The 72,089-nt window shown below is 38.8% G+C and overlaps 2 protein-coding genes, 2 long non-coding RNA genes and 1 pseudogene across 4 annotated transcripts in view; all 5 read right to left on the bottom strand.

Annotated features, from left to right (window-relative positions):
• The window catches only part of LOC134626991 (protein SSUH2 homolog), a 16,043-nt gene extending 1,444 nt beyond the window's left edge, over positions 1 to 14,599 (bottom strand). The window contains exons 1-12 of the mRNA XM_063472896.1: positions 14,463 to 14,599; positions 9,760 to 9,840; positions 9,609 to 9,684; positions 9,396 to 9,525; positions 8,656 to 8,716; positions 7,693 to 7,814; positions 6,646 to 6,708; positions 6,475 to 6,554; positions 4,170 to 4,262; positions 3,893 to 3,998; positions 3,200 to 3,307; positions 1 to 1,184 (exon numbers count right to left, since the gene is read on the bottom strand). The exon at positions 1 to 1,184 is cut by the window's left edge and continues 1,444 nt beyond it. Of these exons, the coding sequence (XP_063328966.1) occupies positions 1,044 to 1,184; positions 3,200 to 3,307; positions 3,893 to 3,998; positions 4,170 to 4,262; positions 6,475 to 6,554; positions 6,646 to 6,708; positions 7,693 to 7,814; positions 8,656 to 8,716; positions 9,396 to 9,525; positions 9,609 to 9,684; positions 9,760 to 9,840; positions 14,463 to 14,475 (1,074 nt within the window). The 5' untranslated portion in view covers positions 14,476 to 14,599 and the 3' untranslated portion in view covers positions 1 to 1,043. The remainder of the gene's footprint in view (positions 1,185 to 3,199; positions 3,308 to 3,892; positions 3,999 to 4,169; positions 4,263 to 6,474; positions 6,555 to 6,645; positions 6,709 to 7,692; positions 7,815 to 8,655; positions 8,717 to 9,395; positions 9,526 to 9,608; positions 9,685 to 9,759; positions 9,841 to 14,462) is intronic.
• A 4,939-nt stretch (positions 14,600 to 19,538) lies between these two features.
• On the bottom strand, positions 19,539 to 34,174 carry LOC134627715 (protein SSUH2 homolog; annotated as a pseudogene).
• Positions 34,175 to 43,240: 9,066 nt separating this feature from the next.
• LOC134626990 (uncharacterized) lies at positions 43,241 to 47,322 on the bottom strand. The gene is made up of 4 exons (XR_010093861.2): positions 46,921 to 47,322; positions 45,025 to 45,135; positions 44,144 to 44,422; positions 43,241 to 43,626 (listed from the first exon to the last, which is right to left on the bottom strand). It is a non-coding gene; the product is annotated as an uncharacterized LOC134626990 (long non-coding RNA).
• Positions 47,323 to 50,104: 2,782 nt separating this feature from the next.
• LOC134628181 (uncharacterized) lies at positions 50,105 to 51,307 on the bottom strand. The gene is made up of 3 exons (XR_010093954.1): positions 51,227 to 51,307; positions 50,852 to 50,959; positions 50,105 to 50,160 (listed from the first exon to the last, which is right to left on the bottom strand). It is a non-coding gene; the product is annotated as an uncharacterized LOC134628181 (long non-coding RNA).
• Positions 51,308 to 58,878: 7,571 nt separating this feature from the next.
• Positions 58,879 to 68,372, bottom strand: LOC134626989 (protein SSUH2 homolog). The gene is made up of 12 exons (XM_063472895.1): positions 68,310 to 68,372; positions 65,950 to 66,030; positions 65,799 to 65,874; positions 65,586 to 65,715; positions 64,741 to 64,801; positions 64,171 to 64,292; positions 63,778 to 63,840; positions 63,614 to 63,690; positions 61,698 to 61,790; positions 60,149 to 60,254; positions 59,774 to 59,881; positions 58,879 to 59,082 (listed from the first exon to the last, which is right to left on the bottom strand). The coding sequence occupies exons 2-12, from the start codon at positions 66,026 to 66,028 to the stop codon at positions 58,942 to 58,944; spliced, it is 1,056 nt and encodes a 351-aa protein (XP_063328965.1). The 5' UTR covers positions 66,029 to 66,030; positions 68,310 to 68,372; the 3' UTR covers positions 58,879 to 58,941.
• Positions 68,373 to 72,089: the final 3,717 nt, after the last annotated feature.

Genomic DNA, 72,089 nt, shown 5'->3' with positions numbered 1-72,089 from the left:
TCTTATACATGTCTTTACATTTGGACTACATTTAGCAACTGGAAGAGTTTAAAAAGCTATTTAGCATGAGCTTTTATATACAGTCTATGGTTGCAATTACGTCAGCTAATGATGTGAGGGGTCTTACTGTGACTCCGTCAGATGTGTCAGATGTGCACCTGGAAAATAGTTATGGAGACATTCAATCATTTAATTAACTGATTACAGTTAATTATAAAACTGTAATGTTTGAAATCTTTTATATTTTACAATTTTCAAATGCTGATAAGGTGCACCTACAACCCCCCCAAAATTCACATCAGATATTTTTTATAGAAGGAAGGAGTGCATGGTGAACTCAGGGTTGCTGCCTTAAGTGGAGGAGTTCAAGTATCTCATTGTCTTTTTCACAGTAGATGAATAAGACACTGCGGCAGATTGATGAGGTGAGCGGAAAACAGAGTCGAGCTACTAACATGTCATTCTGTCACCAACTCGCTTCAGGCCATATGAACTGAGCCCTTTTCCTTCCTTCCTTCTCCCAGAATGCATTTAAATACAAGACAGACTGTCAGAAAAACGTGAATAAAAAAGCAAATATAGAAGCTTTTCATAGAGACTTAGAGCTAAGCACTAATTAACCTTTATATTGATCCTCGTTTCTTTTACAGATGTAGGATGTTTAGCAAATGCAACAGACACTGTATGATATGCTTCAATAAACATGAAAAAGAAAAGAATAAAAAAGTCCAGAGAGGGACATGGCATGCTAAAATACTGGCGACTGTAGACAAAGATTTTCAGAAAACGTGACCCCTGACCACTGAGATTCTAACTCATCTGTGATTTTGGCATATTTAAGACTATGCCAAAGCATCTGAAATGAATTTCAGTCTGGACTTTGACTAAGCTACTCCAAATCCTTAATTTAATTCACTCCCACCACTATATTTACTTTGGTATGATGTTCTTTATGTGGGATGCTGTTTTGGCTTTCATAAATCAAATGAAAACAATTATTTTAATAAACATTTAATGTGATGATGTTAAAAGAAGAGAATAGTCTACAGGATGACGCAGCAGCAGGTTGCTGGATAGTCATCAGCATTGACTTTGTGTTCGTTGCCGTACACATAGTAGGCGTGGGTGTTGTCTTTCCACTTGTAGTTCACCCTGGTGATGGGGATCAGCTCGACTGTCTGCCTCTGAAAGAGAGAGATAGAGGTGTGTGTCAGCTTGAGTAGGAAAGCATTAGCTTAGCTTAGCATAGACTAAAAGCTGGAGGAAAGGAAACACATCAGCATCATTCTGTCGTACATCTTGACCGTCTCTGATTCGCATAAACATTAAATAGTAGATCATTATTAAACATTAATAATGATTGCTGTGACTCATTTGTCACAAGCTGAAATTTGTGGCAATGTTTGAACATGACTATCTCAAAGACTATTAAAGATAAAAGCCTAAACTTTTAAAATATGTTTTTAAAATATGTTCAAATATGTAAAAATAAATATCTAAATATTTAAAATATGAAAAAAGTGCATTCACAACAATGCTAAAATAAAACAGAATCCTTTTTAACATTAAATGATTATGATTTTCTTCATTTTTGTGATTATTTCCATTTAACTTTCATGTTTAATTGAGCAAATATCACAAGCTGTACCACAAAAATATCAGCAGATAGTAAAGATGGCACGATACCACTTTTTTATATCCGATACCGATATCATAAATTTGGATATCTGCCGATACCGATATGAATCCGATATAGTGTATTTTTAATCAATAAAACTGTTTTTTAAATATCTTGCTGCATTTTGTATAAGTTCATACTCAAGTTTAAAAAACAAACAAACTAAAGCTATTCTGTTATACCTGTATGCAAAAAATACACTGCACCCAAAATATTTCATAGTTCAGCAATACTGATCAATCTAATAAACTTAAACCTGCACCATCCTCCCTATTCTGGTATTTTAAAGAGTACTTAGTGGAAATATTAAATAACCTAACTAATAGGGTTGCCAATTCCCAGCAAAAAAAAATAGGGAACCACCCCCCAACCTCCGCCTCGTGATGCTTAATCGACGTAATTAACTTTAATTTAATGCACGTGTAAAAAAAACAAAAACAAGAAATCAATTATTTTTCTACAATAATTAGATAGATTCAACATCTTTCTTCAACAGAATTGCAGACTGCACAGATGGTACCTTTCCAAAGGAAAAAGTACTACAGCTTACTAGCTACATCCATCCCCTGATGTATTACTTGACATGGTTTTTTGAAATCGTTTTTCAAGATCAACTTTGACATTGGGTGCTAACAATAAATGTCAAGGCCAAATGTTTAGTCAACCAAGATACTTGTGTCCCCCCCAAAGTCTTTTATATTATTGTGAAGTTTGAAGATGATCCATAAAAACTTGGGTGGGTTATATATGTTTTTGCTGATTTACATATTTTATGTGACCCTTGACCTGATTTTCACCAAAATTAAATCAGCTCGAGCTGTCCTTGGCATCTACCATCACACAAAATTTGAAAATGATATCTTGAAAATTGTTAACACTACACTGCTAACAGACAAACAATTCCTTTGGGTAGGTGGATAACTAACCCGTTCAGAAATAGTGACTAGTTGTCTTTTGCAAGGTCAAGTTTTTTTTTTCATTAGTGTGTTCTCAAAAATGTATTCATTCATTTCAAGACTCCTTCAGTCACGACGCACCACAGGACACTACATGTGGCCATCAAACTGTATATCTCCTTATGACACGTGGACTATTTTCACAAAATCTCGCCGATACTGTACATAGTATTGTTTTAACTTTGGAATATTTCATTTTAATTAAACATTGCACTCTGAAGGTCTTTGAAAACATTACTTGTGTCATAAGAACCAACCCCTCTGAAACCCCACATTGTAAATTACACCACAAACTTTCCTGGAATTGTAAATGTATGTGTGTCATCACACTCATGACACTGTGGATTGGCCCATTTGGTGCTTTTGTTTTTTTCTCTACACATTTCTGGTTACTTCCAGAATTGTGTAGTTTGTGTTTTTTTGCAACTAAAAAAACATAAAGAGAGAAACATAAAGAGAGAAACTCCCCCACCAACAAGCATTTTGGTGGCAAAATTGCAGAGCAACACAGGCACACCAGAATAGACCTCCTTTTATTTTTCTCTTGAACTGTGTGTCGGCCTACCTGCTGCAGAATCCTGGAGGTTTGGCCATACTTAGTTTGATGTTCTTTGATCAGACGGTCAGAGGCCTGAGAGACTCCTGGGTTTGGAAACCCAAACAGCGGGTAAACCTGAGAGATAAAAGAGAGAAATTAACATCCAATATACACACAGCTAACCCCAGCAATGTCTTTTACTTCTTACATTTCTGTTTACCTAAACTACATCTGGCTGAAGTGAGCTCCTGCTGTGGCATTATGTTTTACTTATGAAGATTAGTTCATCTTTAAAATGCAAAATTTGGAATACAGCATTCTAAACTATTGTGTATATTTTGGTATGAAATTACTGAACTGAAAAGTGTGAAGCTACATTAGCTCTGTGTGTGTGTGTGTGTGTGTGTGGGGGGGGGGGGGGGGGGGGGGGTCTTCATGGGGACCAAAATTTGGCAGTTTACTATACTTGTGGGGAACAAAATCCCGGTCCCCACGAGTTTGAAGGCATTTTTGAGACTCAAAATGTGGTTTTAGTGTCAGGGTTACAATTAGGTTAGGTTTAGGGTAAGGGTCAGGGTTAGGCATTCATTTTTGATGGTTAGGGTTAGGGTAAGCGGCTAAGGAAAGCATTATGTCAATGAGATGTCCCCACAAGGATATAAATACACACACTTGAGTGTGTGTGTGTGTGTGTGTGTGTGTGCACGTGTGTGTGCATACCAAGTTCTGGCTGTTCTTGAACAGCTCCTTCCCATTCACTGAGCACAGCTTATCAGTCTTTAAACCAGAGTTATGCTCCACCACGTGGTCTTCCACATTGTTTTTCCTAAATACACACAATAACTATATTCATATACATACATATATATATATATATATATATATATATACACATATATATATGTATGGTATATGTACCAAATCACAACATCTTCAAGAAACCTAATAAAGCCACTGAATTATAGCAATACTGGAACAGCTCAGTACTTGTACTCACCACTCCACTTTGAGTTCGATGTAGGTCAGCAGTTGGCGTTTTCCTTTACAGGTTTGACACTCATTTTTCCCTCTGCCATTACAGTTACTACAACTAAACACAAACATAGACGTGACACATTAACCTTTTGTTTTTATTTTTGTGGTCACATCAATATCTTCTTTAGGCCCTAGCTGGTGGTTGTTCTAGGTGGTTGACCACATAACCAGTATGCTGCTTTGTTGTATTTGATCACCAACAGTTGGTTTTCGCTGGCAGCAATCTCAATGTTTTTGTTTCAGGTGTGATCACATTTGGAAATTCCATATTGCATTTCAACAAACAGGCCTATCAAGGTTTTATTTCAGCAAGGTCCAGGTTTTGGAGGCGGTCTTCATACTAATGTTAGGCTGCTTCTTCTTCGCTTGGCCCATTCTGCTGTGGATGTAATCTGTGATCTGATTTTTGAACTATCAAATCAATGCGTTTAAATTTAGAGTCCATATGGCCTGGCAATGCAGTAAATGTCACAGAGGATGTCAATCACCTCTGCATCGTCATTTGTATCGATAAGCTGTCATCAGCAAACATCAGTCTTGAATCATACATCCATGAACATACATCATCCAAATAATTCTTATTCCAAAACTCATTTCTTCAAGACTCAACTGTTCCTAAAGCCAAGCCTGAATCGAATAAGAGTTTTTAAATGTGAATTGAAATCAGCTTTGTAATAATCTAAAATCATCTTTGGGAGGTGCTTTTCTAGATTTACCTGGATTTACCTGGCAGGAAAGGTTTGGACCATTCTTGCTTCCTTAGATCAGATTTATTTATTTTTTTAATTCTAATATTTCTGTATTTCATTTATTATTTTGTGAGTATGTGTACGCTTATTCTGTTAATATTGCTGCTTATCTTCACATCCTCCAGAACATAATTTAACAGATTCCATCCTTCACGTCTTTTAAAATAAAATAAAAAGATTTTTTTTTTTTAAATCAAAATTTAGTTATTGTGGGATGCAGATAGAGGACACAGATGATTGTGGTGTGACCATCTCTGCTCATGTATTCATCAGGCAAGTCTGTAGTGCTAGATATCATTCTGTCCCTGAAGCAACAAACAGCAACAACAGTATGTTATTGGGCGATCGTGGCTCAAGAGTTGGGAGTTCGCCTTGTAATCGGAAGGTTGCTGGTTCGAGCCCCAGCTTGGACAGTCTCGGTCATTGTGTCCCTGGTGGTCAGAGAGCCCGGTGGCGCCAGTGTTCGGCAGCCTCGCCTCTGTCAGTGCGCCCCAGGGTGGCTGTGGCTACAATGTAGCTTGCCTTTACCAGTGAATGTGTGTGAGTGGGTGGATGACTGGATGTGTAAAGCGCTTTGGGGTCCTTAGGGACTAGTAAAGCGCTATACAAATACAGGCCATTTACCATTTCAGTCTTTAATGATCAAACCCCTTACACATATATATATAAAATATATATACACACACACACACACACAGATATAGTAGTGTGGGATGACAAAGATGTGAAAAGTCAGTTGTTGGTTCTTTTGATTTTATTGCTGGTTGCACTGCAGACAAGATGCATCTGCTCTGCACACAGGAGCACACTCTGGTTCAAGAATTGTTTTCGTGGTTGTGTGTGTGTGGGGGGGGACCAGTGCTAATGTCACGTCCACTTGTGCTTTCACAGCTTTGTTGTACTCAACAAACTTCTTGTTTCCACTTTTAGCAGGAACAGTTTTCTTGAATATTTTGAAAAGTGTGGTGCTTTGCTGTTGGTCTGCCCTCTTGTAGCTCCCTTTTTAGGTATGAAGTCATCATTTGAGGCTGACACACTACTGTCACTCTCAGACATTTTCTGGAATTATCTTGTTGTGGAGTACACTAGGCCACGTAGTATCATTGATTTTGATATTCTTGCTTTCTTAATCACGTATAAATTTATACACTTATTATTGCAGATAGGAAGATATGGCTCAACCTTAACAGAAACTCATCATCCCTGTGTTATCTATAGTCACAGTTATTTATATCACCTAAATTTTAAAAAGAGAAGAAAAAAGAATGGAAAGTCTGGTAATGATTGCACTTGAATGGCTAATGAATGAATGAATGGCTAACTAGATATATTATTAATGGTTTGCATGCATAAACAGAAAACCTGGCTGTTTTGGTCCCTTTTTAAAAAAAAAAAATCTCGAGTTTACTGCATTGGATTGATTTGCTCTAAAAACATGTACTCATATTCTGAAGTAATAATTGCCTTTTTATTTATGGTAATGTTGTATGCATAGTTTTGTTCTGAAAAAAGTAGTACCTTTCTTTGCCTGTGCCATTGCAGTGACTACAGGCTGCATCCAACTTCACTCCAGTGCCATTACACACCCAGCAAGATTTCTACAAAGACACAAATAAGCATTTTTTTTTTAACATTACCACCAGATTTTTCCTGTCAGCAATTATTATGCATTGTTGAGAGTTTTCTTACTTTTCCACTTCCATTGCACTCAGTGCATTGCTCTATACCTGTTGCATGGCAGGTGTTGCATTCCTAAAAACACACACACATACACACAAAAAAGTTAATAATAAGATTATTGTCACACTGACAGACACTTCTCCTTAGAACCTTCACACACATTCCATGTTAACAGTTTAACTTCTAATCAGAGATCAAGCTAAATCAAAACTGCAAATAAAGTTGTGGTAGGAGTTTGCATATGCTCAGAAAAAGTTTTTTATAGTCAAATGAGAAAAGAAAAAGAGCTATGTGGGCACAATGACAAGAAGTATGTTTGGATTAGTAAAGGTGAGGCATTCAAACCTAAATGTACCAGCTGTTAAAGATGGTGGAGGTAGCAAATTCTTCAAATTCATCTCAAAACAACAGCTACATGATTGAAATGCTGGGTGCTCCAGCAGGACAATGATCGACAAACATCGTTGTTCTGTTGATTTAGCCTTGGGGTTCTACACTGCCGAAAAAAAAGATTGTTTATTAATCCTCTCCTTTGACTCTGCATTTGGGTCATTTTCACATACAATCATGATACTGCTGAAATGTCTTGAAGAACTGCTGTATTGAGAACCCTTGAACACTATCGGTAACCCAAGAAACAACCTCCGGTCCTTTCAAGACCCTGTCAAACCCATGGAACATCTTCAGATTTGACAACTTTAATTCACAAAGGGCTGCTGACATCTTTTCAAGGTTCCCTGACAGCTTTACTGTGCCTATATATCCAACCATTACTTGAGCCAGCTCAATGCATTAAAAAAAAAAAAAAAAGCTCTAGAAAAATCCCATGGACAACTAGCAACCCAATGAAACCTTTGGAAGCATGATAATTCCTTAAGTTCATGTAAGGACCACTGAAATCTATTCCTTAGACCTTAAAAACGTTTTCAAAGCTACTGTGGTACTTAATACATGTGCAGTGATGGGGGGGGGATTCGATTTACATAATGAAAGTTGTGTCAGCCCTCTTAAAGCTAAAACCAGCACTTTGATAGATTGCTTCTGTTATTCAGTCACCTTGACAGAGGACGTGTATGGCACCCGGATCTTCACTTTATGGTCACTGAAGAGATTGGGGGGCGTGGCCTGGACCTCCCACGGTTGTGGAGCGGGCTGGGTGTAAAAGTCAGCAGGCTCACCTATTAATTATACAAGAGCTCACAGCAAGTGACAGTCAAAAAACAAACAAACTGATGTTTAGGTAAGTTACTCTATTGCGAGTAGGATTAGGCAACGATGACCAAAAGAGGAATTCGTTGTAATGAAAGCAGAAGCAAGTGTGTTTCTCCAGTGTTGAATTGACACTAGAAAGTGTCTATATAGGTCCACTCTTTTGAGTGTTAAACATTTTTGACAGTGTTATATTTTTAACAGTAACCTAGTCAGTTTTAAAGATTAACAATGACGTTGAGCAGTGCTGATTTCCTAACACTGGAATATTACTAGCATTTTGAGTTATTTTCCAGTGTTGGAAAATCAGCACTGCTCAGTGTTAGTCATTGCGAACCTTTAAAACTGACTAGGTTACTGTTAAAAATATCACACTGTCAAAAATGTTCATTTAACACTCAAAAGAGTGGACCTATATAGACACTTTCTAGTGTCAATTCAACACGGGAAATTTTGCAGTGGCATTTTTCCATGTAGTTTCTGTTATGGTCCTGGGTCTGTTAGAAAGTGACTTTGAGTTTTTTTAGTAAATCTTGGTATTGTTTTGAATTATATTCATGTATCTGTTCCCTGTAGTGGAATAGTTGTGGTATTTAGTTTCCTTCCCTTGTTCAGTTTTCTGTAATTAGTTTGTTTTTGTATCCTCCTCCCGTTTCCTCTTCCCTCATTATCTTGTGTATTTATTATTGAGTCGCCCCACTAGCTGTGATTTTCCCTATTTTTCCTTTTTAGTTCAGGGATTTTTTTTTACCTGTTTCTCGACTGCCTGTAAATTGTTCTGGATTGAATAAAATGAAAATGTGTTTTTACCTTCATATGGTTTCTGGGCCCACTCAGTTGACCTGGACTCAGTGAACGTCTCTAGACGGTACTAAGGAACAGAAAACTGACTTTACCAAGAGAAACTGGATGTGATGATAAGATTCCCCTGTCAACGTACAACGAACTTTGTGAGCCTTCAGTGTGTTTCTGGATCAGGATGAAGTTGTATTAATGCACATGTAAATTAAAAAAAAAACAAGAGGGAAACAAGTTAGGGTGAAAATATTTTGTAACAAAAAATATTATGAATGGTTGTCGTTAGCATAAAACTGTAGGTAGAAATAACTGATGTTAGCTTACTAGTAACAGCGTGGTGTGCATTACTGCATAACAAATCCTGCTGTAAGACTAATCTACAGTGTAGTTTTTGACCACTTGCAACAGCCCTGAAGATTTGTAATGAAATAAACTGTCAAACCCACAAAACTGCACAATTATTTGCTGCCATGGGTTGGCAAACTACTGCTTCAGTAGGTTTGGACACTTACTTAAAGCCCTCAGGTTTCTGAGAAAAAAAATCATTACACATGTTAATTTTTCAACAGTTCATTATCATTCAATTATGTCCTTTGGTCAAATATTTGGAAAAAACATTTAAACTGAATAAAACCGGTTCAAACCAGACCTCTTTAGTAGACTGATCAAGATAGTAAAGGCAGATATGGAGGTAACTCAGTCCTCAGCATCACTGATGCTCACAGCATTATAAAAAGGGAACATTTAATCACCCTAAATGTGTTGAATGGCTCCATGGAGGTGATTTCTCCCTCAGTGACCGGAGCGTCACTGTAGCAGCAATGAGATGACACAAATTCCTTGAATGCCTTACGAGCCTCATCCTCAGAAAGAGAGGGGATGCTACAAAACACATAAACTTTGTGTTAAACCAGAAAATTCTACTGGTTGGTGAGCAGCACAGAAAAACAGGTAATATGTCGTACCTCCATTCAGGATTTTCAGGGCCGGGTTGGGGTGGGGCTACCGGCTCCATGGGCATGGGAGGGGGCAGGAAACCTCCTGCATCAATGACAAATTTTCAAGTACCAGCAACAGCATTAATGTGAGGAATTATGTGAACCGGGCTTTTCTTACCTCCTCCTGGCACAGTGCCTTCATAGCCTGGGACATTGCCAAACATGTTGGCTTGGGGTGCCATGACAGGCGGATACATAGCTGGAACAAAAAACAAGAAACAAAAAATTCAAACCAATCTTCTGGGTGAAATTAAAACTAGTCATGTCTCCAGCTTTCCATGTTTACTTTTTGGTGCAAACCAAAGTTCTGACCAGGCAGCTTAGGAGGTCTGACATTTTGTCTTGTCAAGAAACTGATTCCACTCTCTAGTTGATGGCTGGTTAGCTTGGGATAAATACTGAAAGGGAAACAGCTATTCTAAATCTATTCAAAGTTAAAAATATATATATATTTCCGAGGAGCTTATTAATTAGCACATAATATCTTTGTGGTAGTGTGGTGTGGTTTCTTCTCAACAGCTAAAGAATGGTAAGACAGAATAGGTTTAGGGAGAGAAAGTTAACTGGTATAGATGTTGCGGCCTGGCTTATCAACCAGCACCTTTTTATCCAGTTAGGATAGGATGTTAGGACCTCGAAGTCTCATGAATACCTGATGAATGTAGTGGTGACTCATGAGGTAGAGCATGTCATAGACTAATCGGAAGGTTGGTGATTCGATCAGTGATTCGAGCTCCAGTGCTCATGCCAAATATCCTTGGGCTACTAAACCCAAGTTGCTGTCCGATGTATCCACTGGAGCATGAACATGTGTAAATGTTAGATAGAAAGCACCTCGGGGTGTGAATGGGTGAATGAGGAAAGTTTTACAAAGTGCTCTGGTAGAGTAGAAAAGCGCTAGGAACCAGTCTATTTACCATTTACCATGAATACAGTGCCCAGGGCACAACTGCACCCAAATGTGCTTTGCAATTTAGAGGCATGCAGAGCGTTTATTGGTCAGTTATACTGTATTTATGAGTACAGTGAAAATACACACTGCAGTACTGTACTGTACTCTACTGTGAGATCTCTCTGTCTCTCTGCTGGGAAGTGGAATCACTGTTATAACTGGGTTTCTTTAAGCTGTACAAAAATAGCATTTTAATGAAAATTTGAATTTCATTTCTAGGCTGGACTAGCTTATCTGAAAGACCTTATAGTACCATATCACCCCGTTACACCACTTGCGCTCAGACTTCAGGTTTACTTGTGGGTCCTAGAATATTTAAAAGTAGAATGACAGGCACAGACTTCAGCTTTCAGGCCCCTCTTCTGTGGAACCAGCGCCCAGTTTGCATTCCAGAGACAGACACTATCTCTACTTTTAAGATTAGGCTTAAAATGTTTCTTTTTGATAAAGCATATATTTAGGGCTGAATTGGGGGACCCTGAAACCTCCCTTAGTTATGCTGTAAAAGGTCGAGGCTGCTGGGGGATTCCCATGATACACTGAGTGTTTCTTCTTCTCTCACCATTTTTTCCCCCCACTCACTAGTTATAATTAGTCACTGGCTCTCTTCCATAGCATGTCTTTGTCCTGTCATCCCCCCCTCACCCCAATAGGTCACTGCAGATAGCTGCCCCTCCCTGAGCCTGGTTTTGCTGGGGGTTCCTTCCAGTTAAAAGGTTTTTCCTTTCCATTGTCACCAAAGCGCATGCTCATAGGAGGTGGTTTGATTGTTGTTATTGTTGTTGTTTTTTGTTTTCTCTGCATTATTGTAGGCTCTTTACCTTCCAATACAAAGCACCTCGAGCACCTTAACTGTTGTTGTGATTAGGTTCTGTATAAATAAAACTGAATTAAACTGAATAATATGTCACAACATTATCATCAACATCAGCCCTCTTTACCCCTATGAAGGAATATTAGGACCACATTAAGAAAAAAACATATTATTGATCATTTTTAGAATGAAGTCGAAAAGATTAAACTCGAAATACTATTTTGAGTAAAAAGTCAAAATGTGAAGATTACAGCAGCTGCTACAGCCTCTGCAAAATAACGTGTGTCGATGTGTTAGTGAAATTGTACTTTAGAATCAGTTTTAGTTACAAGGAAATTAGGTAGAGTAGAAAAGCACTATATATTTAATTCAATTTATTTATATAGCACTCTTCACAGGATAAAAAACACAAAGTGCTTCACAGTAATATAAAAACAGAAATACACTGAAAAAAAGGGAACCAGTCCGTTTACCATTTACCATGAGTACAGTATCCGGGACACAACTGCACCCAAATGTGCCGTGCAATTTAGAGGCATGCAGAGCATTTATTGGTCAGTTATATCTTTTGTATGAGTACAGTGAAAATACACGCTGCGGTACTGTACTGTGAAGTCTCCCTCTGTCTCTCTGCTGTACAAAAATTGCATTTGAATGAAAATTTGATTTTTATTTGGTGTGCTGTAACCACCTTTTTTTTTGGCTTGAAAAAAAAGGGGGAAAAGGGCAACTGAAACCCCACCACAGGTTCTCGTTTTTACACATGACCTTTCATGACAATTAAACTAATGACTTTAAACCAGCAAACCAGAGAACCACACAAGATTTTCCCTCCACTTCCATTTTGTTTACAATAAGCTACCACATTCTTAAATTCAAAATCACTGATCTTGAATAGTGGATTGTGTTTCCCAGTTTAGTTTTCTTGTGCTTATGTGGTTTTGAGTATTTTTTATCTCTAGTGATTCAGTAATTTAGGTTGCTTACTTTACTTCAGCGTTTTCCTCTCTATCTAGTCCTCAGTGTCCTGTCTCCATGTTTATGTATCTGTTTCTGTGTCTCTCTTTCTCTCGCTCTGCATCTTAGTCGTGTCTCTTTTTTTTGTCTCCCTTACTTCTTCTCTTTGTTTCATCCTTGTCTCCTCAGCCTGTCGTGTGTTCCTGGGTTTGCTTATCTCTATCCTAATGTCAAGCTTGCGTGATCATGCTACTTCCTGTTTTATTTAGTTAATCGTTGTTTCATGTGCACTGTGTCTAGCTTTGCATCCCGTTTTGTTCTAATTTGTTTCTGCTATGTAACTATGTGTTTCCACTTCCCTTATCACTCATCAGTGTATATATTATCTCTGGCTTCCTATGTCATTTGTCGGAGTGTCTGTTTTCCCACCCAGTGTCCCCTCCCTGAGCCCAGTGCATGCTCCTGGGAGGTCATCTGATTGTGGAGTTTTCTCTGTATTACTCTTGCAGCTGTTCCAGCATCTCAAAAAAGAATGAGTATGTTAACCTGACACCCGAGGAATTACAGAGGAAGGACTGGGCTCAGTAGATGAAGACAAAAAAATCAGACACAAAAAACTGAAACTAGTGAAACAACTTGATTAGCTGTCTCAGTATGTCTTACTGCATGAGGGTGTAAACATCCATATCCTTGCATCTGTCCATTACCAGCTATTCCATTTTGTACAGACCTGGTGAACTATTCTAGGTTTGTGCTGTTTTTCTTTCTGACCAGATGCAGTTTTGTGCACCATCTCTTCAATGCCCTTGTACTTGTTGCGAGTGTTTATGTGCTAAAACCGAAATATTTTCCTTGTTACCAAAACTGATTCTTAGAAACGATTTCAATAACTCACGCACACACAGTATTTTGCAGAGGGTATAGGAGCCGTTAGTTCGAAACAACTTTAATCTCTACATTTCAACCTTAATCTATTTTGACTTTGACTCAAAATATTATTTAGTATCATGTATTATTATTATTTACATCACTGTAACAGCACTCCCTTCCTTCTCCTGAGCTGATTACTTACTTTAAAATCAATTACTTATAATCTGACCTTTTTTTTTCTCTTTCAGTGTTCAGCAGTCCATATGTGTCCTCGCTTTGTTAAGTAAAGCTAGCCTTGGTCTAAAGTAGGAATGTCAAACTAATTTTACATCATGGGCCACATTCAGGCCATTTTAATCTTATGTGGGCTGGACCACTGGTCCTTCCAACAGTAAAAATAAGTTTAACTACACATTTAACTGAGATGCCTTAATCTTTTTTTTTGTTTGTTTTTGTTTTTGAAAAATGCTTGTAATTCTCACAGTATTTCTTAGTTTTTCTACTTGTAAAACAAACACCGATGACATTAACATAATTTAAAAAAAAAGGTACGGGGGACTCTTTGGGGTTGTAATTGTAAGAAATGTATAACATTGTAAAATGTAAAACAGAAAAAAATGTGGTTGCTTATTGGCCAAATTGCACTACGTACAAAACAGAAAGTTCATGTTAATTTGGATTTTTTTTTTTCCAACTTTACTTTCTTTCTGTCGCCACTACAAAGGCGAACATCTGCATGAAATTCTTCAGGAAACAAGGTTCAGATGGGTTAATGAGTTTCATCTGGGGTTTACTGTCCAAAAGAAAAAACAACTGAAGCTCCTTTAAAAAAACAAAACAAACAAGCAAACAAACAAAAAAAGAAATAGATCAAAGCAGCAAATGAATTGAGTTTAGTGAATGCTGAGGTTTAACATGATTCTGACTTAATCTTCTTGCACTGAATGTGTTTATAGAAGAAACAGCGTTTCAGTTCTGCCAAAGCCTTTTTCTTTCACAAAAGTACTTTTGTCTCCTGCACAACTGTAAGCAAATAGAGAAAAAATGCAAACGTTGGACTAAGAAATTTCAAAAGAGTCTAAGAATGCAGATTGCAATCAAAACACATTTACGAAGGTGGACAATCAGAAACGGAGCCCCGCGCTTGCGGCTTTAATGGCCCGGAGGCGTTTGGTGGTCGGTTTCGTGATAGTTTCTCAAGTCTGCCATCCTGTGTTTCAGTTCTTACCTGCGCTGTTCATTCTGCTGCAGATCAATCACGCTGATATCAGCTAATTTTTATTGATCCGTTATAATCTCTCTGACGCGCATTTCAGTTTTAGTAGTTATCCCCCGTTTCCCCTCCGTCGGGAGCGCGCAACGGGCACGGATAGCGGATCCAGTTGTAGAAAACATGGACGACGCCCAAAACATGAAGCCAAAACGTCTCTATCGCCCCCTGGTGTCTGGCTGCAGTATAGATCATAAACCCCGCCTCCTCCATGTTAGCGGATGGGACTGGGGTCAGATTAAAATAAATCAATTCTCCTCAGATAAATTTCTTCCAAAGATTCTTTCTTTTGTTATCAATAGTTCTCATCACGCGGATTTATGTCCAAGGGGTCTCCTTTCCTATAAGTTTGATTCTAATTTCTACCGCGGTGATGTTAAATTGGGGTGTAACGTCATCATAGCAGTTTTGACTAGCAGCTGCAGTCACGGAGAAACTTGCGTATCTCTGTTCGGGAATAGCAGATAGAGCGTAGGCTCTGAGAGGAGGGCCAGCGTTTACGTTACAAAACCACGACCGACTGTTTTAACCTGACAGCCTGAGGTGTTCTTCAGTAAACTGGACTACCCGACAGAAGAACCCGAGGCCCCGCTGCACTTTTTCGGTAAGTTAAATAAACGTGTTTGTAAGCTAATCCGTAACTACCGTCCTTAGCTAAGATGAGCACTCGGCTGTCGGGGAAACTTGTTTTGTAAAGATCGTTTAGCTAATTCGTGCAGGTGAATGAATTTACCCTGACTAAAGAAATCAAGAGAAACGCCCCAGGTTGCTCAGTCACTAATTACCGTTACTGTACTTTTATTACAAGTATTATACTGTGAATGCAACAGGCTGCACTCTGCTTCAGCTCCTGTGCAGAACTGATTAATAAATATCTTCAAACAGCAGCATGTTTTCAGTCTCTTGTCACATCTGTAAAGACAATAACACCAAAAAAAAAAAAAAAAAAAAAAAGCTTTTACTTCAGTAACTATGGATTAAACTGTAGAACTGAAAAAAATGTAACAGCTTCAGATCCTGGGTGTGTGAGGACAGAGAAGGATCAGCTTTATTTCAGATTTGAGAGATAAACTTTATATTTCAGTTTGTGATGATTCTGTTGTGATTACAGGACCTGCCCTCAGACTCAGACCTCAGCACCAACCAGTGTCAGCAGACAGATCATCCAACATGTTCACATGTTAACTGCAAAATTAACTGATGAAAACAGTACAAAGGTTAAAGTACCACATGTGCTGTCAGTGAAAGCTGCAGCTGTTTTGTTGATAAAGTTAAAGACAAAAAGTCAAAAGGATTAATCACCCCTGTAACTGTGTCACTATATATCAGCATTAACAGGACCTGTTTGGTGTTTCACAAAACTGCTGATCTCAGACCTACACAGCTTCCGTTTTAAACATTTCATGTACTCAGCTGCATGAAGAGCACGTTTGAGTTTCTCTGACACGATTAAATAAAACCTGATGAAGGTCAAAGTTCGTCACTTGTATGTCGAACTACAAACTTGTGATCTGGAATTCTTTCACAGTTTTTTGCAGATAGTGTGTTATTCACCATAAAGTAATTCAGAGTTATTCATACCAGAGTAACCAGAGAGGATCATATATTTTTAAATATGTAATGTTCTACAGGACTGAATATAATATCTTTATGTAAAAGTAGAGCTGGGCGATAGAACGATAACGATATGTATTGCGAAATAACTTTTTCTCGATAGAAAAATTTAACTATTGCGATAGGCCTCATCTCTCTTGTCCTCTAAAAAAAAGAAAAAAAAGAACAGCCAATCCAAATTAAGTAGCGCAGAGCCGAACCAATCACAGCCGCAGCGTCACGTCACATGACTTGTTACATACAGCACAAGTGCCAAGGCGCACATGTGTATTTGTTTTTGCAGCCGGGCTGCCCAGGTAATGGAGGAAATGAGTTTGCCGACTAGAGAAAAATCAACCGAGAGCGTGAGTGAAGGTTACCGAAGAAAAAACCGATGATGGTTCCAATGCCGGAGAGATTGTGGAACGGAAGGGCCATAGAAGTTCCGTAGTGTGAAGGTATTTCGGCTATTTCAAGTCTGACAAAAAACAGAGTAGCGCACTGTAAATTGTGCCGAAAGCAAGTCTGGAAATACAATAAACCGGTGCATGCTCAATCTCTGACTGAAAGCGCTAATTCGTCATTCGGCTTTTGTCAGACTAAAGTCACTGTTAAAACTGTTTGAAAAGCTAAGCTATACAACAAGGAGAGATTGAGAATTTCCTTTTAGTTCTCAGTTTATTTGATATTGACAAAAGTTAGTCAATTTTGTCTGTTCTTCTGTAAAACAAACTAAGATTTATTTTTAGAATTAATATTTTGTTTCTAAGTGGAATTGACAATTTAGTAGTCTGTTTTGTTTGTTCTATTTTGAAACTTAAACGCTTTAGCGGCTGCCTTTTGTGTAGTTTACAATATTTGCCTTTATTTATCTGAAACTGAAGTCTCATGTTCCTTAAGTACATCTACCCTGTTAAACTTATTATGGGAAATAAATATTTTAAAAAAAACAAGCTGCAGATTATTTCACATTTTACTTGTGAGCAACGGCACATTTAAATCTTACAAATATAGTTATTTGGCTTATATCGTGATATATATCGTTATCGCCTGAAATGAAAAAAACATATCGTGATATGAAAAAATCTTATATTGCCCAGCTCTATGTAAAAGCCCGGACCCTCTGGGGAGTATCTGAGTATTTATAACATTACACAAACCAAAGGTCTCCATCACAATGTTCATGAAATGCTGGGTGTATCAGTCTTCTGGGGTGGGCCTACAGTGGAGCTCTGAAGATTTCCCTGTGAGGGAGCTACTGGTGGAGATCATGAGTCCTGCTTGATCAACGCGATGAGCTTCAGTCTTCCTGGTGTTTCTTAAGTGAAGCCTCTCTCAGTGGTCAACAGAACATCTGGCACAGGACAGCTGTGATGAAAAAAAGGGAAAAAGTTTCTCCACACCTCTGGACCCAGGAAACCCAGCTTAGTCCTCATGGTCTCCCTCACTAGTTTCTCCCCAGGGTGAATGTAGCGGTTGATACAATATGGATTCTATAATTAGACTACACTACTGAAACCTTCTGCTGCTGTTTTTAAAGTTTCCATGTTACCTGACTGTAAACGGCTCTGAATATTTAAACCGTTTCAGATCCATTAAACTCACAGTCTTAAATGTTAAAATCAAAGGACATTAGAGTATTAGACTATTAGAGTAACAGGTGTGTAGCATCGCTAACTAGCTAGCAACAAGCGTCCAACACATTGCGTATGCTAGCGGCTAATCTAGCAAATGAATTAACAACATTGTGATTTTAGATGTTGTAGAACTATAAGGTGATAAGCTGTGTGAGAACCCAACAGCAAATAAACTGGAGCAGCCGGGCTACGTAAAAAGTGTAGGGGGGCGTGTTTGCGGTCACGTCCAGTGGGTGTGTGGGCGGGAGCGTGACACAGTCGCTCCACCTCAAGACACTACTGCACAGACTGACTCCAAAAATGCAAGATGGCAGCCTCCACAAGCGGCTTTGTTTTTGCACAATGGGAGGAGGTGCTGTCGCGTCGTCCATGTTTTCTACAGTCATTGGTCGGTACATTAGCATTCAGTTTACGGAGTTACAACAGAAAACGATACATTTAATGTTCTTACGTGGTGTCAGACGGGATTATTTCAACAAACTGAGGACGTGTTGCCTAATAAGAGGATAATCACGTCTGCTTGAACTCGATTCATATCATCTTTAATGTTCAGTATACCCAATTCGTCCATTATTTGGACTGGGCGGAAAAGGGGAGACAAATTAGGGCAGGGTCAGCCTGATATTCTGTCGGGGATAACTACCTTGGCACGACTTGGCAGGAATGCGGTGATAATGATACAGCTGGAGGTAAAAGTTACAAGAACTCAAAACCATCAAAATAAAACAGAAACTAACAAAACACACATACAGACATGCTGAAAACAGGAAGGGAGATATAGCTGAATGAGAAGACAAGGCACAACTAAATGGGAAAACCAGAATATCATTTGGAGAAAGCAGACACAGGGACATGACTAAGAAACAGAAAGGTATCACAAAGGAAGATAACTAGATATTACATAAACCAGGGGTGGGGAACTCCAGGCCTCAAGGGCTGATGTCCTGCAGGTTTTAGATATGACACTGGGTCATATCTAAGACATGTGGGGAAGAGGAATCTGTGGAGAATTTCCTGTCAACTATCAAAAATGATTTTATTTAGTAAAATTTTTTGTTGATTAAAATAACCTTGTTGAATTTGAGTAGAAATGTTCTCTGGACTCTTGCAGCATTTTGTGATGAAAGTTGGCACACATGTAGAAGGTAACCCAGAGAAGTATTCAACTGACAATTTCATGTCAACGATCAGAGATGATTTTTAATTAATTTTTTATGTAATGTTATATTCCATTGAGCATGTTGAATTTGACCAGAAATATCCTTCTCTAGATTTATGCAGTGGAATGAGATAAACAAATGCACACAAATGTAGCGCATGTGTTCAAAAAGAGGAATCCATTGAGAAAGTCATGTCAACTATCAAGCATGATTTTTAATGAATTTTCTAATATGACGCAGTTTTTAGGCACAGAAAAACGAGCGCTGTGTTAAATTGGCTGCGATGCACAAATGGCTCTACCGTGCCAAGAAAGATATGTGTGACGGCTCGGAAGTGAGAGGGTTAGGTTTTTGGCACCTTGAGTGTTCAGTTGTGAGAAGCCGAGATTAAAATTGGAGTAAAATATTGGGATCTCTCGTGTCATCCTTTGATACCTCCACAGTATAGTGTTTTTATTTTTTTTATTTTAAGACAATGCTGAACAGAATACTAGATACTGTTATTTTTTAACACAGGTATGGTTTGCTTTTCTTACCCTAATAAATGAAATCATCATTACATATGGAAAAAGTAAGACTGATGTTAAAAAAAAGAGAAGAATGAGTATATGTTTAATTGCTTTGAGCTGTGTGTATTTGTGAGTCTACAGGATGACGCAGCAGCAGGTCTCTGGGTAGTCGTCAGCACTGACTTTGCGCTCGTTGCCGTACACGTAGTAGACGTAGCTCTTGTCTTTCCACTTGTAGTTCACCTGAGTGATGGGGATCAGCTCGACCGTCTGCCTCTGAAAGAGAGAGAGATGGAGGGATTTATATTAAAGGAAAACCTTCAACAGTATCAGAGCGCGTCAGCTTAAGTCATAATACTTTAGCTTAGCATTGACTGAAAGCAGGAGTAAAGGAAATCTAGTAATGAACACTTTTCTTAGCCACATTTCAGATTTGTGTTAATCTTCAATTGACCAGCTTCAAACCTTTGTCCTTTTCTTTAACAAACCTCCCAAAAGATAATTCCCCTTTTTAGTGTTTATATAACAGCTAACTCTTCAACCACCATCAAATCATTCAAGATGGCTTTAGTTATGTTTATAGGACACCTCTCTCGAGCTTCTGTAGCAGTCGATTACTTTAATAATTAAACAGTCTATTGATTTTTCCATTGACTAACTGAGGAATCAGTTAAGTTAAATACTTTGCAGAGCAAAGTAATAAATTGCAGAGTAACACAGGCACACCAGCACAGGCTGGCCACTGGGGGAGACTACACTATAGCCTATAGACTCAAAACAGAAGTCTAAAGTAAACTTTGCACATTTTCCTTGCTGCTTCAACTAAAAACAATGGAATTTCAGCTTTAATCAATTATATTTCAACTAGAATTAACTGCTGAAGGAACAAGGATAGCAGTTTTCTTTCCTTCCACACTCTGGAGAAGATGGTTCCTAATTTTTCTCTTGAGCTGTGTGTCGGCCTACCTGCTGCAGAATCCTGGAGGTTTGGCCATAGTTAGTTTGATGTTCTTTGATCAGACGCTCAGAGGCCTGAGAGACTGCTGGGTTTGGAAACCCGAGCAGGGGGTAGACCTGAGAGAAGCAAGAGTTTAATTCACAATATTCACACAGCTAACCCCAGCAATGTGTTTTCCTTCTCCCCAACCTTTCCTTTACATTTATCTCAACTACACCTGTCTGAGGTGAGTTCCTGCAGTGGCTTTATGTTTAATTTATGAAGATTATTTCAACATTTTAACATTTCAAACATAGAATACAACATTCCAAACGACTGTGTGAAACTACTGAAATGAAAGAAACTGCGGAGTGGAGAGGTAAGTGACGGAAGTGACGGACAAGGTAAGCGACTCATGTTGTAACTGACGTCAGACGCCGGAGATTTTGGCGGAAAATTAAAGCGAATGGTAGTTTAGATTTGAATAAATTCCTTTAAGCTTCAGTATAACCAAATACACTTATCAATTGTCTTATAACTAACAACATTTGTCTAAATCATCTCCAACACCCTGGAGAACAACGGGGAGAGTTTAGAGTCTCTCCAAGATTACATTGATCAGTACTTCCAGGATCTTGTGATGAAGAAGGCTCAGAGTGCAGCTTCCCCGGCCAAACCTGACACGCCGTCGTCGAAAAGACTTCGCCCGGCAGATTCCCCCGGCACAACATCGCCAGCCGGCAAAGATATTGTCGACATACTGGAGTCAATCGACCAACGACTGTCCAGTTTCGATGCAAGGCTGTCCTTGGTGGAGATTCTTCACCGGGAATTTAAATCCTTGCGAGAGTCCCTGGAGTTCAGCCAGCAGCAGGTGGAAACGCTCGCTGCTGAAAATGCCACGCTAAGGGAGTCGGTGAAATGTCTCACAGACAATGTTACTCAGCTAAATAGAGAAAATAAAAAAATAAAAGAAACAGTTATTGATCTACAAGCCCGTAGCATGCGTGATAATCTGGTATTTTCTGGTATTCCAGAAGCCGCTGGAGAGGACGCGGAGACCACGGTAAAAAGCTTCATCAAAACCCACCTGAAGCTGCCGGAGGACACGGTGAAGAACATCGTCTTTGACAGGGTGCATCGCCTCGGCCCCATTCGGGCTGCGGCCGGGAGACCACGTCCTATCGTGGCCAAATTCGGCCACTACAAACAAAAGGAACATGTGAAAAGCCGCGGCAGGGAATTAAAAGGAACGGACTTCAGCGTGAACGACCAGTTCCCCAAAGAGATCCTGGAACGACGCAGGGTCCTCTTCCCAATCCGACGCAGCTTTATCCAGAAGGGCTCCCGCGCTGTCATCGCTGTGGACCGGCTGTACGTGGACGGACAGCTCCACCGCGACCCCGACATCACTCCGTGGCTGTATTAACTCCACACCAGATAAGAATCCGCTACACCCTTTCCCCACCCACTCACACTAACTTGCATTAACATCTGTTTAACTTACTAGTATCAAATCACATCTTAGGTGTGATTTCATAGCAGAATTAACACCATCACTCTCCGTCAATGGTTTGATCGGAATGTTTCCGGATTTTTTTTTTTCTTCTCGTTTTTTGTTCTCTTTTTTCCCCCTCTTGTTTTTATGCTGCTCACCCTTGTTCTTGGTTTCTTTCTTTCTTTTTTCTTTCTTTCACTGCTTCGATCACCTGCTTCCACACTCATCCACAAACAACATCCTTTATTTGGACACATACGCACAGCACGATCACGCACAGCCATGCGCTCAACGGCAGCACATTTACATCAGACAGCGCACACAGTCGTATAGGATACACACACTTAAACCAAGCGTACTCATATTAGTAAATATGCACACACATAGTCAGACTCAGGGAGCATCTCACCACACATTTTTTCTCTCCCCCTTTTATTTACGAACAAGTGATGTATTCTCTCCACCTGTCTAAGCGACACACACAGCGCACACCCCTAGTTATACACAGACATCTATGGGTGCACTAAGATTCGTTACATGGAATGTAAATGGAGCTGGCTCCAGAGAAAAGAGGTTAAAAATATTTAACCAACTCAAAAAACTACAGGCAGATGTTGTCCTTTTACAAGAGACCCACAGACCTCTTAGAGGTTCGAATGAACTTAAAACACCTGAGTTTCCTAATGTGTTCTCAGCTTGTTATAATTCTAGACAAAGGGGAGTAGCAATTTTAATACATAAAAAAATTAATTTCACAGTACTCGATACAGTTATAGATCCAGAGGGCAGATTCTTAATCATTAAACTATCTATACTTGATAAAAAGCTATGTATTGTAAGTGTATATGGTCCAAATGTTGATGATCCCTCATTCTTTCACGGTTTTTTCAGTGCACTCTCTGAACACTTAGATGGCACACTTGTTCTTGGAGGCGACCTCAACCTTGGACTAAATGAAGAAATGGATAGGCTCAATACAGCAGGAACTCAGCGTAATTGGCAGTCCATAAATATAATCAAACAGTATATGATTATATTTATGTCGCAAAGACCATATACTTTGGTCTTTGCGACGCATGGCGCTCCCTTCACCCCACCAGTAAGGAATATACTTTTTTCTCACATGTCCATCACTCCTACTCTCGTCTGGATTATTTTTTGGTCAGCAGCTCACTGCTGAGGGACATTTCAGACACTGAGATTCACCCTATAGCTGTCAGCGATCATGCTCCTGTATCTTTAACACTAATGCACAAGAATAATACTACGCCTAGTAAAAACTGGAGATTTAATACATCACTGCTTAAAGATGAAGACTTTATTAAATATTTTAAAAAAGAGTGGACTTCATATTTAGACTTTAATGACACTCCCGGAACATCAGCTTCTGTTCTATGGGAAGCAGGGAAAGCTGTGATGAGAGGTAAAATAATTTCTTTCTCATCACATAAAAAGAAAAAAGAAAACAAAAATATCCAGGAATTAGAAAAAACCATCAAATCACTAGAAGAAGCCTATGCGTCCGACCAAGATCAGGAAACATTGAACAAAATACGCAAAACAAAACTAGAATTAAATGAGATAATTGATAAAAAAACAAAATTCTTAGTACAAAGACTACGCTTACAAAATTATGAACATGGTAATAAATCCGGTCAATTTCTAGCAAACCAGCTAAAAATAAATAAAGAAAAAACAACTCTATGTGCTGTTCAAGACTCATCTGGGAATACAGTATATGACCCGAAACAAATAAACAACATCTTCAGGGATTTCTATAAAACGTTGTATTCACCACAAATAAACCCATCTAAAAAGGAAATTGATCAGTTTTTAGACAACATAACTCTCCCAAAATTATTAGACTCTCAAGCAATGGCATTGGATTCGCCACTGACACCAGGTGAACTCCAGGAAGCCCTGATAAGTATGCCCAATAATAAGGCTCCAGGTCCAGACGGCTTTCCTGCAGAATTCTACAAAGAATTCTGGACGATTTTAGCCCCAATTTTTTACAGAACGCTGTTGGAAATCAAAGAAAATGGCAGACTCCCATCAAATATGAATTCTGCAAACATTAATCTCCTGCTAAAACCAGGCAAAGACCCTGTATATCCCTCAAGCTATCGTCCAATATCCCTTATAAATGTAGACCTTAAAATAATCTGCAAAGCTCTCTTGAAGAGACTAGAGAAAATAACCCCCCTCTTAATTCATCCTGACCAAACTGGTTTCATAAAAGGTAGGCACTCATCAACAAATACACGTAGATTACTTAATTTGATAGACTACTCATACAGTAAAAACCTTGAAACTACAATATTTTCTTTAGATGCAGAAAAAGCGTTTGACAGAGTTAACTGGAAATTTCTATTTGCAACTTTACACAAATTTGGTTTTGGATCTTCTTTCATCAGCTGGTTAAAAATATTATATAATTCCCCAACAGCTTGTGTCAGAACAAATGACCAGACATCCTCCAGCTTCTGTCTCCTGAGGGGCACCAGGCAGGGATGCCCACTCTCCCCTTCACTGTTTGCAATTTTTATTGAACCACTAGCAGCAGCAATTAGACAGAATTCAGTAATTAAGGGCATAAAATGCAAGAACGTGGAACATAAAATCAGCCTTTATGCGGATGATGTGCTACTCTTTCTCCAAAATTCACAAACCAATATCTCTGGGGTGATTGAATTGATAAACTCTTTTGCAAGAATATCAGATTACTCAATTAACTGGTCAAAATCTACAGTCCTTCCGATTAATTGCTCCTTCCATAATTCCTCTTCTACTCCACTGCAATCGGGAAATATAAAATATTTAGGTATTAATGTTTCTCCCAAGCTTGCAGATCTAACTAAATTAAACTATATCCCACTTTTAAAGAAAGTAGAAGGCGATCTGGCTAGGTGGAAATGTCTACCCATATCACTCTTGGGAAGGGTCGCCACTATAAAAATGATGGTCTTACCAAAAATAAATTATTTATTCTCAATGATCCCAACTAAACCGCCACAAGATTGGTTCAGATCTCTAGATTCATATATGTCCAAATTCCTTTGGAAAAATAAGCCCCCACGTATAAGCTTAAAAACACTACAAAAGACCAAGGATAAAGGAGGATTAGAACTACCTAACTTTCAGCACTACTTCTTAGCCAACAGGCTCCAATTTATCTCAGGATGGCTAAAACATACCCTCTTAGATGAACCTTGGCTAGATGTAGAACAAGCACTTTGCAATAATCTAGAGATTTCAGATCTACCATTTATCAGCTCAAACATTCAACGACATGAATGCTTCAAAAGCGTCAACATTAGCTCCTCTCTGACAGCATGGTGGGAGTTTCTGAAGTTGACAGAGTCTTCATTAATCCCATGCAAACGTACACCTATCTGGAACAACCCTGACATATTACAAAACAATAATATGATAAACTTTTCAGATTGGAGTGGTAAAGGAATCAAATATTTAGAACATATACTAGAAGGAACAGAATTTATTTCATTTGACAGACTAGTTACACAATATGGGATCAACAAGAAAAGATTTTTAGAATATCAACAAATTAAATCCATAGTAAAAAAGAAATTTAAACCGGGTCAAGTTGAACTACAAACACCACCAAGTGTGGTTCAATTTCTTACTCTTAAAACCCCCAAATTACTATCCAAAATATACAGAATGCTTTCTAAAATAGATGAATCAATATCACTTCCTATTGCAAAATGGGAAGCGGATTTATCAGTTAACTTAGACCAAAACTTCTGGTCTCAGATTTGCTTAAAAACCTTTCATCTAATTAGAAATCCCAGTCTTCAATTAATTCAATACAAAATACTACATAGAGTGCACTATACAGGTCATCGGATGTTCAAGATGGGCTTTACGTCTACCAACAACTGCTCACACTGCCAAACCAATTCACCGGACAATTATATCCACGCTCTTTGGTTCTGTCCACCAGTTCAGAAGTTTTGGCATGAGATATGTGAAGACTTATCGAAGTGTCTGAAATGTAACATTCCAACTTCTCCTTTAGTGTGTTTGTTGGGCAGCTTAGATAATGTCACTTCAGAAAAGAATATAGCCCACATGGTTTTCACTGCCCTATGCATAGCCAAGAAAACAGTCCTCATGAACTGGAAAAATAAAAATAATCTTAATTCTAACCAGTATAGAAATTATCTATTAGATTACATTAGTCTTGATACAGCCTCTGCCACCACATCAGATCAATTGCTCTGGGCTCCTTTGATCAGCTCCATCACCTAGTGGGGGTGGGGGGTCATAGTTTGGTCCCGCCTTCACTGTTGTGATTGGTGTGGGGGTAGGGACAGGCTTAGGGCGTCGGGGGGTTCCCCAGGAGCATCTTCCTTGGGGGGCTCAACCCGGGGTAGCGGTCATGGCCAATTAAGGGCTCTGTTGGCTCTTAGGTGACGGTTTCCTCGTGGCTGCGTGCAGCGGGGCTAGGGGAGGGTCTGTGCTGACGGACGTGGGTTACTGACCTGGTAGCCTGGCTGCCCCTGGGTGGGTCCGGGACGGGCGTGAGGTTCTGGGGGCGCTCCGTCTCTGGGCTGGGGCCCTGGCCGGGCCTCGGGGGCTCGGGTCCTGGTTGGTGTGTTGCTGGGGTTGTGGGCGGGTGGGTATATGGGGGCCCAGTCCTGGCGCAGGGCGCCGCCAGTGCATCGAGCCACCTGGGGGACTCTTCAACTGGTGGGGGAGGTTGTCACATCTTGCAGGAGCTTTCCTCTCCTCAGGAATTCTCTCTGCAGGAGGGGGAGATATAGGAGAGGTGGAGGAAGATCTCAGCCTGGGCGTCTATTGTCTTGTGTAGTCTGGAAGATGAGTGGATGATGGGGTGGGTGCAGTTTTCTCTGTAGTGGGTTCGGGTGGGCTGTCCCGGGCTCTGTGGGGCCGGGCGGTGCTGCTGCACTGGGCCCTGGTCCGGATGGGCCTGGGCCCCCTTTCCCTGGCGGGTTGCAGAGCATGGGGGTGCCTACTGGGGTCAGCGGGGGAGCTGGCCCCAGGGAGGGGTCACTTGCCCCTCCCTTTCTTCCCTCCCCATCTCCAGCTGCCTCCCTCTTCCCGCTCCACCACAATCACCCACACATGCAGGGCCTTGGGGTAGGGGTGTGTCACCAGGGTGCAGAGGAGGCATCCCCCCCCCTCTGTCCCCTTCTGGCTGCCTCTGCCTCAATTTTATCTCACAACTTAGACAATCACATTACTCACACTCTCATAACACATACATATAGGATCTTGGGGGTGGGCTCACAACACGGACTCCAAATTACCATCAGGGTGTACACCTCACCCCTGGCGTCGTTGCCCACCTCTCAATTTTAAATACACGTAGACATTGAGGGCTATCAGGAGGGGCTATGCGCTTACCTGCTGCTCTCTGGCAGGTAGCTCCATGCCCTCCTGGGTTTTAATTGCACCTTAGAACACATATACATCAACACTACATATGAGCGGGTAGAGGGAGGTTTGGAGTCTTCTCACACCCCCGGTCTCTGCGGCCTGCTGGAGCGGGGGGGCTAGGAGGAGGAGTTGGCCGTCCGACTGGGGTCTGGTGTGTGGGGCCTCCCTGCTGCTGCGGAGTCGGGGCAGTCTGCTTCTCCCCACTGCAGGGAAAAGGGTAACACCACCTGGGTCTGGGTGCAGTTTCCCCCTCCAGGGGCAAGGGTACCTAGACCCGGTTCTTAGAGTACGCTTGGGGAGTGTGATTGTGTGTACAGCGTCTCTTTATGTCTGTCTCCACGTTGGTTGAGTGTGGAGTAATTGCCTATGAGAGCATGAGGGTGGGAATGGATGTTTGTATTTGAGTGTGCCTGTATGTCTGTGTCTATATGTCAGGTTGGGTATCAGACGCCACCTCTCTGGGGACATCTCAGGCCCTCCAAGGTTTGGAGGCCTATCTCCCCCCACCACTTCCCCTGCCGGTGGCAGACGCCCTCAGACATCGATGCGTTGGTGGTTCTTTGTGTCCGGGGGTGGGCGTCCGGGTACACACCGGCTCACTCCTTGGTGGCTGCTTATCCGGGCCTGGAACCTGGGGCTCGCTCGGGCCACTTCGGGGGTGGGGTGCCCTCGGCCTCTCGGCCTGGGGCTCGGTCACTCAGGCACAGCTGGCTGCCGGCGGAGCTCACGGGCACGTCACTGCAACCCCCCCTGGCTTCTGCTCCGCGGCTGCTGAGTGATCCCTCATCTGGGACTCTCCTCAGCTCTTTCTGGGACAGTGGCGCGGCTGCCCCTCTGTTGGTCTTCCTTGGTCTCTTGTGCTCTGGGGGCCTCTGGATGTCTGGAGTTTTGATCTCCTCCATACCTGCTTCATGCCCTGGAGGATGGGACTGTGGCCCCCCACACCCTCTAGCAGATCATTACATTAAGGAACCTTTTAAATACAAGCGCGCTCATGCTCACAGGTGTACACACAGGTGATCACACACACAAACTACACCCTTTTTGGCTCCTACCTCAAAGCACACTGTGCGCTGTCGATCTTACGTGCTGCACAATAATGTTTAATATTAAGTATGTAGTGTTATATTCCCATATATCATTGTGATGTTGTTTATTCTATTACTCTCGTTTTCTTCTGCTTGTTTTCTTTTTTCTTTCTCAACAGGTGATCCAGGTGATCGATATATGTATTTTTTGTCTGCTTATTTTGTTGGTTTTTGTTTTTTGCCCTTTATCCCCGTCCCTCTTCTCCGCTGTTTTTTTTTTTGTTTTGTTTTGTTTTTTCCCCCCTCTTTCTTTCTCCCTTTTCTTTTCCCCTGTCCCGTATCTAGCAAGTAAAAAAAAAAATAAATAAATAAAATAAAATAAACAATAAAAGGTAAATCAAATGGACCATTACGGCAAGGCTGGGATGGTCCATTTGGTAAAGTAAATCCGTTGGGCATCTTTCTTCGCCTGTAGACAATAATTCTGATGGCAAAAGAACCAAACGGGACAGGTTTAAAAAAAAAAAAAAAAAAAAAAAAAAAAGAAACTACTGAGATGTAATTTTTTTGTATGAAATTTTGGTATTAAGATTCAAAGTGAAGCTACAGTGTGTGTGTGTGTGTGTGTGTGTGTGTGTGTGTGTGTGTGTGTGTGTGTGTGTGTGTGTTTTTACCAGGTTCTGGCTGCTCTTGAACAGCTCCTTCCCTTTCACTGAGCGCACCTTATCACTCTTCAGACCACAACTCTGCTCCACCAGATGATCTTCCACATGGTTTTTCCTAAATACAAATATACAGATATGAACTATATTCATGCTGTATCCATGCATGCTGTATCTTTTCTTTAGACTATGATGACATGGATGACTAAGAACCTTCACAGTCTTATCTCTTCCGCTTGTTCTTATCAGGGTTGCATCGGGGCTGGAGCCTATTCAAGCTACCATAGGTGAAGAGGCGGGGTACACCTTGGACAGACTGCTAGTCTGTCACAGGGTTAACACAGAGAGACAACCGTTCACACCTAAATGCAATTTCTAATCACCAGTTCACCTAACCCCAGTCCTTGGACTGTGGGAAGGAGGCCCGAGTACTAGAGCAGGGCGATATGACCAAAAATATTTATCACGATATACATTTGAAAATTTGCGATAACGATATAACTGATGATATAATTGACACTAGACAAAATACTTTACAACTCCACAACTTTATTAGTGCAAAAAAAAAAAAACATCAATGTATTTTCACTTAAACAAGCAGCTGTTTTTTATGTGCATTAAAGTAATATAAAAATGTAACAGTGCAAATTCCTTGCTGACAGTTTAACCAAAAGGCATTTCCAGTGGAAATTGGCCGACATATCCTCAGCATAACCATGTATAATATCCACAAAATTTAAAAAGAGGTTATACACACACAATACGGTAATATTATGTTGAAGCACAGTACGTATCACTCCGCGAGGCTCCTGCCTGTGATAGCCGTAATGCTCCACAGTCCATCAAGCGGTGCGGATTCATAGCTTAGCAAAGTCGTACTGAAACATTCGACAGGTTTTCGAGCGCGTCAGTAAGGTTAGTAAACACAACCAGAATTCATACATAAGGCACACGGGATTATAAGGGGCACTGTCGATTTTCAGAAAAATCAAAGGCCCGCTAGCATGCTCTACCAAAAATAGTGCTTTGTTGTGTATCTGATGGACGAAAGCTAAACCAGTTCCACACCACTAAAGTTGCAGCAGTTTTACAAACCAATTCTGGTTCATCTGTTTCATTCAACGATCCGCTTTCACCCTTCTCATTCTCCGTCGCTGCCATGCTTTTTCCGCCATGTGCGTATGAAAACAAAGGCACTGCGCATGCACGTTTTACCCATATTCTATCGCGATATTTCATTTTCTTTTCGTTGCCCAACAGTATTACCGTGAACGGTATGATATGGCCCAGCCCTGAGTACTCCCAGAGAACACTCACACTCCACACAGAAAGGCCCTGACCATATGGTGGAGTTGAACTCAGGACCTTGCTAATTTCCGTTGACTTTTCAAAGCCTTCTAAAACTTCTCCATGGACCATTTTAATGCCCGAAAAAATTCATGGATATCTGCCAAAAACAAACAGACCTCAAATAAGACTTTGAGTATCCTTAATGAACTCTGCAAGTATCCCAAACCTGTGGCACTGAATGAGCTTCAACGGCTCATTCAACAAATTTCAACAAATTTAACCGCCCCCTCCTTTCAATCAGGTTAAATGAATTCAAATGTATAAAAACTCTTTATATACTTCTGAAACCTCCTCCAGGACCATTTGAGTTTTCCAAATGACACCTAAAAGACACTTGAAGAACCCAATCTTCAAGGACTCTGATAAAGCCACTGAAATATAGGAACACTGAAACTGCTGTTGTACTTGTACTCACCACTCCACTTTTAGCTCAATGTAAGTCAGCAGTTGACGTTTTCCTTTACAGGTTTCACATTGCTTTTTCCCCCTACCATATACTTTGTACACCTAAACACACACAGACACATGACTCATTATTTTTGGTTACTTACAGACATTACAGATTTTGCTTTATTTTTTTAAATATGGTATTTGTTTATTTTTACTTATATTATTATTTTAAAAAATTACTGAACTTTTACTTATCGCAGCATTTCTTTGCTTAGACATTTTTAGGGCATTTTGCATCTTCCTTTTCTAATTAGTTACTGTAATTAATCGTATATCCCCAACATATGGACAGTCATAAAACTGGTATTTTTTTCTGTTTTATTTTCAGTTTGTGTGACCATTCAGTACCTGTCTTTGCCTGTGCCATTACAGTGAGTGCAGGCTGGATCGGACTTTGCCTCACCATTACACACCGGGCAAGCTTTCTACAACGACACAAATAAGCAAATGCTTTAATTGTACCTTGATCAGACTTTTCATGTCTTTTACTATTGAGAGTTTCCTTACTTTTCCACTTCCACTGCACTCCCTGCATTGCTCAGTACCTGCTGCATGGCACGTGTGGCATTCCTAAACACAAACACACAAAAAAAAGTTAAAAATGAGCAAAAGGTAAAAAAAAATTCATGTGTTCATGGTTTTAAAGCCTCAATGAACTCAGGAAAAGATGAGCTGTAGAACCATCTCATGGACAACTAAAGATCCATGAAAATTCATCTGGAAAATGCTTTAAGTATATATATCTTTAAGCTTAAAGCTCAGAACTAAACTGCAGGTATCCCAGCACTTTGATAGATAGCTTTTGTTATTCAGCCACCTTGACGGAGGATGTGTAGGGCACCCGGATCTTCTCTGTATGGTCACTGAAAAGTTTGGGGGATGTGGGTTGGACCTCCCATGGTCGTGGAGCGGGCTGGGCGTAAAAGTCAGCAGGCTCACCTTTTAAATACACGAGATCACAGAAAATGAAAGTCAATAAACTACTAGTATTGTAAGTTACTGCATTGTCAGTAGATTTATGCAAGGATCAATAAAAGAGGCATTTGTTATGAAAACCAAAGCAAGTGTTTCCAGCTTGAACTCTTTCAGGTAAAACATTATTTATTAACCAGTTGTTCTGGAGTTTGAGTCGTAATAGGCTCTGAGTATCACACTATGGTTTTTAATCCCTCACAAGGCCATAAACTTTGAGTGTGGTCAAGAACAAAGTGAAAAATGTGGTTTGGTAACAGGAAACAACAAAACTCTACCATCAGATTAAAAAGCATCCAGCCTTGCTCTATAATAACAGAACATGGTGGCTCAAGGAAACAAATGAAAATGGCCATTTTAATGGCTCCAAATCAGGTTTGGATTTAACAAAATGAAAATGTGTGTTTACCTTCATGTGGTTTGTGGGCCCACTCAGTTGACCTGGACTCATTGAATGTCTCCAGACGGTACTAAGGAACAAAAAACAGACTTTACTGAGAGAAACTTGATTTGCTGATAACATTACTGTGCTAATTTCTCTATATTTCACAACAGAGTGAAAGTGAAACATAAGTTTCTATGCATCATGTGCAAGAAATGTCTCTCCCATTAAATCCTACACAAAATTTGTTAAACCCAATCAGTATTGCACATTATACCATACAGTGTATTTCCGGTTTGTTGCCATATAACTGGGCATCATATTACTGCATAACAAATTTTGTGGTAAAACCAGTACTTGGAACCGGTATTCCATATTCTTTGAGCTTCTAGCAAGAGTCTTGAGGATGTGATGTAAAGTTCTGGCAAACTATTACTTCAGCAGCTCTGGACACTTACTAAAAGCTCTGATGTTTTTGAGAAGAAAATGGTCGCACTTTCTATTACAGCTCAGTAATAAAGGGGTAATAGTAGGTTAACAAGGAAACCTACAAGTGTTTTAAATGTGTTTTTTGCACGTTGCAGCTGTATTTCCTGTTTTATTAGGCAAACTGCCACAGTTGTTTTCAGATAATAATCACACACTTTTTTTTGCTTTAATAGGTTCTTAATATGTTATTAAATTTAAACAGGTGGTTTTGCATTTTGCAGCTCTGTTTCCTGCTTTTTACACAGAAACTACCACAGGTAATTGAGGGGTAATAACTTAACGCAAATTACTGCATTATTGCATTCTTGTTTCTTCCTTGTGACTCCACTTTATTGTGGAGCTGTATTTCCATATTATTATATGCAGTTTCTGGGTTCTCATTATCCTATTACATACATTTCTGGGCAATATTACTCAACTGTAACCACTGTTGCTACCATGATATTACTTAGATATTAAGTGGTTATTACTTTGGTAATTGCATAGTAAAAACTTAGAAATTATCAAATTATTACACTCCTTTCCACCCTTGTTACCCTACTACTACCCCTGTATTACCTAGCTGTAATAGAAAGTGCTACCAAAAAATTCATTATGCATGTTTCAACAGTTCATTATCATTCAATTATGTCCTTTGGTCAAATGTTTGGAAAAGTATGGATAAAAGCATCTCAAACCAGAGCTCTGCAACAGACTGATCAAGATAGTAAAGGCAGATATGGAGGTAACTCAGTCCACAGCATCATTGATGGTGGTGATGGTGGAACATTTAATCACCCTAAATGTGTTGAATGGCTCCATGGAGGTGATGACTCCCTGAGTGACTGGATCTTCACTGTAGCAGATATGAGATGACACAAATTTCTTGAATGCCTCCCGAGCCTCATCCTCAGACAGAGAGGGGATGCTACAAAACACATAAACTCTGTGTTAAACCAGAATATTCTACTGGTTGGTGAGCAGCTCAGAAACACAGGTAATATGTCGTACCTCCATTCGGGATTTTCAGGACCGGGTTGGGGTGGGGCTACTGGCTCCATGGGCATGGGAGGAGGCAGGAAACCTGCTGCATCAATGACAAATTTTCAAGTAACATCAACAGCATTAATGTGAGGAATTATGTGAACCGGACTTTTCTTACCTCCTAATGGCACAGTGCCTTCATAGCCTGGGACATTGACAAACATGTTGGCTTGGGGTGCCATGACATGTGGGTACATAGCTGGAATGAAAAACAAGAAACAAAAAATTCAACCAAACGGATCAGGTGACCCTGAATCCTCCCTTAGTTATGCTGCAAAAGATCTAGGCTGCTGGGGGATTCCCATGATGCACTGAGTGTTTCTTATTTACTCACGTTTTTTCCCCCACTCACTATATGTTTATACACTACTTTGCATTTAATCATCAGTTATTATTAATCTGTTGCTCTCTTCCACAGTGTGTCTTTGTCTTGTCTTCCTCCTCTCACACCAAACAGTAATGGCAGATGGCTGCCCCTCCATGGGCCTGGTTCAGCCAGAGGTTCCTTCCATTTAAAAGGGAGTTTTTCTTTACCACTGTAGCCAAAGTGCATGCTCATAGGGGGTTCCCTCTACAAAACGACTTGTGTAGATAAGTTAGTGAACTCATTCTTCAGAATCAGTTTTAGTTAGAAGGAAATTATTCACCTTCTGTGATATGTGATAAGTAAATGTGAAATGTAAAAGTAAAATGTGATAACTACGATGGTGCAGAAAGCTGCATCTGGTCAGAAGAAATAAACCCCACAAATTTTAAAGAGTTGTCCAGATTTGTACAAAATTAAAATGGCTGTCAACGGACAGATGCAAGGATATCCATTGCTACCCCCTCATGCAATAAAGAGTTTCAAAGATGTTTGCTGTATGACAAGTATGATAATGGGGGTAGTATACTACCCCCATTTTCAGTGTTAGAGTAAACATTTTTAGTTTAGGTTTCTTTTACCATTTTCTCTCTTATCTCTTAATTTTAACAAACATTTCTGGAAAAACAAACACTGATATGACAAGAAACTGCATTGATTTCTGAAAAGAGTATTAATGGTTGTGTGCAGACAGCCCCTAAAGCCCCAGACAGACTTTAATATTTTTCACAGACTCTGAAGGACTCCATCACCCGTTGCAGCAACTCAAGAATCAATGATTACGTTAACCTGACACATGAGGGATTACAGACGAAGGCACAAGGTCAGTATCTAGAAAAAAAGACTCCAAAAACTGAAACTAGTAAAACAACTTGATTAGCTCTCTCAACATGACAGTGTTAACATCCATATCCTTGCATCTGTCCATTTACAGCTATTTAATTTTGTATAAATATGGTGAACTATTCTAGGTTAGTGTTCTTTTTCTTTCTGACCAGATGCTGTTTTCTGCACCATCTCTTCAATGCCCTTATACTTGTTACTAGTGTGTATGTGCTAAAACAGAAATATTTTCCATATCCTCAGTACGGTTTCAATAACTCATGCAAACACAGCATTTTGAAAAGGGTATAGAAGCCGTACCAGTTGTTTGACTCGAAACAACAAATTTAATCTCTACATTTCAACTTTAATCTCAAAATACTATTTGGACTTTGTCTCAAAAGATTATTTATTATCATGTATTATTATTATTTACATCACTGATTATTTCCTGACTTTCATTATGCCTAAATTGAGCACATTATATTAGGTCTGCACCTTTCTTCACCTGAGTTGATTAAACTTATTTTTAAATCAGTTACTGAAAATCTGACCTTGTTTTCTCTTTCAGAGTTTAGCAATCCATATGTGTCCTTATTTGTTAAGTCTAAAGCAGGGATGGCAAACTAATTTTAAAACATGGGCCACACTCACCCCATTTTAAATTTAAGCGGCTGGACCACTGGTCTTTCCAACAATAGAAATAAGTTTAACTACAAATTTAGCTGAGATGCATTAATCTAAAAAAAAAGCATGCAAGTCTTATAGTATCTCTTAGTTTTTCTACATGATAAAGAAACACTGCTGACGTTAATGATAGAAATATGTCAGTATGACTCTTTGTAATTGTAATTGTAAGAAACAAATGTGTAAAATTACAGAAAAGAAATTGCACAAAGTACAAAACAGAAAGATCCTGTTAATTCGCATTTCCCCCCAAATCCACTTTCTTTCTGCTTTTCTTTCTTTTTTTTTCCACTACAAAGGCAAACATCTGCATCAAATTCTTCAGGAAACAAGGTTCAGATGGCTTGATGAGTTTCATCTGCAGTTTACTGTCAAAAAGGAAAACAAGTGGATCATGTTTGGAGCTCCTCTTTTAAAAACTAAAATAGACTGAAGAAGCAAATGAATGCAGTGAATGCTGAAGTTTAACATGATTCTGACTTCTTAATCTTCGCACTGAATGTTTATTAATAGAAGTAACAGCGTTTCAGCGCCGACTATCAGGAGTCCCTGCGTCTGCGCCTTTGAATAGCCCGCAGGAGTTCTGTGGTCAGTGTCGTGATGGTTCCTAAGCCTGCTGGTGTGTCCTGTGCTTCACTTCTTACCTGAGCTGTTCATTCTGCTGCAGATCAACCACGCTGATATCAGCCTCACAGAATCCGTTACAGTTAGACTCATCCAGAACCGCATTTAAATGGTGAAATTCGGAACGCCCCCTGGTGGGAGAGCGGGCCCGCCTACCCTGAGTTAACAATCAAAGATAGAAGCAGTGAATGCAAACAATCGAAAAACTGTAAATCTTTATTTTTCCTGCGGTGTGCTTGTGACTCGCTCAATAAACAGCTGACCAGGGTCTATCCTGTGGCTGCAGTTAAGGCTGTTTTTAAGCGCAGAAAAACAAGCATTATATTGTGATACACCATGGCTTTGGCAAGAAACAAATCCCGCTTTTTCTACTTTACTATTAGAACTCAGTTCATCATCGTTTCGTTGTATCGGCATAAACGCGGCCGTTGGGGTCTTTTGTGCCGAAACCTGATCTAAATCCAACTTTTCAATGTTTTTTTTTTTCTATTTGTAATACATTTACCAATATTGATGAATAGACTATCTAACTGGATTGGCACCATTTTGACTTTGCGTTATTGTACGTATCCTAATGAATATTTAAAATATCTGTATAGAATTGTGATTTTACATTTGTAGCAATTTCTGCTCCCCTCTTGGCCCCTTAGCCTCACTTGTCAATGACGTTTTTTTGTGTTTTTCTTTTTTTAACCTGGAAACTGATCGCAGCTTCTACCAATGTTCCTTCTGGTTTAGGATGATTTGATATAATCCCTGAGGGATTTGTGTGACATTTGTTTGACAGATTATAGGCTAAAAACCTGTTTACAGCAGTTTGAATACCAAACATTTTTTTTGGCAAATACCTGAAATCACCTGCTTTGAGTGCATTCTCTAATAACGTTTTGTCGCAAAAGACCCCATTCTCCAGAAAAAAAACGCCTTTCAAAATAAAAATGCAAATTACATGTAAGAAAAAAATATAATATAAAAATCCTAATTTGGGGAAAAAATCTTGATGGACTTTGTCTCTGTTGAGATTGAGATTAAAAATCTAATTTCCAAGAGAGACCTGGACAGGGTATATAGCGGGGACGGTAGGGTTGCAACATGGGGACAGTTGCAACACCCCCAATTCCATCAATCAACAATAAGATAGGAGTCATGTGATCATTTCAGTGTTTACCCACTTCTATCCCTGACTTAAGGGCTAGAAATAGGGCATGCAGATTTTATTAAGAAAAAGGGATTTTGATGTAACAACACAAAACTTTGTTTGCAGATAAAATGATATGGCTTACAGGAGATTAAAATCTGATTTCTTAGATAAACTGTGATGCACCACCTCGGGCTAACTATGCTAATACAGTTAGCTAAACAATTGATGACAGAGGTGGGGTGGGTTGTAACATATTTTAGAAGTGCTACAACATCCCCTTACATAAAACTAAGAATAATTTATTAATTTGAATCATTTTACAGCACGCCTAGGCAGTGGTTAAGTGACACAATGCATTCTGGGATGACATGTAGCAGGGGAGAGGCAGCAGATTGACCCGGAACTTATACCAAGGTAATTCCCGCCACAACGAAGGGATTTCCGGAAGTGGGGTCAGATGTTACCTTGGTTACATAGGCCTAATGTAGAGTAGATTTTTTTGAAAACTTTATACAATCAGGCAATCTGAGAACAAAGCATGATGTATAGTCCAGCAAAGTCATGCTACATGTAATTAGCAACCACTTTATTAGGTACATCTGTTCCACTATTCATTGCAGTAATCCACAAATCTTATCATCCTTTTACATTAGCAGCAACTCAAAGCACTTAGACATGTAAACATCCTCAAGACAGCCTGCTGAAACCAAACCAAGCCTCAGAATAAGGAAGAATGATGAAGGAATGTGGCATTGTGTATTTTGTAAGAATCGCCAGAATCTCAAGTTAAAGCTATTTCAACACCCCACACGCCACCGGGGCTGAAAGCCAACATCTCACAGATTCTGAAGCTGCAGGTTTTGTCACTCTTCAACCAAAACTGAATGAACAAGCAGCAAAAGAAGATCAAAACTATGCTTCAAATGTAATGAATAGCATTATTAATTCCCTCTTACTTTTGCTGTTTTGCTTCCACCACAATAAAAATCGCACTTCCTGCACAACTCTCTTTCTCTCTCTCTCTCTCTGCGTACTTCATGAACAGTTTTCCATTCAAATCTCTGTTTTGTGCATGATTCGCTTGGTTATTATGCACCAGTCTACTGTTGTGTACAGTGCTGTTGGCTGTTGTTTTTTTTTGTTTTTTTTCAAAAAATTACCTCCCACAAGAAAGCTTAATTTCTACAGAAGAAATTAAAACTTTTTAAATTGTGCCAAATTGCAAAACGCTTAGCTGTGTCATACAGATGATATTCAGTTGTACATCTCCTTTAAGCCCCAAGATGTTTCCAAAGTGCAGCTCAGAGTCCAAGTACCAAAGTCCTTGTTTGTGCTCCCGATAAATTTGTGCCCAAGATTATGGAAAATTTAGGTCCTCTTGCTACATTTGGCAAATCCTCTACTAGGGATCTTGGAGTAAACTTTGAGTCAGCTCTGACTTTGGATGCTCATGCTAAATCTCTGGTTTGCTCCTGTTATTATCATTTAAGAAACAGTGCTGAGTCCATTGTGTCATGCTCAGACCTCGAAATTGTCATACATGCATTTCTTTCATCTCGTTTGGAATATTGTAACTCTTTGTTCACTTGTTTATGTAATGCCTCCTTGGAACGTCTGCAGGGTGTTCAGAATGCTGCTGCAAGGCTTCTGACCTTGTCTTCCAAGTACTCTCATGTCACACCCCTGCTGATCCAGCTGCAGTGGCTCCCCATTAAATTCAGAGTCGCTTTAAGAATGACTTTGACATTAGGGGCTCTGCATGAACAGGCACCGACATATATCAGAGATCCTTAATATCCATACATTCCCAGCATGTCGCTAAGATCATGTGATCAGGGCTTGCTGGTTGTCCATCATACGAGGCTGAAAACAAAAAGAGGTTTTGAAACTGTGGCCCCCAGAGTCTGGAATTCTCCCCCTTTGAGCTTGGGATCTAGGGACTCAATGATCTCTTTTAAAAAACAGCTAAAAACTCATCTGTTAAAACTTGCTTGTGGTTAATTTTTTGTTTTAGTTTCTCTCTGAAGTACTCTGTGATTTTTATCTTGAAAAGTGCTATACAAATAAAAATTTAATTACTTTGTACTTACTTATTTTGCTATGTGTAACGTTAGTTTTTCTGAAAATTCTAAAAAATTTCTTTATTAACAAATAAACTAAAAATAGTCTTTATTCTATTTTATAGTTTTAAAACTGGATAACAACTGACTTGACCATAATATGTGATTTCACTATGGGAACTGTGGATCCATTGATAGCTTTAGTAATCTGAAAGTTATTTATATTTTGATTTTTGTCGTTTTCATTTCAATTCAATTCAATTTTATTTATATAGCGCCATATCACAACAGCAGTCGCCTCAAGGCGCTTTATATTGTACAGTAGATCGTACAATAATAGATACAGAGAAAAACCCAACAATCATATGACCCCCTATGAGCAAGCACTTTGGCGACAGTGGGAAGGAAAAACTCCCTTTTAACAGGAAGAAACCTCCGGCATAACCAGGCTCAGGGAGGGGCGGCCATCTGCTGAGACAGGTTGGGGTGGGAGAATTAAAACAGGATAAAGACATGCTGCATTTGCATTTAGATAGGCTGATGCATGGTGATTCTCTGATGTGTATCTGTTTCTACCTGTGTTGATGATAGCATGACTAAAGCTAGCCAAGAAGCAGCAAATATGTGAAGCAAAGCAGAAAGATATACTCATCAAATGAACAGAATCATAAGAATATAACACCAGCACTGCAAATGTGACAAACATATGTTGACATCAAATGGTGTACTATTTGAAATCTACATGAAACAATGACACATCTAATTCTTTTAGATTTTTTATTTATTTTTTCCCCAAATTGTACAAATTAGTCTGTGTTTGGCCTTAGTGTACCAGAAATCATATTTATACACAACTAAATACAACTCGTGAATATGTTTTAAATGGATGCTTCGTCACTTGATGACGAAGCATCCATTTACATATTTGCTGAGTCCTAAAACTGGTGCCACTGAACTTATCAGGACTTGTTTTAACAAAGCCCCCAAATCCCCTATAAGCAAGCACTTGGCGACAGTGGGGAGGAAAAACTCCCTTTTAACAGGAAGAAACCTCCGAAAGAACCAGGCTCAGAAAGGGGTGGCCATCTGTCGCGACCGAGTGGGGTTCAAATCTTCACTGAATATTTAGTTTTATATAAATATGATGTTGAGGCCAAAATACTAAGAGGTTCATAGCTCTCATAACTCATCTGCAAAGGATTTCCCTAAGAGAGAGAAAGAGTGGTTATCAAGAACTTGAGGACATTACCTGCATATAAAAATATAAATAATTATAAATTAGTTGTTTTATCTTGACAATGTCAGAAGGAGAGAGGCACTGAGGCACCGTCTTCCGCCCCCCAGCGCACCTGCTGTGCCTCTTCCTTCTGACAGGAACTGCCTACAGAGCAAGTATGAATGATGCCTGAGTGGACAAACACAACTCAAAGTTCCTGGCTCTCTCGGCTCCTCTGCAAAGGGTTTCCCTAAGAAGGTGGACCTAGCAGGGTCACCGGGGGACGGGGAGCTGTGCCTCACGGCCCTCACTTCGTCGGAGAAACCCTCACACAGAGGAGTTCAGGAACTTGTGTGTTGTCCTTGTGAGCCTCCACCATTTACTGACGGGTGCAGCCTGGACTGTCTAGAGACAGACCAGACCAGCTGCACAACACAGACACTTCAAACCTCACCTGAAGACAAAAACTACAAAAACAACAGAAAGAAGAAAGAAAAAGTATCTTAGAACCATGCAGCGTTACAGGAGATGGCAGCACTGCAGAGGTGAGGACCGGCACCTGTTTGAAAGAGACAATACAGAAAAACAGAGAGAGAGAAAGAGGAAAAAGTGGTTATTAAGAATTTGGGACATTACCTACATATAAAAATATAAATAACTATAAATTTGCTGTTTTTTTTTAACAATGTCAAAAGGAGAGAGGCACTGAGGCACCGTCTTCCGCCCCCCGGCGCACCTGCTGTGCCTCTTCCTTCTGACAGGAACTGCCTACAGAGCAAGTATGAATGATGCCTGAGTGGACAAACACAACTCAAAGTTCCTGGCTCTCTGCAAAGGGTTTCCCTAAGAAGGTGGACCTAGCAGGGTCACCGGGGGACGGGGAGCTGTGCCTCACGGCCCTCACTTCGTCGGAGAAACCCTCACACAGAGGAGTTCAGAAACTTGTGTGTTGTCCTTGTGAGCCTCCGACATTTACTGATGGGTGCAGCCTGGACTGTCTAGAGACAGACCAGACCAGCTGCACAACACAGACACTTCAAACCTCACCTGAAGACAAAAACTACAAAAACAACAGAAAGAAGAAAGAAAAAGTAGCTTAGAACCATGCAGCATTACAGGAGACGGCAGCACTGCAGAGGTGAGGACCGGCACCTGTTTGAAAGTATGGAAGAAATATAGTGTCATCAGAATCCAACTATTTTTAGACATTGAATTTATAACACTGAATTTTTATCCTCCAAATTTCCCTGCAAAAAATATTCACCTGCAAAAATTCGCCTGCAAAAAATTCACCTGCAAAAATTCACCTGCAAAAAATTCAACTGCAAAAATTCACCTGCAAAAAATTCACCTGCAAAAATTCACCTGCAAAAAATTCACCTGCAAAAATTCACCTGCAAAAATTCAACTGCAAAAATTCACCTGCAAAAGTGATGACCTTAAATGACCCAAGCCAGAGCAATCAGCACTAGATCGAGTCGAGCGGCTCTCAGCCAATTAAATTACGCTGTTTGATCACATGACACGTTAGCCAGCAGTGTGTCTCCTAGAAGAGAGCTGTTTAGAGGTGAGGGATTAAGGCTGTATCCCAATTCAGGGGCTGTATCCCAATTCAGGGTCTGCAGCCTTAAAGTACGCAGCCTCAACGATCCTCAAGGGCCGCGTACTCAAAGACCGCTAAGGCCGGAAGTGCGAGGCTCGTGAAATGGGACGGTCTAGCCTCCGTCGCGCTGCCCAGGTTGCCTAGCAACCATAACACCAACCGCTGGAAACGTTTCATACAGCTTTGTTTGACAGAAATGAAGGAGAACATATTTTGTTCGTGTGTTTGTTTCTACACGAGCTTTGTGTGATTTAATAAGTATCTGAGGCTGAGACCGCAGGACTGTAAAACATGATTGTTGGCCTTCATATCTGTACTGAACAGTCATTTAAGATTAGCTAGTAAATAACAATTAGCCAATGTTGTTCATGAGACTAAAGTCAGTGTAAATATGATATGGCCAATATTATAGTTATTATATTAATCATTATAAGTTATTACAGCAGTGAGTTTGAACTCTCAAATCAAATCACTTCTATTGTCACATCACATGTGCAGGTACACTGGTACAGCACATGTGAGTGAAATTCATGTGAGTGAACTCTGTGTCTAACACTGAGCTTCAGTAAAGATTCAAGTTCCAGTTATTTATAAGTCCTATCACCTTAAATCTTCACTCAAAGACAAATATGTTTGATAGTGTATATGTATTATATATAAGAGACAAATGTTGTTCGTTTGATATGTTGGCATTACTAAATTTGGCTCAATGCTCACATATATGTGTAAAAAGAAAATGTACGAGCTGTGATAACTGTTGCTGATAGAATGAAGAGTAGACTGATATATGAAATATTCCTTTATTGGGTGAGAAAATCAGACCATGTCATAACTGCTTTAAGTCATACAGAATAGATATCAGAGCCTTAAACAGGCTGACTTCTGCTAAATGGGTCAAACTGGGCAGAAAGTATACAAACACATAACATCCTTATAGAATATGATGTAACACTATAGATCAACTTACCTCTGAGTATATAAAGCATATAAACAATTACAGCAATATGATGCAACAAACACAGCAGTGCTACTAATCCAAAATACTCAAAGCTTCATAGAACTGAAACAAACATTTATTTTTAGCTCCATTCTGCTGCTGATACATACTTTAGGTTTCTGAACATTAAACTTGTTGCTGCCTTTCATAGTGTGTAACTTGAAGGCCCTGAGTACTTTCTCCCACACTGAAAACACTGGAATGATAACATTATTTGAACATTACCTAATAAGACTGATTCAGGACAGACAATTAGTTATTTTAAACTTTTCTAGCAGTCCTTCACAAACAGGGAACAGTCTGTCTATTCTCTCCATCTGTCAGCTGCTGCTGGCTCTTCCTCCTCCTCTTCCTCACACACTGCTGAGTGTGTCCTGGTGGATCATCAGGGGTGCAAAGCCTCACAGATGATGTGCAGCAGTGGGTCCCTCAGTCTGTCCTCACTCTGGACACTTGCAGTCGTCACACATGGAAATCAAATGTGTGATAAGCTGCAGGATTCAAACACAAGTGTAACTTATAAATACATGTTCATACTTTTATTCCACAATCAGAGAGAAAGAAACAGAGAGAGTGCAGGACAGACAGACAGGTGACAGTCTCAGGTGTATACACTGCTACAAAACAGCACAAGAGAAGGAGGATTTAGTGTTTGTGTTATTACGAGTGCTAAACAAGAAGAGTTCCAGATGGTACAGTGGACACATGTGTGACTCCTGTGATTAAAGCATCTTTCTTTCAGCTTAACGAGTGAACCGTCAGCTCGTTCAAACACACGTTAAAGTCCGTTTGGCTCGACACCACCAAACAGAGGCAGCAATATAACATAGCTAACATTAACAGTGCAGTGAATCCTGCTTGTGCCGTGATATTCAGGACTGCAAACCGAGCAGCATCACTGACTTTCAGCTTGTTGTGTTTGTGGATTTATGGCTGACTTTAATTATCCATAAAATCATCACATTCTCTGTAAGAGAATCAATGAGTACTAAAAATGTGCACCTTTACCTGTGTGTTTTCTGGAACAGGAACAGGGTAATATCTGTGACCCAACTCCCACAGCTGGTTGGGGGACTCATGTTGTTTTCTGTTCGCAGTGGATGGTTGTCCCATCCACTGCAAAATGTATTAAAATTATCCTCTAGTCGAGGAAGAAAGATGTAATCGCAGCAAAAGAGGTGTGCAGCATTTGAAATGTCAAGAAGGCCTTCTTCCTCAGGGTTGTGAAGAACATCGTAGTAAATGCATGTAACGGCCACCCAGAGGTCTCTCCACAGTCGCTCTATTCTGAAATAATATATAAAAAATATTTAAATTAGGTATGGCCTTTCTTTTGGTGTGTATGAGAAATTCCCTGCTTGTTTCTAACCCTACATGAAATGTGTGCATGACAACAGTAATAATACATTATCAGGGCATGTAGGAAGGACCCAGGCATATCACTTAAAAGGTGTCAAAAGGGTTGTGATGATCAGTGGCAACACATGAGATGACAACCAGACCATTAACACAGAATGAACATTCTTGGAAGGAAGTAACAGACTGGAAAAGGTGTGTGAATAACTAAAAATAGGGCAGAGTCCTGAAGGCTCTTTGGGGTTTGTAGGACCTGTCCAATATTTTCTTCCTTGAGGGGTAAATAATGGAAATTGAAAGAAACAACAACAACAACAAAAAACAAAACAAAACAAAAAACACCTGACACATATCAGACAATATATCCTGCTGGATAGGGCACTGTTCTCTAAAGACATATTACTATAAAACTTTTTTCATAAAACTATACCCTTTAAATGTTTATGTATTTTTAAATAATGGAAATAAAGCTGCAACACCTTCCATCTTATGTCAGAAACATTTGAGGTTGACAGTATTTTATGAGAACAAACCTTTGATTGTGCACACTCATTCCTGAAATGAAACTGCCTCTTCCTGTGCCACGAACAGTAAACATCAGCCGTGCAACCTCCACATTTTCCCATCCGTGGTTGCCACGAACCCTGAAAACAAAGAAGAGTACCCCAAAACATTCGAAGCTTTAAACAAACTTAGATCTGATGATAAAGAACAACTTATGCCTTAATCAGAGTGTTTTTAAAAAATGTAAAAGAATCCTTAAAGTCTTTGATTGCTACTGCTCTAGAAGGCATAAAACATGAATTGTCTCATGAATGCACTTTCCAGCATGTGTCAGTATGAAGTTTAATTTAACACAGCTGTTAAAACATTTTTCAGGATTTACCGGGTTGATAACAATTATTTAGATTTATTGAATTTATAGGAAATTACACAAGTGCCATCTTGTATCATTATGATCTGTGTAAAGAGACAATTTTAAGAATACTTTTGCAAAAACACGTTAAAGTTGGAAGTAATTGGCCGATGTTCCAATCTTGAAGATCAGCTGTGCCCATTTGTTGCACATTGTGGGAATGGAGAAGTTGAGGCCCTTGCAGGCTCCCCACAATTTTCCCCAAACTGAGCGACCCAGCTAATTCAACACCTTTACTAAGCAGTGCTGTTATGTAATTGGATACAAGGGGTGAGATAGTAATATTTTCCCTCCTTGGTTGTAGCTCCCTGACATTACAAGGGTAATCATTTTATGATGTCGGGTTCAGTGTTACACCAGGATTTCAAATACAATATCATCATCAATAAGAATTAGTATTATCATTTCAGAATTGTAGGTAACCACTTTTAAATGCCATAGACTACTTATTTGTTAAATTTGATGTATTCACTCTAGGAGAGCGCAGAGGGAATATCCCGTTTAACTTATGCTATCTGTTTAAGTTTAGATAGTATTTGTAAAGATATTGACCATATCCTTTTCTGAAAGTGTGGATATAATGGATGGGGTAAGGTACTGGCATGCCACAACTTTATAGTTGTTAAATTCTGGGTACAAGTATACATGCCCATCTTGTACATGTTTTTTAATATTATTATTATTATTATTATTATTATTATTATTATTATTATCATCATCATCATCATCATCATCATCATCATCATCACCATCCTACCCAATTACATGTTTCTTTTAATCAGGTTATGCTGTTTTAATGACTTTACAGTATAATTTACATTGTGTTCCTTTAATTTTCCCTAATTGTATGTTATATTAATCCCATATTTCCGTTTTAATATTTCTAATGTTTGCATTGTTTTCTTCACTGCCTGGTCTGCCTCTGTCTCGCCTGTATGGATGCATTTACACCTAAATTTCCCCAACAAATGATGTTTTAATTCACCACTATTCCAGTGAAACACGAGTCTCCCATCTTCCTGCTACGGGTCTCGAGTTTTTGTTCACCAAAGCACACACCAACTTCATACTGACGGACATATCACTGCCCTATTCCCGCCTTGCCTGACCGTGTTTTGTGGCTTTGGTTGGTTCACTTCTCCTCACTCTTCCCCATTCTTGTCATTAAATCAGGCCGTTCTGCAACCATGGCAGCCATTCACTCTATGGCTTTATTCATAGTGTATTTTACCCCTTAACCCAATGCCGTTCTCGTTTCCCACATTATATTTGCAGTGTTCGTCTATCTATCAATATCTGCGGAGTATGGTTTTGTACCGAGTATCCTATTTTGTAGAGCACAGCATGTAAAGGTTAGCTCGGTTAGCAGGATGCTAGCATGTAGCGCTTAGTGAGACACGCATCAGACGAGTTGAGCAAAGACCCCGTCTGTGTACCTTATACGTGACCAACGGATTTAAATAAAATTAACGTTTCAAAAGACAAACTTGAAGATAAAACATAATATACTTACCGGAGAACCGCCAGGGTTTGCCGCTGCCATCATGCCGCTCCTGAATTCAAAACTGCCTCTGCAGACAGGCAGGGGAGGCGCGGAACTTTTCTTTGAGTTAGTCAAACGTTTTCCTCAGTTCGAGTAGATGATAAAATAAAAGAAAAATGAATGGTATTTTAAGTAGGACTAGGCGTTCTGTAATGATCTCTATTTAGGAGAAAAACTTAATCACTCACCTCTAAACAGCTCTCTTTTCAGAAGACACTGCCGGCTAACATGTCATGTGATCAAACAGCGTAATTTAATTGGCTGAGAGCCGCTCGACTCGATCTAGTGCTGATTGCTCTGGCTTGGGTCATTTAAGGTCATCACTTTTGCAGGTGAATTTTTGCAGTTGAATTTTTGCAGGTGAATTTTTGCAGGTGAATTTTTTGCAGGTGAATTTTTGCAGTTGAATTTTTTGCAGGTGAATTTTTGCAGGTGAATTTTTTGCAGGCGAATTTTTGCAGGTGAATATTTTTTGCAGGGAAATTTGGAGGATAAAAATTCAGTGTTATAAATTCAATGTCTAAAAATAGTTGGATTCTGATGACACTATATTTCTTCCATAGACGAGCGTATACTTTTGGCAACATAGTGTTTTTGTCTTTCCCTGATGAGCATCAGTAATAAATATAGTTTCAAAGACAAAGCTTTATTATTTGATTCTGTTTTTCTGCTGGCAAAACATTTTACTGTTCTATGATCCTAAACCAAGCACTTTATATATGTTCCACATTTTTTCATGTCAGAATCACATAAGCAGCAAAAGAGAACAGAACTGTAGATAGTATATTAAATGGAACACATAAGGCAACATTTTAAGAGGTTAACCCACAGGCTAATGCCATCATCTCATGTTTTTATTTCACCTTTCAACTGTGATTAGTCAGATTTTTTTCTAAACGAAACATTTAATCACACATTGTTTAAAGTTGAAGGCACACATACAGAAAGCAGCACGCCATTGTTTTTGAAAGTTATGATATGAAATATGATGTTTTCTTGTAATACTGAAGAAGCTATAGTGGCACATACTGGCACATGTTTGGAGTAAACTCTTTGGTAACACAGAAACACCTTTAGTTAGAGGCACATGAAGCTGGTTTTTGCCTTCAGAGCATAGCAAAAACCTTCCACAGGAAGTTGAATTAAGTGGGCAGTAAGGTAATGTACAGCAATTGGTAACTATAGGCTAGTAGTTTGATTGGCAACATCATTATATTACAAAATTCACCAACAGTAAACATTTCATGTTATTGTAAATGTGAAAACAAATAAACCCAGCCCAAACGTAGCCAACCTTCACAAAGTGCTGCAGTGTTTTTACAGCCATTTGCTATAAATATCGCATGAAAGGAACATATTATAATATATATATACATATTAATTCTCTATTTTATAAAAAAAAATGTCCTTAAGTCCCTGCAAAAAATTTGAATCATCTTCATCTGATATCTCTAAAGTATGACAAGGACACACATGCAGAACTTGCAAATATCAAGTTGCAGTAACAGCGGAGGGAGATATTTTATTTCAAGCCAACATGAAAATAATCACAGGAAAGTGTTTAAACAGACATTATGAACCTATTTACATATATAAATATATATTATTATCTGCCCTGCTTAATCATTTCTGGTGATTAAGGATACTGTAATGTACATCATATGTTTTTTGTTCACTACTGACTTGGTGGCTTTAATATATTGTCTACCCCAGCTGGTGATGCAACTTCTACATGCCTGTCTGTTTCACTTTTTGGAGAAGCAAAGTGTCAAATGGATGTAGTGGACGGGTGTGTCTGTTGTATGTTTTCCTATGAGACTGGGTTGTATGGATACAGTAGCTCTAAATAAAGGATTATAAGATGTTAAATATCACAATTATTCCTTTAGCTTGACCACTTACAGTGTTGTGAAAAAGTATTAGCCCCCTTCCTGATATCTTACTTCTTAACATATATGTCATACTTTAATGTTTCAAATCAAACAAATTCTAATTCTACACAAAGACAAATCACAAAATACACTTTTTAATTGATGATTTTATTTATCAAAGGAAAAACATTAACCAAACCTACCTGATACTACATGAAAAATACTGGCAGCCGCCAGTGCTAACCCTCAGTTTCCTAGTAGATGCATGGTATGGTGTCAGGCCGAGCTTATTTTGCTTGTGTAGTGGCATAATACAAGGTTACCACTCTTGCGTCCTGGGTTCAATTCCTGGTGATGCAGGTGTTTATATAACTTCCTCAGGGATTAATGAAGAATTGCGATTTTCAAGATATTACAGTGCCTTGTTCTTGAGTTATTGCATTCACAAACTTGGGTGTCCACACCACCCGACCATATGCCTGCCTGGTGGGGTGACAACGATACCCCATCAGCCTTCTATGCTTAAGGGGTAAAAAGCAGTTGCCGCTAAACCTGAACTTAATAAGAGGTCGTGCCACCCTTGGCAGCAAAAACTGCAATCAGACATTTGTGATAACTGGCCATGACTCTTTCATATCGCTGTGGAAGAATAATAGCCCGCTCTTATTTGTAGAATTGTTTAAATTCAGCCACACTGGAGGGTTTTTGAGCATGAACGGCAAAAATCGCAATCTGATATAAGTCCAAACTTTTCTTAGGTCACTCTAAAACATTCACTTTTTGTTCTTTATCTATTTTTTTTTTTTTTTACTATTCAGAGGTGGACTCTGTCGTATTTCAGACATTGTCCTGCTGCATAAGCCAAGTGTGCTTGAGCTTCACAACGTAAAGTGATGGCTGGACATTCTGCTTCTGAATTTTATGGTAGAGAGCAGAATTCATGTTTCCATCAATTACAGTAAATGTGACACTACCAGCACCAACTTTAACTGTCAGTATAGTGTTTTTATGTTTATTTTTTTATTTTAATAAAATGCTGAACAGAACATTACATTCTATTATTTTTAACACAGGTATGGTTTGCTTTTCTTACCCTAATAAATGAAATAATTATATATGGAAAAAGGAAGACTGATGTTAAAAAAAAGAGAAGAATGAGTACATGTTTAATTGCTTTGAGCTGTGTGTATTTGTAAGTCTACAGGATGACGCAGCAGCAGGTCTCTGGGTAGTCGTCAGCACTGACTTTGCGCTCGTTGCCGTACACGTAGTAGACGTAGCTCTTGTCTTTCCACTTGTAGTTCACCTGAGTGATGGGGATCAGCTCGACCGTCTGCCTCTGAAAGAGAGAGAAATCGAGGGATTCATATTAAAGGAAAACCTTCAACAGTATCAGAGCGCATCAGCTTGAGTCAGAATACTTTAGCTTAGCATTGACTGAAAGCAGGAGTAAAGGAAATCTAGTAATGAACACTTTTCTTAGCCACATTTCAGATTTGTGTTAATCTTCAATTGACCAGCTTCAAACCTTTGTCCTTTTCTTTAACAAACCTCCCAAAAGATAATCCCTTTTTAGTGTTTATATAACAGCTAACTCTTCAACCACCATCAAATCATTCAAGATGGCTTTAGTTATGTTTATAGGACACCTTATCTCTCGAGCTTCTGTAGCAGTCGATTACTTTAATAATTAAACAGTCTATTGATTTTTCCATTGACTAACTGAGGAATCAGTTAAGTTAAATACTTTGCAGAGCAAAGTAATAAATTGCAGAGTAACACAGGCACACCAGCACAGGCTGGCCACTTGGGGAGACTACACTATAGCCTATAGACTCAAAACAGAAGTCTAAAGTAAACTTTGCACATTTTCCTTGCTGCTTCAACTAAAAACAATGGAATTTCAGCTTTAATCAATTATATTTCAACTAGAATTAACTCCTGAAGGAACAAGGATAGCAGTTTTCTTTCCTTCCACACTCTGGAGAAGATGGTTCCTAATTTTTCTCTTGAGCTGTGTGTCGGCCTACCTGCTGCAGAATCCTGGAGGTTTGGCCATAGTTAGTTTGATGTTCTTTGATCAGACGCTCAGAGGCCTGAGAGACTGCTGGGTTTGGAAACCCGAGCAGGGGGTAGACCTGAGAGAAGCAAGAGTTTAATTCACAATATTCACACAGCTAACCCCAGCAATGTGTTTTCCTTCTCCTCAACCTTTCCTTTACATTTATCTCAACTACACCTGTCTGAGGTGAGTTCCTGCAGTGGCTTTATGTTTAATTTATGAAGATTATTTCAACATTTTAACATTACAAAAATAGAATACAACATTCCAAACGACTGTGTGAAACTACTGAGATGTAATTTTTTTGTATAAAATTTTGGTATGTGTGTGTGTGTGTGTTTACCAGGTTCTGGCTGCTCTTGAACAGCTCCTTCCCTTTCACTGAGCGCAGCTTATCACTCTTCAGACCACAACTCTGCTCCACCAGATGATCTTCCACATGGTTTTTCCTAAACACAAACACACAGATATGAACTATATTCATGCTATCTATATCAAATGTAAAATATAATACAAATATAACACACACTTTACATCCTGATGAATACAACATTACATTAATTATTCAGTTCAAGTTTTAACCAATCAAGTTTGTACTGTTTTCAGTTTAAACTCGCAGCATGTAATTTTGATTTTTATTGACTAGAGGGCACCAAAGCATCACTCAAAAAACCATTTATTCTCTTCCACTTATTCTTATCAGGGTTGCGTGACTGCTGGGACCTATTCAAGCTACCATAGGGGAAGAGGTGGGGTACACCTTGGACAGGCCGCTAGGCTGTTGCAGTTGTAACATAGAGAGACAGACAACCGTTCACACCTAAGGGCAATTTAGAATCACCACTTAACCTAACCCCACTAACTGCATGTCTCTGGACGGTGGGAGGAGGCCTGAGTACCCACAGAGAACACTCCACTCCACACAGAAAGGCCCTGACCAGATTATGGAGTTGAACTCAGGATCTTCTTGCTGTGATGCAGAGCCAAGCCACCGCACCACCCAAACATAGTGACTGTATTTGCAAGAGTGCTTTGAATGTTCATGAAACCTGAATTTTCTCAGTTTCAGCATAAATTACATTAGATAAATCTCTGTTGTTAATAATATTGGGGTGTCCACTGATCAAGAATTTTTTTATTATCATTCAAATATCGCTTTCAAATTTAATGCTAATCCTCACATATTTTACATGCTACATACTTTTACTGATAATAAAAACAAAACAATGACCATGTGTAATTTCTTCTCTTGTTTCCTTATTTGATTTTTAAAATCTGATTATACTGTATGTCAGATATCTGCAGAAATATATGGGCCTCTTAAGCGTATAAGCAACTCTGTCACTGAAAGATAACAGCTTTGTTTTCATAAACTTGTTATTCCTTAAGTACAACTAAAACCTTGTGCAGTGCTCGTGTATTATCCTTAAGGAATGGACCCCATCAGTTGTCTGTGGAAGATATTTAATGTTTTCTAAAATTTCAGTGGAAGTACCTCAAAAAATATTTAAGGTTGAAAAAAAAGAAGAACCAACTAATTTGCGTCGACTTTTCAAAGCCTTTTAAAACTTCTCCATGTACCATTTTTCCTCTACATAATTCATGGATATCTGTCAAAACAAACAGACCTCAAACAGAACCTCAAGTATCCTTAATTAACTCTGCAAGTATCCAGGACATGTGGCATAAAATTAGCTTCAAGGGCTTTAGAAACAAATTTAAATCCTTTAAAGGAGTTACATTGAGTTCAAATTTAAGTGTCTTTATATACTTCTGCAACCTCCTCCAGGACCATTTGAATTTTCCAAATGACACCTAAAACACACTTGAAGAACCCAATTTTCATATAGGAAATATAGGAACACTGAAACTGCTGTTGTACTTGTACTCACCATTCCACTTTAAGCTCAATGTAGGTCAGCAGTTGACGTTTTCCTTTACAGGTTTCACATTGCTTTTTCCCACTACCATTACACTTTGTACACCTAAACACACACAGACACATGACTCATTATTTTTGGTTACTTACAAACATACCATTTCCTGATTTTTCCTTTGTCCACATTGAAGTGAATAAAATCATTTAAATATGTTTGACTCAGTCTTGACCATTCTCGTTTCTCTAGATTTTCTTTTAACTTTAAAAAATCTGATATTTGTTTATTTTGTCGATATGTGTATGCTTATTTTGTCAATATTGCTGCTCATCTTCAACCAGGATACACTCATAAAAGACTTTAATTATCAAATTATTTTTAAATGTTTGTTAAATAAATAAAAGTAACTTATGATTTCACATCCTCCTGAACATTTTTTGACTGATTTCTTCCTTTGCTCAAATTTATTGGCCAGATGGTTTTTTTTTTTTAAACAAAAGGTTATCCCAGTTATTGTGGGGTTAGTCTGTAGCGTCAGATAGAAGACTGTCCCTGAAGCAACAAATAGCAACAACAGTATTTTATTTCAATCTTTAAATTGTTAAACCCTTCATTTTATAAAACATTCATATATAAAAACAATTGTTTAATGAGGCTTTTCTTGCTTTTGGAACACTTCTACTTCTGCTTTTAATTTGAGTAAAAGAAAGTCTACAAAGAAAGCATCATTGAGGACATGAGCAGAGATTTAAGCAAAAAATGAATGGACATGCAGAAAAAGAAAAAAAGTGATTTATTCGGTGGACTCTTGAAAAGAAAGAGAAAAACTGATCAGGAAAAAAAGTAGGCTAAAGGTTATGACTTTGGTAGGTTCTGAGGAAATGACAAACACACAATTAGCCCAGGAAAACATGCTGCAGGGCATTGCAAGCCTCCCAGAGGTGTCTCAAACCAGCTGAAAAACACTGACACTGTCCCATGTCAGTACTGATGACATGACTCTGTGTGTGTGTGTCTGCTTCAGATGTTACTAAATAAATAGCAATTGTGATCGGTCAACAGAGAGGACCAGACGAATGCCTGAGTGAAAAGCTTAGCCGTTAACTGATTGTAATTCAGTGCATTATTCACGTTAGAACTTGCAGTCCATAATGCTGACAAACACGTTATAAAGCCAATTTTTTCCCCACAAGTTTATAAACCCTCAAACTCTGAAAGTCCTCATGCTCTGCTCAGTACATGTAACAGAGTCACCTCATTCCCTGTATAGAGAGAAAGTCCGTCATCATCCCAGCTGGCTGTTTTCTGTGTCTGACAAGTAGATATCTACTTCGCACAGCTCACCAAATAGTTCTAAGTGGAAGTGGGGTTTAAACTGTCTGTATTGTTGCGTTTGATTGGATCACCTGTATCTGAAGGGGAAAACATGAGGTAGAGGCTCCATAGTATAGTACAGGGGTGTCCAAACAGATTTATTAATAGAAATTCACCTAGGGGCCAACGATCCCTACTGACATTATTTTCTACACGTTCACAACCCCTGGACCATCTGGAACTCTTCTTGTTTAGCACTCGTAATAACACAAACACTAAATCCTCCTTCTCTTGTGCTGTTTTGTAGCAGTGTATACACCTGAGACTGTCACCTGTCTGTCTGTCCTGCACTCTCTCTGTTTCTTTCTCTCTGATTGTGGAATAAAAGTATGAACATGTATTTATAAGTTACACTTGTGTTTGAATCCTGCAGCTTATCACACATTTGATTTCCATGTGTGACGACTGCAAGTGTCCAGAGTGAGGACAGACTGAGGGACCCACTGCTGCACATCATCTGTGAGGCTTTGCACCCCTGATGATCCACCAGGACACACTCAGCAGTGTGTGAGGAAGAGGAGGAGGAAGAGCCAGCAGCAGCTGACAGATGGAGAGAATAGACAGACTGTTCCCTGTTTGTGAAGGACTGCTAGAAAAGTTTAAAATAACTAATTGTCTGTCCTGAATCAGTCTTATTAGGTAATGTTCAAATAATGTTATCATTCCAGTGTTTTCAGTGTGGGAGAAAGTACTCAGGGCCTTCAAGTTACACACTATGAAAGGCAGCAACAAGTTTAATGTTCAGAAACCTAAAGTATGTATCAGCAGCAGAATGGAGCTAAAAATAAATGTTTGTTTCAGTTCTATGAAGCTTTGAGTATTTTGGATTAGTAGCACTGCTGTGTTTGTTGCATCATATTGCTGTAATTGTTTATATGCTTTATATACTCAGAGGTAAGTTGATCTATAGTGTTACATCATATTCTATAAGGATGTTATGTGTTTGTATACTTTCTGCCCAGTTTGACCCATTTAGCAGAAGTCAGCCTGTTTAAGGCTCTGATATCTATTCTGTATGACTTAAAGCAGTTATGACATGGTCTGATTTTCTCACCCAATAAAGGAATATTTCATATATCAGTCTACTCTTCATTCTATCAGCAACAGTTATCACAGCTCGTACATTTTCTTTTTACACATATATGTGAGCATTGAGCCAAATTTAGTAATGCCAACATATCAAACGAACAACATTTGTCTCTTATATATAATACATATACACTATCAAACATATTTGTCTTTGAGTGAAGATTTAAGGTGATAGGACTTATAAATAACTGGAACTTGAATCTTTACTGAAGCTCAGTGTTAGACACAGAGTTCACTCACATGAATTTCACTCACATGTGCTGTACCAGTGTACCTGCACATGTGATGTGACAATAGAAGTGATTTGATTTGAGAGTTCAAACTCACTGCTGTAATAACTTATAATGATTAATATAATAACTATAATATTGGCCATATCATATTTACACTGACTTTAGTCTCATGAACAACATTGGCTAATTGTTATTTACTAGCTAATCTTAAATGACTGTTCAGTACAGATATGAAGGCCAACAATCATGTTTTACAGTCCTGCGGTCTCAGCCTCAGATACTTATTAAATCACACAAAGCTCGTGTAGAAACAAACACACGAACAAAATATGTTCTCCTTCATTTCTGTCAAACAAAGCTGTATGAAACGTTTCCAGCGGTTGGTGTTATGGTTGCTAGGCAACCTGGGCAGCGCGACGGAGGCTAGACCGTCCCATTTCACGAGCCTCGCACTTCCGGCCTTAGCGGTCTTTGAGTACGCGGCCCTTGAGGATCGTTGAGGCTGCGTACTTTAAGGCTGCAGACCCTGAATTGGGATACAGCCCCTGAATTGGGATACAGCCTTAATCCCTCACCTCTAAACAGCTCTCTTCTAGGAGACACACTGCTGGCTAACGTGTCATGTGATCAAACAGCGTAATTTAATTGGCTGAGAGCCGCTCGACTCGATCTAGTGCTGATTGCTCTGGCTTGGGTCATTTAAGGTCATCACTTTTGCAGGTGAATTTTTGCAGTTGAATTTTTGCAGGTGAATTTTTGCAGGTGAATTTTTTGCAGGTGAATTTTTGCAGGTGAATTTTTTGCAGGTGAATTTTTGCAGTTGAATTTTTTGCAGGTGAATTTTTGCAGGTGAATTTTTTGCAGGCGAATTTTTGCAGGTGAATATTTTTTGCAGGGAAATTTGGAGGATAAAAATTCAGTGTTATAAATTCAATGTCTAAAAATAGTTGGATTCTGATGACACTATATTTCTTCCATAGACGAGCGTATACTTTTGGCAACATAGTGTTTTTGTCTTTCCCTGATGAGCATCAGTAATAAATATAGTTTCAAAGACAAAGCTTTATTATTTGATTCTGTTTTTCTGCTGGCAAAACATTTTACTGTTCTATGATCCTAAACCAAGCACTTTATATATGTTCCACATTTTTTCATGTCAGAATCACATAAGCAGCAAAAGAGAACAGAACTGTAGATAGTATATTAAATGGAACACATAAGGCAACATTTTAAGAGGTTAACCCACAGGCTAATGCCATCATCTCATGTTTTTATTTCACCTTTCAACTGTGATTAGTCAGATTTTTTTCTAAACGAAACATTTAATCACACATTGTTTAAAGTTGAAGGCACACATACAGAAAGCAGCACGCCATTGTTTTTGAAAGTTATGATATGAAATATGATGTTTTCTTGTAATACTGAAGAAGCTATAGTGGCACATACTGGCACATGTTTGGAGTAAACTCTTTGGTAACACAGAAACACCTTTAGTTAGAGGCACATGAAGCTGGTTTTTGCCTTCAGAGCATAGCAAAAACCTTCCACAGGAAGTTGAATTAAGTGGGCAGTAAGGTAATGTACAGCAATTGGTAACTATAGGCTAGTAGTTTGATTGGCAACATCATTATATTACAAAATTCACCAACAGTAAACATTTCATGTTATTGTAAATGTGAAAACAAATAAACCCAGCCCAAACGTAGCCAACCTTCACAAAGTGCTGCAGTGTTTTTACAGCCATTTGCTATAAATATCGCATGAAAGGAACATATTATAATATATATATACATATTAATTCTCTATTTTATAAAAAAAAATGTCCTTAAGTCCCTGCAAAAAATTTGAATCATCTTCATCTGATATCTCTAAAGTATGACAAGGACACACATGCAGAACTTGCAAATATCAAGTTGCAGTAACAGCGGAGGGAGATATTTTATTTCAAGCCAACATGAAAATAATCACAGGAAAGTGTTTAAACAGACATTATGAACCTATTTACATATATAAATATATATTATTATCTGCCCTGCTTAATCATTTCTGGTGATTAAGGATACTGTAATGTACATCATATGTTTTTTGTTCACTACTGACTTGGTGGCTTTAATATATTGTCTACCCCAGCTGGTGATGCAACTTCTACATGCCTGTCTGTTTCACTTTTTGGAGAAGCAAAGTGTCAAATGGATGTAGTGGACGGGTGTGTCTGTTGTATGTTTTCCTATGAGACTGGGTTGTATGGATACAGTAGCTCTAAATAAAGGATTATAAGATGTTAAATATCACAATTATTCCTTTAGCTTGACCACTTACAGTGTTGTGAAAAAGTATTAGCCCCCTTCCTGATATCTTACTTCTTAACATATATGTCATACTTTAATGTTTCAAATCAAACAAATTCTAATTCTACACAAAGACAAATCACAAAATACACTTTTTAATTGATGATTTTATTTATCAAAGGAAAAACATTAACCAAACCTACCTGATACTACATGAAAAATACTGGCAGCCGCCAGTGCTAACCCTCAGTTTCCTAGTAGATGCATGGTATGGTGTCAGGCCGAGCTTATTTTGCTTGTGTAGTGGCATAATACAAGGTTACCACTCTTGCGTCCTGGGTTCAATTCCTGGTGATGCAGGTGTTTATATAACTTCCTCAGGGATTAATGAAGAATTGCGATTTTCAAGATATTACAGTGCCTTGTTCTTGAGTTATTGCATTCACAAACTTGGGTGTCCACACCACCCGACCATATGCCTGCCTGGTGGGGTGACAACGATACCCCATCAGCCTTCTATGCTTAAGGGGTAAAAAGCAGTTGCCGCTAAACCTGAACTTAATAAGAGGTCGTGCCACCCTTGGCAGCAAAAACTGCAATCAGACATTTGTGATAACTGGCCATGACTCTTTCATATCGCTGTGGAAGAATAATAGCCCGCTCTTATTTGTAGAATTGTTTAAATTCAGCCACACTGGAGGGTTTTTGAGCATGAACGGCAAAAATCGCAATCTGATATAAGTCCAAACTTTTCTTAGGTCACTCTAAAACATTCACTTTTTGTTCTTTATCTATTTTTTTTTTTTTTACTATTCAGAGGTGGACTCTGTCGTATTTCAGACATTGTCCTGCTGCATAAGCCAAGTGTGCTTGAGCTTCACAACGTAAAGTGATGGCTGGACATTCTGCTTCTGAATTTTATGGTAGAGAGCAGAATTCATGTTTCCATCAATTACAGTAAATGTGACACTACCAGCACCAACTTTAACTGTCAGTATAGTGTTTTTATGTTTATTTTTTTATTTTAATAAAATGCTGAACAGAACATTACATTCTATTATTTTTAACACAGGTATGGTTTGCTTTTCTTACCCTAATAAATGAAATAATTATATATGGAAAAAGGAAGACTGATGTTAAAAAAAAGAGAAGAATGAGTACATGTTTAATTGCTTTGAGCTGTGTGTATTTGTAAGTCTACAGGATGACGCAGCAGCAGGTCTCTGGGTAGTCGTCAGCACTGACTTTGCGCTCGTTGCCGTACACATAGTAGACGTAGCTCTTGTCTTTCCACTTGTAGTTCACCTGAGTGATGGGGATCAGCTCGACCGTCTGCCTCTGAAAGAGAGAGAAATCGAGGGATTCATATTAAAGGAAAACCTTCAACAGTATCAGAGCGCATCAGCTTGAGTCAGAATACTTTAGCTTAGCATTGACTGAAAGCAGGAGTAAAGGAAATCTAGTAATGAACACTTTTCTTAGCCACATTTCAGATTTGTGTTAATCTTCAATTGACCAGCTTCAAACCTTTGTCCTTTTCTTTAACAAACCTCCCAAAAGATAATCCCTTTTTAGTGTTTATATAACAGCTAACTCTTCAACCACCATCAAATCATTCAAGATGGCTTTAGTTATGTTTATAGGACACCTTATCTCTCGAGCTTCTGTAGCAGTCGATTACTTTAATAATTAAACAGTCTATTGATTTTTCCATTGACTAACTGAGGAATCAGTTAAGTTAAATACTTTGCAGAGCAAAGTAATAAATTGCAGAGTAACACAGGCACACCAGCACAGGCTGGCCACTTGGGGAGACTACACTATAGCCTATAGACTCAAAACAGAAGTCTAAAGTAAACTTTGCACATTTTCCTTGCTGCTTCAACTAAAAACAATGGAATTTCAGCTTTAATCAATTATATTTCAACTAGAATTAACTCCTGAAGGAACAAGGATAGCAGTTTTCTTTCCTTCCACACTCTGGAGAAGATGGTTCCTAATTTTTCTCTTGAGCTGTGTGTCGGCCTACCTGCTGCAGAATCCTGGAGGTTTGGCCATAGTTAGTTTGATGTTCTTTGATCAGACGCTCAGAGGCCTGAGAGACTGCTGGGTTTGGAAACCCGAGCAGGGGGTAGACCTGAGAGAAGCAAGAGTTTAATTCACAATATTCACACAGCTAACCCCAGCAATGTGTTTTCCTTCTCCTCAACCTTTCCTTTACATTTATCTCAACTACACCTGTCTGAGGTGAGTTCCTGCAGTGGCTTTATGTTTAATTTATGAAGATTATTTCAACATTTTAACATTACAAAAATAGAATACAACATTCCAAACGACTGTGTGAAACTACTGAGATGTAATTTTTTTGTATAAAATTTTGGTATGTGTGTGTGTGTGTGTTTACCAGGTTCTGGCTGCTCTTGAACAGCTCCTTCCCTTTCACTGAGCGCAGCTTATCACTCTTCAGACCACAACTCTGCTCCACCAGATGATCTTCCACATGGTTTTTCCTAAACACAAACACACAGATATGAACTATATTCATGCTATCTATATCAAATGTAAAATATAATACAAATATAACACACACTTTACATCCTGATGAATACAACATTACATTAATTATTCAGTTCAAGTTTTAACCAATCAAGTTTGTACTGTTTTCAGTTTAAACTCGCAGCATGTAATTTTGATTTTTATTGACTAGAGGGCACCAAAGCATCACTCAAAAAACCATTTATTCTCTTCCACTTATTCTTATCAGGGTTGCGTGACTGCTGGGACCTATTCAAGCTACCATAGGGGAAGAGGTGGGGTACACCTTGGACAGGCCGCTAGGCTGTTGCAGTTGTAACATAGAGAGACAGACAACCGTTCACACCTAAGGGCAATTTAGAATCACCACTTAACCTAACCCCACTAACTGCATGTCTCTGGACGGTGGGAGGAGGCCTGAGTACCCACAGAGAACACTCCACTCCACACAGAAAGGCCCTGACCAGATTATGGAGTTGAACTCAGGATCTTCTTGCTGTGATGCAGAGCCAAGCCACCGCACCACCCAAACATAGTGACTGTATTTGCAAGAGTGCTTTGAATGTTCATGAAACCTGAATTTTCTCAGTTTCAGCATAAATTACATTAGATAAATCTCTGTTGTTAATAATATTGGGGTGTCCACTGATCAAGAATTTTTTTATTATCATTCAAATATCGCTTTCAAATTTAATGCTAATCCTCACATATTTTACATGCTACATACTTTTACTGATAATAAAAACAAAACAATGACCATGTGTAATTTCTTCTCTTGTTTCCTTATTTGATTTTTAAAATCTGATTATACTGTATGTCAGATATCTGCAGAAATATATGGGCCTCTTAAGCGTATAAGCAACTCTGTCACTGAAAGATAACAGCTTTGTTTTCATAAACTTGTTATTCCTTAAGTACAACTAAAACCTTGTGCAGTGCTCGTGTATTATCCTTAAGGAATGGACCCCATCAGTTGTCTGTGGAAGATATTTAATGTTTTCTAAAATTTCAGTGGAAGTACCTCAAAAAATATTTAAGGTTGAAAAAAAAGAAGAACCAACTAATTTGCGTCGACTTTTCAAAGCCTTTTAAAACTTCTCCATGTACCATTTTTCCTCTACATAATTCATGGATATCTGTCAAAACAAACAGACCTCAAACAGAACCTCAAGTATCCTTAATTAACTCTGCAAGTATCCAGGACATGTGGCATAAAATTAGCTTCAAGGGCTTTAGAAACAAATTTAAATCCTTTAAAGGAGTTACATTGAGTTCAAATTTAAGTGTCTTTATATACTTCTGCAACCTCCTCCAGGACCATTTGAATTTTCCAAATGACACCTAAAACACACTTGAAGAACCCAATTTTCATATAGGAAATATAGGAACACTGAAACTGCTGTTGTACTTGTACTCACCATTCCACTTTAAGCTCAATGTAGGTCAGCAGTTGACGTTTTCCTTTACAGGTTTCACATTGCTTTTTCCCACTACCATTACACTTTGTACACCTAAACACACACAGACACATGACTCATTATTTTTGGTTACTTACAAACATACCATTTCCTGATTTTTCCTTTGTCCACATTGAAGTGAATAAAATCATTTAAATATGTTTGACTCAGTCTTGACCATTCTCGTTTCTCTAGATTTTCTTTTAACTTTAAAAAATCTGATATTTGTTTATTTTGTCGATATGTGTATGCTTATTTTGTCAATATTGCTGCTCATCTTCAACCAGGATACACTCATAAAAGACTTTAATTATCAAATTATTTTTAAATGTTTGTTAAATAAATAAAAGTAACTTATGATTTCACATCCTCCTGAACATTTTTTGACTGATTTCTTCCTTTGCTCAAATTTATTGGCCAGATGGTTTTTTTTTTTTAAACAAAAGGTTATCCCAGTTATTGTGGGGTTAGTCTGTAGCGTCAGATAGAAGACTGTCCCTGAAGCAACAAATAGCAACAACAGTATTTTATTTCAATCTTTAAATTGTTAAACCCTTCATTTTATAAAACATTCATATATAAAAACAATTGTTTAATGAGGCTTTTCTTGCTTTTGGAACACTTCTACTTCTGCTTTTAATTTGAGTAAAAGAAAGTCTACAAAGAAAGCATCATTGAGGACATGAGCAGAGATTTAAGCAAAAAATGAATGGACATGCAGAAAAAGAAAAAAAGTGATTTATTCGGTGGACTCTTGAAAAGAAAGAGAAAAACTGATCAGGAAAAAAAGTAGGCTAAAGGTTATGACTTTGGTAGGTTCTGAGGAAATGACAAACACACAATTAGCCCAGGAAAACATGCTGCAGGGCATTGCAAGCCTCCCAGAGGTGTCTCAAACCAGCTGAAAAACACTGACACTGTCCCATGTCAGTACTGATGACATGACTCTGTGTGTGTGTGTCTGCTTCAGATGTTACTAAATAAATAGCAATTGTGATCGGTCAACAGAGAGGACCAGACGAATGCCTGAGTGAAAAGCTTAGCCGTTAACTGATTGTAATTCAGTGCATTATTCACGTTAGAACTTGCAGTCCATAATGCTGACAAACACGTTATAAAGCCAATTTTTTCCCCACAAGTTTATAAACCCTCAAACTCTGAAAGTCCTCATGCTCTGCTCAGTACATGTAACAGAGTCACCTCATTCCCTGTATAGAGAGAAAGTCCGTCATCATCCCAGCTGGCTGTTTTCTGTGTCTGACAAGTAGATATCTACTTCGCACAGCTCACCAAATAGTTCTAAGTGGAAGTGGGGTTTAAACTGTCTGTATTGTTGCGTTTGATTGGATCACCTGTATCTGAAGGGGAAAACATGAGGTAGAGGCTCCATAGTATAGTACAGGGGTGTCCAAACAGATTTATTAATAGAAATTCACCTAGGGGCCAACGATCCCTACTGACATTATTTTCTACACGTTCACAACCCCAACATTTTCATGCAAATATGATCTAATCAAAATGCAATATATTAAGCTGTGGTTTTGACTTTAAAATGTTAATAGTGAGTAAATTATTTGAAAACACAAATTCAAAATAATCAGAATCTAAAATGTATGAATTTCAGGTGACAATTCTTGTATTTGTTTGCCAACATTAAAAAAAAAAGAAAAAAAAAAAGAAAGAATAGGAGGTCTGATCCCAATTTATTAACACTGAATCATTTCAATTGTTTGAATTGTCAATTGTTTAATTCTACATATCATTATTAGTTTGCATGTATATAAAAAAGAAAAAGGTAGATGAAGATAATACAAAATGTAAGCTGTGAAACTGGTGTTTTGTCTGCTTTATTTTCAGTTTGTGTGACCATTCAGTACCTGTCTTTGCCTGTGCCATTACAGTGAGTGCAGGCTGGATCGGACTTTGCCCCACCATTACACACCGGGCAAGCTTTCTACAATGACACAAATAAGCAAATGTTTTAATTGTACCTTGATCAGACTTTTCATGTCTTTTTATTTACTATTGAGAGTTTCCTTACTTTTCCACTTCCACTGCACTCCTTGCATTGCTCAGTACCTGCTGCATGGCACGTGTGGCATTCCTAAACACAAACACACACAAAAAAGTTAAAAATGAGCAAAAGGTAAAAACTTTTCAGAATCACACTGATGGGCAGTTCTCCTTAGATTCCTCACACACAGTTTGTGTTCATGGTTTAACTTCTAATTAGAGCTCAAGCTAAAGTGAAAACTACATGTGACTATAGCACTGACACCTCATGCTATGTTAGCAACCAGCTCATTCAGGAACTCAAATCTTCACAGATTTCAAGAATCCCATTCTTTAAGTATATATATCTTGAAGCTTAAAGCTCAGAACTAAACTGCAGGTATCCCAGCACTTTGACAGACAGGTTTTGTTGTTCAGCCACCTTGACGGAGGACGTGTAGGGCACCCGGATCTTCTCTGTGTGGTCACTGAAAAGTTTGGGGGGTGTGGCCTGGACCTCCCATGGTCGTGGAGCGGGCTGGGCGTAAAAGTCAGCAGGCTCACCTTTTAAATACATGAGATCACAGAAAATGACAGCCAAGAAACTACTAGTATAGTAAGTTACTGCATTGTCAGTAGGTTTACGCAAGGATTAATAAAAAAAGGCATTTCATTATTATGAAAACAAAAGCAAGTGTTTCCAGGTTGAACTCTTTCAGGTAAAACACTATTGATTAATTAGTTGTTCTGGAGTTTGATTCGTAATAGGCTCTGAGTATCACACTATGGTTTTTAATCCCTCACAAGGCCATAAACTTTGAGTGTGGTCAAGAACAAAGTGAAAAATGTGGTTTGGTAAAGTGAAATAACACAAACTCTACCATCAGATTAAAAAGCATCCAGCCTTGCGCTATAATAACAGAACATGGTGGCTCAAGGAAACAAATGAAAATGGCCATTTTAATGGCTCCACATCAGGTTTGGATTTAACAAAATGAAAATGTGCGTTTACCTTCATGTGGTTTGTGGGCCCACTCAGTTGACCTGGACTCAGTGAATGTCTCCAGACGATACTAAGGAATAAAAAACAGACTTTACTGAGAGAAACTTGATTTGCTGATAACATTACTGTGCTAATTTCTCTATATTTCACATCAGAGTGAAAGTGAAACATACATTTCTATGCATCACGTGCAAAAAGCTGGACATGTTAAAATAAAAGTATATTTGTTGTGTCAGATACACGTTACAGGCGTTATGATTTTATTCACACTTTAATGTCACTTTAAGGGTTTTCAGGTCACATGTCAGCCATGTGCAAGTTAAGGTTTGTTTTAAACTGATGTGAAACTGTTTTTTTGACATCACATCTTTGCCTTTATTTTGTCTCTGCATGCTCAAGATGTCATCACTTAGAAGGACTTTGTAATAACACTGCTCATGCAGCTATTGCCTGTCAGCCTGGTACTGTATGAGCCTTCAGTCTGTTTCTGGATCAGGAACAAGTTGTATTAATGCACATGTAGAATCAGAAAAAACATCTTATTGTCAAAATAAGTATAAGATGGAGACAAATGGGGTTGAAAATATTGAATAACAAGAACTATTTTCACTCTCACTGTTAAAAGTGTAGAACCTGAGATAGTTGTGATCATAAATATGTAGGTAGAAGTACTGTAGCTGATATCAGTTGACAGTTATGCAGATCTCTATCAACATCACTCTTTGAAAACAGATTAAATCCTGCACACAATTTGTTTAAACTTGTAACATACAATGTATTTCCAATTTGGTTTCATTTAACTGGCATCATATTACTGATGGTGACAGCATTATAAAACAGGAAGATTTAATTACTCTAAAGGTGTTGAATGGCTCCATGGAGGTGATGACTCCCTGAGTGACTGGAGCGTCACCGTAGCAGCACTGAGATGACACAAATTCCTTTAAAGCCTCACGAGCTGCATCCTCAGACAGAGAGGGGATGCTACAAAACACATAAACTCTGTGTTAAACCAGAATATTCTACTGGTTGGTGAGCAGCGCAGAAAAACAAGTAATATGTCGTACCTCCATTCGGGATTTTCAGGGCCGGGTTGGGGTGGGGCTACTGGCTCCAAGGGCATGGGAGGGGGCAGGAAACCTCCTGCATCAATGACAAATTTTCAAGTACCAGCAACAGCATTAATATGAGGAATTATGTGAACCGGGCTTTTCTTACCTCCTCCTGGCACAGTGCCTTCATAGCCTGGGACATTGCCAAACATGTTGGCTTGGGGCGCCATGACAGGTGGGTACATAGCTGGAACAAACAAGAAGAAACAAACCATTGAAACCAATATTTTGGATGAACTTAAAAATTTTCATTCAAACTAAAGTTCTAACCGAGCAGCTTAGGAGGTTTGGGCCCTATACCACGAACCTCGTTCAGCAAACATGCAGAACTAAAAGTCGAAAACACAAAAGCCAGCTTTAACTAAGCTTGGCCTAAAACAAACAAAATGTCCAATTTTTATTTTTATTTTTATTTTTTAGTTTTTACAAAAGGTGACATTTGATAACGGTGTAACACACTTTCACGCATCGGTGAATGCGGGCAAAACAGAAGCTACCTTGACATTATAAGTACAGTGTTGACTTTGGCCACATCTTAATTTTTTGTCATCTTCACACATATTTTTCCCTTTCTATTTATTTTTATTTGGAATTATTTATTTTAGAAAAATTATTATATCCACCTATGGGAATATCAGTTCCTACTGACATACCAGCAGAATAATGGCTCAGAAAACTAAAATTAAGATTACATTTACCTGACACTTTCCCCTTCTAAAAGACTCAAAACTTGCCAATGTTCCTAAGAGTTTAGTTCCAATGCTTATCTCGTTTTTCCACAAATATTTTGAGTAAGCTAGCATAATTTTAACCTCAAATGGGATTTTTTTTCTTCATGTTTGTATACAAGAGAAACTGCTTAATAAACAAAATCTATATGTGTTTTTTGAAAGCTTTTTACAACTTACAGACTTTGTTTTAGTCAAGACTTCACTTGTAAAGGACACATTTTGGTTACATGAATGAAAAGGAAAGGTATCATATTTCACATTATCTTTCTTCAGAAGACTCATTCATCAAACTGGTTAAACAGTGACAAGATGGAACATGACAATTTTCTAGATAAACTTCAGTTCATACAAATTTACATTATGTGTGCAGCTGAACAAGCCCGTTCCTGCACAGAGGAATTTTTGGTGTGAATGAAAGAAGGTTCTGCCCACGCTAGCGTTAGCTATTCCAGTAAGATTAAAACAAGCATGTTAACCTGACACCCAAAAATGGTGACAGAATATTGTAATGCATCTCATTTTACTTTTGATATTAAAATTTGACCTCCCCCCCTTTTTTTGTTGTTGTATTAACTGTCATGTTTAAGTCAAATAAATGTAATAAGTAAATAAGTCACCATCAAATCACAATTAAGGCAAAATACAGTTAATAAATTTACATATCAGAACAGAACTGTAACATGTTCTCCACTGCAACCTGCAGGTTTATTTCTGATTCTGTCATAAGTCGCTGTGTGCAGGCAGGAAAGGACCCAAACGCACACTCACGTCTCAAGTAAACTCAAAAAACACAGCCTTATTTGCTGGCGTGTAGGTGACACAAAGAATATAACCTAAACTGGAATACTGGAACCTAATCGTACAAAGATACACACAGGGAAATACACAGCCATGGATGAGGGAGATTGCAACGCTGGACAGAAGAAAACAAAGGGCTTAAATTAACAGGGAATGACGAGAGAACAGGAAACGCACACACACACACAGCTGGGGCTAATTACACACAACGAGACAGAGGATGCAAAGCTAAACATAACACATGAGATAAGGTACCTTCAGAGTAAGAGAAGTAAAACAAAACATGGCACACACAGACAAGAGAAAGTAAAACCGGAAGTAATGGGAACATCCACAGAGACGCAGACAGACACAGAAACACGACTGAATGGGGAAAACAGAATAAAACACGAGGAGGAAATAAGACACAAGAACTCACACAACCTATTTAAACACAGACACACAAAGAGAGACACAGAGGCCACAAGGGGAAAATACTAAATAATCAAGGAACTAAACAGGGAATATAAGAAACTCAAAACAGGACAACTAGGCACTGAAGAATAATAATAAGACTAACAAAGTGGACTTCTACATAAATCATCATACAAAATGACAAAAAAAAAACCCCTGAGATTCACAGTTTTTAAAGTTTCTAAAAGTAGAATGGGAGGCAGAGTTTTGAGCGACAGACACACTCTCTAGTTTTAAGATTAGCTTAAGCACTGATTACTTCTCAACTATCTTTTCTCTTTCACATACCACTATTGCATACATAGTCTAAACTACTCGTTAAAAAGGCAAACATCTGCATAAAGCTACAGGCTTCATATAGGCGGAGGGGGGCAGGAACTGTCGTCCAGCAATGATAAAGATCTTCAAGTTATAAAACAAGCTATAAAAAAAGCAGGTTAGGTTAATGCAACAACATTAATGTGAGGAATTGGACTTTTCTTACCTCCTGCCGACACATTGCCTTCATAGAATGGGACACTGCTGAAAGTGTTGGCTGAGGTGGGCATGAGAGGGGAATATGCAGCTGGAATAAAAAGAAACAAGAAACAAACCATTCAAACTAACACAGAGAGAACTCAAATTCATCTAAGTTCTTTTTGAATTCATTAATTAATTATCCTTTTTTTTTGGGTGGGTGGGTGAGTGGGGGTGGGGGGGATGTTTTTTGCTTAGGGTAAGGTGAACGCTCAGAGGATGACATCAACATCTGAAGTTTATTATGGATAATAAGTATTGTGTAAGCTGGGCCTCAGCAGTTGTGGGAAGGGAAATGTATGCTCATGTACCCAGGGCTGGTCTCTGTGGCCTTGGTGCACTCTGTTTAAGAGAGGTCTCCCCTTCCAGAGGGATTTTTTTCCTTTTTCCCCTTATCAAAAGGCATCAGTCGCATTTGTTACTTTGATGGACTGCCCAATCTTCAAAAATCTGTCTTAGCTTATCCATCCTTTCATGCATCTATTTTCTGCCGTTTTGGGGCGTTTTGGTCACTGAAGCAGCAGCCTGAGCAGAGAAACCCAGGCATCCCTCAAACCAGCTCATCCAGGAGGACACAGAGACACTCGCAAGTTAGCCAAGAGATATAATTTCTCTAGCAAGTCCCGGGTCTGCCCTGGGGGTTCCTCACGGTGGGACATTCCTGGAGTCCCAAGTCCTACTCTGAGCTTCACTTTCCTCCACCTTGTCCCTTGTCAGCAATCAGTCTAACTTCCCTTCTACAGTTCTTAGTATTCTTTAAGACATTAATCTTCTGAGTCGTTCTGGTTGGTTGGTTTGTTTAAAAGTCTTTCAGCCTAATTTCAAGAGCTGAATACAACTGAAAGGGCTCCTATTTCCCCTTCTACATGTTGTAACAAGAACACTTCAGAGCCCTAGCTCATGGATTGCTTTTATCTACAATGGACAGTAGGCGGGGTCGCTTAGTCCTTGCTCAGGTGCTTGAATGCAGCTATGTATGCGGGCAAAATAGAAGCTACTTTGGCATTATAATTTTGATGTTGACTTTGGCAGAGTTTTGTAAATGTTTGTTTCTTTTTCTCTCCCATCTTCACACAGCTTTCTCCCTGTCTCTCACATTCTTTCAATCTTTGTGCCGCCATCCAAAAGATAAATGTTACAGTGTAAGAGAATTACAACCCAATGAAATGCATAAACTAATCCATATCAATTAATGATCCATATCAATTATCCATCCATATCAAAAGCTATATTAAAATTGAATGAGGTGGTAATGCTGATAATCAACATAAGAACAAAAATCCAGGTATATCCATCTATGAAAAACAGAGTCGTCATTTCTTTCAGGACTTAGGTCAAAGGAAAATCCTAAAACTAAAAAATATTCACATTGGAATTGTTTCCTCAACAAAATACAACAACCTCTGTTTATAAGTAAAGCTGTTCATGAACAAATAAATCCCAGAGAGAAAATAAAAACCAAAAGATGCAATTAACAGGTTAACTGATATCAGGTCGCCATTTAACAGAAGTTTAGGCAGCAGGTTATTTAATTTCAGTGAATGTTTAATTTTGTGTATTTATCCAGTCTTAGAATAAAAAAAAACTTCAAAGAAACCTTAAAAATGCACCTTGCATTAGTATGTATATATTTGCTGGAACACACTTGCTGCTGGTAGTCGCGCCGACTACCAGAAGCTCATCCCTGCATCCTTCGTGTGTCCTGCATGGACTCGGTGTCTGTGCAGGGTGACTGCTGTGTCCTGCTATTTCACTTCTTACCTGTGCTGTTCATTCTGCTGCAGATCAACCACTCAGTAGACCAGCTCGGTTTTATGGTAACCACACAGGATCCGTTGATTTAACTCCGCCGCGCAACCTTCGAAATACATGTAATTAGGACCTCTTTGTATCAGCCCCTACGTCAGATATCAATATCAATAAACTAATGTTTAAAGGACTGCTGTAATTTCTATTCCCTCACCAGCAGATTGGTGGTGGGTAAAGGTCTGAGGGTAAAGAATAAATATAAAGACTGAATTAAAACTATTCTTAGTCTACCTGAAAATTTGATATAGGGTCAGAGAGAACAAATAGCGGCTCTGTTTTCTTCTGTGTTTCCTCTGTGACAGAAAGGAAATGAAGCCCTGCCTCTATCGGATTGCAAACATACCAACATGTAACGTGTCAGAAGCTGTTTTTTCTTCTCCAGACATGTTTGCACAGCTTTTCTATTCAAGTGAAATTGTTCTCAGGTCAGTGGGAGGCCCCGACATTCCTGAAAAGTCATTTCTCATAATCCGCCCTCGTCTCCTCTCTCCCCCCTCGATCCATGTTGGACTTTTCTGCCTTACACGTTTAAGGCCCTTTCACACGTAAAATCTGTGCGAATATTTCATTTCGCACGAAATATATATATTTCGTAATATTTCGTAAGTATTCGGACTCATCTATTCTTCATGCAGCTGTTCACTCCGACCAAGCTCGATTTTCCCAATGTTTCGAATCTGAATTAACAGATCTGACCAATCAGAACACTGCATTTGGCAGCCAGCATAGCTCAAATCGCGTGCCTGTACTGAATATACAATGAAACGGAAATAGTAAAATAATTTTAATAGTAAAAATAGTTTAAAAACAACAACAACAACAACAACTATTTTACCTCAGGCACACAGCTAAACACTGCTCACTCGGCTCTCTAAAATTATTTCTCTGCCTGCTCAGGTGTGTGGTCCCCACTCTGCTAACAAGAGCTTAAACTGCACTGACATCTTGAAATACGTACAAAAGCGGCCATCGTACAGTTTCAGCTCCTGGATCAAAACATAAAATGCCTTCTCTGAGAATCTGATGAACTCAGAATCTGCGTCTTTTTCTTTCCTGGCTTGGGAACATCAGGACCAAATCATCGTTGCTTCATTTCAACTTCACTTTTTTCACAGTCCAGCTTTTGAGGACTTGTGCAAAAGCGCAACGTGTTCGGTGTGTCTGTATGATACAGGGCAAGTTACAGCCTATACACTACATCAGTGGCAAAGGCGGTGGTAGTTAAACAAAAGACAGAAAAAATAAATAAACAAAGATAGAAATTAAATGTTAAACAGGGTGAGAGGAATAATTACTACAATTATTAGACCCACGTCTTAACTGTAGGACATCTTCAAAATGTTTTTCTTTTGCATTTGCGCCAAATGCAGAAAAGCAAAACTGAGAGGCCATATGTGAATGAACATATTGTGGGAGAATGAAAAACATAAAGTAAATCTGACTTTTTTGTTTGTGTATTGCTTTTACAAACTCGTGTATTTAAAGAGAAATGCACCTTTTTCAGTTTAAAGTGTGTAAATTCTTACCACTAGAGGTCACAAGATTACAAACTGCAGTCCACTGATTTCTGTTTTCTTACAGCCTAGCTATAATGGCTGTTGTAAATTTAAAAAAAAAAAAAAAAAAAATATATATATATATATATATATATATATATATATAATGGCTGTTGTAGGACAAATGTGCTTTAGTCAGCAAAAAACAAGAAAACAACAACAAACAAATAAACAAACAAACAAAAAACTGGACTCAATAGCAAATACATATTTTGCAGTATGCGTTTTTACCCCCAAGTCACTGCAAAAACTGGGGTTCCTCAGATCTGTCCTATCATATTTTTTTTTTGTTTAGGTCTGCAAGGTTGTCAGTTAGCTGTTTACCTTGATATGCCAGGTGAGTCTCATCTATTTACTCTGGAGGAGGCTCTAAAACGTTTTAA

This window comes from Pelmatolapia mariae, linkage group LG5 (assembly GCF_036321145.2).
Source record: "Pelmatolapia mariae isolate MD_Pm_ZW linkage group LG5, Pm_UMD_F_2, whole genome shotgun sequence".
In the NCBI taxonomy this organism is placed as follows: domain Eukaryota; kingdom Metazoa; phylum Chordata; class Actinopteri; order Cichliformes; family Cichlidae; genus Pelmatolapia; species Pelmatolapia mariae.
The sequence above is the reverse complement of the archived record's forward strand: the minus strand, read 5'-3'. Positions and strand labels throughout refer to the sequence as shown.

What these genes read in the sequence shown, in the direction of transcription:
- LOC134626989 (XM_063472895.1), bottom strand. Translation starts at nt 66,028, where the DNA reads ATGTACCCACCTGTCATGGCGCCCCAAGCCAACATGTTTGGCAATGTC. An exon ending in GGCCCACAAACCACATGAAG is followed by an intron (nt 64,293 to 64,740) that starts GTAAACGCACAT and finishes TGTATTTAAAAG; the next exon opens with GTGAGCCTGCTGACTTTTAC. An exon ending in AGTGCAGTGGAAGTGGAAAA is followed by an intron (nt 63,691 to 63,777) that starts GTAAGGAAACTC and finishes GTGTCATTGTAG; the next exon opens with AAAGCTTGCCCGGTGTGTAA.